Source organism: Callorhinchus milii, unplaced genomic scaffold (genome assembly GCF_018977255.1).
Source record: "Callorhinchus milii isolate IMCB2004 unplaced genomic scaffold, IMCB_Cmil_1.0 Scaffold4, whole genome shotgun sequence".
NCBI classification, from domain to species: domain Eukaryota; kingdom Metazoa; phylum Chordata; class Chondrichthyes; order Chimaeriformes; family Callorhinchidae; genus Callorhinchus; species Callorhinchus milii.
In genome coordinates, this window is record NW_024704745.1 from 7,773,369 (window position 1) to 7,845,457 (window position 72,089).

At 43.6% G+C, this 72,089-nt stretch overlaps 2 protein-coding genes across 4 annotated transcripts; one reads left to right on the forward strand and one right to left on the reverse strand.

Moving 5' to 3' along the window:
* Positions 1-2,699: 2,699 nt before the first annotated feature.
* urb1 (URB1 ribosome biogenesis homolog) lies at positions 2,700-46,695 on the reverse strand. The gene is given in 40 exon segments (XM_042334225.1): positions 2,700-3,834; positions 4,365-4,955; positions 5,139-5,380; positions 6,062-6,217; positions 7,061-7,170; positions 7,902-8,045; positions 8,912-9,018; positions 10,270-10,381; positions 11,232-11,392; positions 15,038-15,137; positions 15,287-15,455; positions 15,649-15,712; positions 15,934-16,044; positions 16,585-16,775; positions 18,139-18,197; positions 18,529-18,715; positions 19,998-20,202; positions 20,940-21,804; positions 22,742-22,915; positions 24,178-24,402; positions 26,131-26,327; positions 27,240-27,410; positions 28,814-28,952; positions 29,829-29,945; positions 31,082-31,201; positions 31,646-31,758; positions 33,073-33,195; positions 33,799-33,931; positions 34,687-34,860; positions 38,091-38,228; positions 39,005-39,069; positions 39,072-39,199; positions 39,602-39,732; positions 40,311-40,436; positions 40,706-40,791; positions 41,488-41,584; positions 43,275-43,407; positions 43,777-43,928; positions 44,797-44,936; positions 46,534-46,695. Coding segments are annotated over 40 exon segments (6,822 nt in total). The 5' UTR covers positions 46,673-46,695; the 3' UTR covers positions 2,700-3,607.
* A 149-nt stretch (positions 46,696-46,844) lies between these two features.
* On the forward strand, positions 46,845-57,401 carry n6amt1 (N-6 adenine-specific DNA methyltransferase 1). Of its 3 annotated transcripts, none has more exons than XM_042334265.1 (7): positions 46,845-46,896; positions 50,742-50,879; positions 51,513-51,599; positions 51,966-52,056; positions 52,448-52,531; positions 53,370-53,511; positions 56,637-57,401. In XM_042334265.1, the coding sequence occupies exons 2-7, from the start codon at positions 50,752-50,754 to the stop codon at positions 56,741-56,743; spliced, it is 639 nt and encodes a 212-aa protein (XP_042190199.1). In that variant the 5' UTR covers positions 46,845-46,896; positions 50,742-50,751; the 3' UTR covers positions 56,744-57,401. The 3 variants fall into 3 exon arrangements, with proteins under 3 accessions (XP_042190199.1, XP_007901739.1, XP_042190200.1); XM_007903548.2 differs by lacking the exon at positions 46,845-46,896 and adding an exon at positions 48,262-48,456; XM_042334266.1 differs by lacking the exon at positions 46,845-46,896 and adding an exon at positions 50,180-50,208.
* Positions 57,402-72,089: the final 14,688 nt, after the last annotated feature.

A 72,089-nucleotide genomic window follows, 5' to 3' on the forward strand; every position in this document is an offset into this window, starting at 1 on the left:
GAGTCTGAAATGCTATACTCTGTCCAGCGCCTTGGGACGTCCTCCCGACGTGAAAGGCGCTATACAAATGTAATCTCGTTGTTGTTTTAGTAAGTAGGAAACTGGTTGTCATAGTCGATTGGCGGATCGCTTTCAGGGGAAATAATCCCTCCAAGAAAAATAAAATTGGTCACTCAATCCACGACTGTTCCATTGCTGCGCACTCACAAAATACAGTCAATCCACTTTTACAATATATTTTGTGAAGCACTTTGAGAGCCTCAACAATATGATAAGGGTCTATATCAAATGCACGGATTATTTATTTATTATTATTAATAATAAATTAATGTTTTAGAATTTTATTGTTATTGCTCAGTTTGTTGCTGAACTCTTTCGGGGACAATGTTTGGCACAATAACTCATCCAGGGACTATCCCCGAAAATCAGGGACGTATAGTCACCCTAATTTAGACTAATTTTGTTTTAAAAGCACTTTGCTAGTACCACGGCAAGCAACCTTCAAAAGAGCTTTACCGTAGCTAGGACCAGTACCATGGCTGATACATGTCAAGTTGTTCTGTAAGAATCTTAAAATTCACTTTTAAATCCATGTCCAGAAGCATCAATCTGAAGATTCTGAAGGCTGTTATGGCACATTCATCTGATTTCAATAGCCTGTTTCCTGAAACACAAGACGTACTTGCAGATGAAAATGGATCTGTAAAATACCATAAAATACATTGATAGTGTACAGCGCTTTTTTCATCAGGCGGATAACTCAATAGCAATACTGTAGCATATCTGCATTTTCTCAGAAAGGATTTGGCCCATCTTTATATAATTCCATCACTAATCATAGAATTTTACAGCATTTCTGGCTCTTTGAAAGAGCTACCAACTAGTCCCCCTCCCCCGCTCTTACCCCATAGCCCTGCAATTTTTTTATTTTTAAGTACCTATCTAATTCCCTTTTGAACGCGATTATCAAATCGGTTTCCACCACCCTTTCAGGCAGTGCATTCCAGACCTAACAAATCTCCGTGAAAAAAATGTCTCCTCGCCTCTCCTCTGATTCGTTTGCCAATTATCTTAAATCTGTGACCTCTGGTTACCAACCCACCTGCCAGAGGAAAGTTTATCCTTATTTATTCTATCAAAACCCTTCATAATTTTGAACAGCTCTATTAAATCTCCCCTCAATCCTCTCTGCTTTAAGGATAATAATACATTGATAATTTGGATTAACTGGTCCTTTTACAACCAGGACTGGATAAGACCATAGACTCACTTAGTTTGTTTGGACAATAAGGTATATTTATACTGATGAGCTGATTCAAATGAATATTTCTGGCTACAGATCTTTCTCCTAACCCTCATCGCTCATTAAGGGAATGTCTCAACAGGCCAAAAAACAGAAACGCAGGTGATGTTGGAATACGTTTAAATGTTCGAATTTCTCCAATATTGGAAAAGTTTCAAGATGATTTTCTCTGCTGTCTCCTGCAACGTTGCCACCAAGGTGGGGCAAAGACCCACTTCAGAGGCCAGTTTTAAGTGCCTCTGGGGGCAAGAGCATTGCATTATGCGTATTCTAGACATGCAAAATTAACAGCATTGAAGAGAATACGTCTCAGTGTTTTTTTACTCTGCATGTGTGATAGCCTAAGTGTTTAATTCACAGCAAATGTAGCCAGGGCAGAATGCAGCAGCAGTATACCAGAAGTCCTAATACACGCAGTTTCTCTGGCAGAGCACATCATTAATATCTACTCGGTGCAGAGTAGTGTGGGTAAAATTATATCTGAAAATCACAACAGCGATGGGGAAAAACAATTAACACTTATTTCAGACCTTCACTGGTTGTTCCAACAGAGAATTAATTTGCAAATCGTCATTTATAGTAAGAATGAGCAATGAGCTATTTTTGAAAATTACTTAGGTTTGGTAAGACATCACTGGGGTCTAAAATGCAGTATTTCTTCCAATTAGATTCCTTAATAAGGAAACTGAGTTGCACAAATAAGGACTCCTTCCGCTAACTAAAAGCACATCACGCTGACCATATGGCAACTTTGCTCCAACAAGATCCAACTCCGCAGCTCTGTTCCCTCAGGTTTAGGGGAATTTTAATGATCCATTGGAACTATTTGAAAGCAAAGGAAGTATCTCCCGGCAGGGAATCATCCCACTTAGCTCCTGTTAACCCTGCAAGCCAAAGCCCTAATGGGTAGCGTGGTCCTTGCTGGTCAAGCAGCGGGAAAGCTTGCCAGACAATACGATAGTAGACTATGCGGTTTTAGCTGGTTAGACTCCAGCAGTTACCCCATCACACACTTTGGGGTCCCCAAGCCGTTGCTCTTGCCAACCTGTGCCTAGTACTTTCCGGAATTCGGTAAGCAGGATGCATCCCTCCAGGGAGATAGTGCTCATTCCATTCAAACAATCTCTGGGATTTCCAGGTGTACGTGGGATGCGTGGTATTCTCAAGTTTGATTTGCTACTCTTAAGCATTGTGATGGCTTTCTGCATGTGTCAAACACCCACCTGCCCCCCACCACCCCCAAAAAGTCTCCTGGCGTCCTGGTCAACAATCTCAGATAAAACTGTTCATTGAACAATGCTATGCACAGATTGGCTACCACATTCATCTACAATCATTACACTTTACAGTAAATCTCATGAAGCACTTTGAGCCACCAACGACATAAGGCGCAATATCAAACACAAGGATTTTTATTTTTTCATGTGTTAATTATTGGAGCCTGGTCATGTGGTTAATCAAATTTTACATCTTCAAACAGGAGTGTGAGATGTAAAAGCCCTAACATTTTGCAGCTTCTGAGCATGCCAGATTATAAAGTGGTTCTTAGGTAACTAACAAAAATATAGCTGAGTGCAAATGGCACCCTTTGTGCCAGATCTCTCCTGATGGTTTGGCTGATACTCCTCACTCAACATTCACAACCTACCATCACTAGCTGACTATTGATCTCATAGGTGGTTGTGGGACAATGTTGGTGCAGATAAACAGCATATTTGCCTATGTAACAACCGGTACACTTCAAAGAAACTTATTTGTGAAATCCTTTGAGACACGTGATAAGCTGCTGTCTAAATGCAAGTTCCACCATACGAAAGTAAATCAGTGATTTCTTATCCTTTCTCCCCCACCACTCCGCCGTGCTCAGATTTGCGTTTGTAACCTTTGCTGCTGGCAATGTTGTGGCAAGCACTGCTGGATTGCTGGTTCTTCGTTCTACGATGCAATTGGGGATGGTTGATGGTCGTGAGTTCTGTAGATTCCATCTGTCATTGTGAGAGGTTTTTGTTGGCATTCGGCTGGATGCTTAATGACTGAGTTGTGACACACATTCCTCGCTTAAGGGATGTGTAACCATCAGATGCTTTGAAGAACTGTAAGGCAGACCCATCGTTTATCAGCATTCATAGCGTTAATTAACGAAGGAAATTATGATTCTTTTCATGTCAAGAATTTAATATCCAAAATATTGCATCTATGAATAGTGACAAAAAACATATCAGATACAATTTCTTGAGCAACGTAATAGTTTTTGCCCATCATTTTCTGATGTGGGTTCACCCACGCACGATTCTGTTTCAAACGTTAACTTAGCTGCCGCCCCTTAATGAGGTGGCTGATGTCTCTACAGAGAGAAACCATCCCATCAGCTGGCTTCTCGCTTTCACTTTTTCCTCCGAGGCTCTGCTGGCCAAATCCTGGCCTTTCTTCAAAGATGGAGATCAGCCTCACATGAGACAGGAACAAGTGAGCTTCCTGTGCTCCTAGCCACAAGTCCCACAGGTAAATGGAGAGCAGGAATAACGCTGCAGCTGTGAAACCCAAATAAAAATGACACGTATTAATGCTCAGAGAGCAAGTACAGCATCTAATGCACTTCCACATACATTTTATATTTTATTCCAGGACCTTTTTGACTTTTTCTGAAAGCAAATCACTCGTGTGGCCTCCTTCCCCCCCCCACTCTCTGCTTTTCTGGAAGCTGCACTGAAGGCATTTTAAATAACTGATCCAGGCTCAGCTAGTCTCAGTTCGCCTCTGCGTCAAGATGGGTGTCAGCTCCTAATCTAAACTGACACAACAGGAAAAGAGAGGAATGGTCAAGATTTTCCCCAGTTCAGCACCGGATAACCCTGCAAGCCAATGCCTTAATAGGTAGGCTGGTCCTAGCTGGACAAGAGGTGGGAAGCTTACCAGTACAGACAAAATGTTAACTTACCGAGGTAAAAATTGAGACAAACCACATCAAACTATTTTCTCTCTAGACGCTAAGAGAAACGGGAATATTTTGCTGTGTTTAAAACTGAATTACAATTCAGAACTGTGCATTTGAGATAATCACCTCTCCTTTCTCCATCCTCGCTGTTTAGTGCCTGAAGACAGATTCTCTGGATAATATTCTCATGGAAGCTGGTATCTGCCATGCCTCGAGCCTCCAACAACTGGAACAAGACACCGACGAAGAGGTAGGAGGCTTCCCATCTCAGAGCCTCTCCGTCCACTGTACTTGCGAACCCGCTGTAAAGCCGCAGGAGACAGTGCCTAAAAGCATCATCCTCCACAAGTTCCAGACACACAGCTTTGCAAGGCAGGACATTCCGCTTCAGCCATTTCAACACCAAGAGACACTGGGGAATGCTCATTGGACTTTCAGCAGCAGATTCGATGACCCATTTAACCACTAAGCATGTGGTTGCTTTAACAATGCTGCCTGTGTCTTCCTGGTTTTCCTGGAGATCCAATTTCTCCTCAGTGTATGCTGGATCCCAGTGAGCGAATATGGACCTCAGCGACTCTTTGCATCGCTCTAGACAGGACTCTTGCAGTTCACTCCCCCCGTCCTCCTCCTCCTCCCCCACCCCCATTCGCCTCCTTCTGCTTTGTGGAGCCATCCACCCAAGCATTCGAGGTTTGTTCTTCTCTCTGATAACCTCTGCAAAGTCAAACACAACCGAATCAATTGCGGCAATTAAGGGGCACATCTTTGTCTGTACTGTCCTCGCCCAACATATTTAATAACTCGTATTTAATAGCATCATATCGACCCTGATGTTTCTTTATTATGGCATACTGATACTAAAGTAGTTCAGTTGAATATAAAAATCAAACGACGTACTTAGCAATTTCTTAATGCCGTATTTCTGGGCCAGAGTGCGTAGGAGGTCCTGTGTGTGTGCTTCCTTCCCCACCACACTCCATTTGTGTAGAAGTAGCAGCATGTCTGCATGAGATAGAACACTCTCATTTATAGTAATCCATCCTGTTTCCTTGTAGGCCCCGAGAGCTCGAGAGTGATGTTGTATAATCGAACTGAACATGTGTAAGAATTCAGAAAACGTTCTACTGTCCATCATCAAGCTGAAAAAATAAAGGAAAATAATGTGACCCAATTCCTCTATGTCATGTTTTTTTTTCTTGTATTTCTATTATGCAAACAAGATAAATTACAAATTGACATTGATATAGTTGGCACCTTTCACGTCCCCAGGCGTTAGCAATCCTGGCTTGGCACCCAAGCTGGATGTGGGTAGCGGAAAGCAGAGATTAAAAATCTGCACAAATAGTCTGCAGACTTCCCCGATGGTTCAGTGAGCCCATCAGTGTGTACAGTAATTGAGTATAAACTGAGGCAGCCAATTGCACACAGCAGTGTCCCACAAACAGTCGTGGAATGAGTGACCAATTATTTATTTATTTTTGAAGCAATTATTACCCCCGGAAAAGCGATCCACCAATTGACTGGGTCAGCAGCAGCTGGGTTCCTACTTACTGCTAGGTAAACAGAGGTGTGTGGAGCAAGAAAACTTGCGCAACATTTCGCCCTGCTGGGAATTGAAACCAGGTCTCTTGCTTGCAAGCCAAGTGCTCTAACCACCTAGCTACAGGATGAGAGTGAAGGGGAGAAATCGGGTGAGAAACTGCATTGGCTGGTGAAGACTATAAACCCATCAACCTGCTGTGGCCGCAGTCCTATAGAAGACAAGAGCAAATCCAAGTATCCTTTTTGCACCTCATTTAGCAATGTTCAGAATTCCTTACCAAACATGCTTGATTAGAACACTCAGAATATACAGAAATTCATTGATAAAATGAAGAGGTAGGAATTTTTGAGTCTTCTCTTTCTTGCCCAGGTTAGTCAGCCACAGGGTGTGAAGCAGCGAGATCAAATTGAACAGCATCCTGTTTTCTAGAACCCTGGAAGTAAATGGAAAGAAGGTGCTATTAGGTGCAAAACACTTACAGATAAACCTTGCAAATTATGAGAAGTTTTAAGATTCTTGAAGAGTTTTTCAAAGTGATGAAGGGATTGTTAAAAGCCGATGGTGAAAACTGGTTCACACTGACGGAGATACAAGAGCGAAGGACATGCATTAAAATCAACAATGCTAAACGAGACCTCAAGCGGAACAATTTCACACAAAGGGTCTAAAATATACTTATCGGGGAAAGCTATTGAAGCAAGCAGTAGGAAAGGATTCAGAAGACAACTAGACAAGACATATTTTTGATAGAACTTGGGGAATGGGCAGTATAGTGAGGGTGGAGCCTGCAATCAACCAAAAAGTAGGTGCATTTTTGAGGAAAGTGTCTTTGCAAAAGCAACATACGCTCTTAAACACCATAATCAAACAACATGAACCCACGACTAGTATGCGGGATAAGTAGACTGTTCTACAAGACAACTTTCTAATGGGATTTGCAAAACGTCGGGAAGTGTTAGCAAATCTGCTAAATTGGATTCAGTGGCTCCCTTTTCACAGTATGTGCATCAACAACAACAGCAAGATTACATTTGTACAGTGCCTTTCACGTCAGGAGGACGTCCCAAGGCGCTGGCAGGGTACAGTATTTCAGACCCGAGCTGGGGTCAGGGGGGTGAGGCCGATGGCATGGTATAACTTGTGGCAAAATCATTTGATATTTAAAATCATTTATACATGTTGTTGTTGAAAGTCTTCCCACCCCTCAAAAAAAAATCAATCTACAATTGGTTCAAAGGGAGAACAATTGGTGTTGCAGTGGCAGGTATACACATACTTTGTCTGCAAGTTGTGCAGTATCCAGGACAGGAGACTGTGGTCTCTGATCAGCTGATACGCTCCTTTTGGGATGTGAGCCGTGTGCAGTAGTATGCGGACAATCTGATTCTGCAAAGGAAATAAATCAGATTAAAATTATTTTACTAGAATCAGAAAATTCAAACGAAATTCAATTTTTTAGCCATTATTTCTTGCATTTTGTAAGGCCACAAATTAATAAATAACCCTTGCATTTTATTCAACGCCTTTCACGTGAAGAGGATATTTCAAAGTGCTTCATAGGATTGTTTTTTACCGTAATAAAATGTAAGTACTGTGTACTTTGTAGGTGAACCTATTTGAACCCACAGTCTAGGCCTGTCTGCTTGTTCAAGTGCATGTTAAAGATCGCATGACACTATTTGAAAAGAGAATGGAGTTTCTCCTGGTGTTCTGGCTAACAACCCCCCAAATACAATTCATCATTACTGTTTGTGGGACATTGCTGCATGCAAATTGGCTTCTGCATTTGCATTCAAATACAGTCATTACACTTCACAGTAAAATCCTGTAAAGCGCTTTGAGACATCTTAATGACTTGATAAGGTGTTATATCAAATGCAACGATTGTTATTACTATTTATTGTAACCTCAAACGTAAGCACTACTTACCAACTCAGGAGCACAACCAATTGAATAAAAACAGAGTTTAGTGAACTTTATTCATTTGTCTCGATATCAAAAACGACAGCTCCCCCAAGTCNAAAAAAAGTTTCCCAAACATCTAGTGTCAGTTTAAGACACACAAGATAAAATCCACAGCAATTCGTAGCGATGAATAAATTATAATTGCTACTTACCTGGGCTGTCTCACCGCATAACGGGCTGTTAAAGAAAGCTAGAATAACATGGAAGATTTTCTGATGGTCACACAGTTCATAACAATGGTTGTCCTTCAGGCCATTTCCCAACAGTTCAAGAACCCATTCACGTTCAATTTTATGCTGAGAAACAAACAAAAAAAATGGATGAAAGGTGAACCTGAAGCGAGGCTTATTGAGCTGCATGAATGTATAGAATTGATAAACTTCCTTCATTGAAATCCAAATTGCCTTCATTGAAATGTGGCCAATCACTAAAAATGGCTTATCCTCAAAATTTAGAAAACTCTCCTCCCTCCCTCAAGGCTTACTTTTTTGAAGACAGCAGCAAATCTAGCAGCATTGGTCAATGGGTCTAAAATACACCATTGCTATACTTTACAGTAAATCTTGCATAGCACTTTGAGATATCAGTGAGCGAATAGTAAACCTGTGGAACAGGCTCCCTTGGGAGATGGTTGAAGCAGAAAATGTTTATTTCTTTAATCACAGATCACATTATGGGTCAACCTCTATGTTGAAACCTAGATGAAGGTTTAGCAGACTAGCTAAACAACAAAATTGAGTTTGAGGTGCTTCTCAATCCAACTGACACATACCCTCCTGGTATGGGAGGGATCATAGATTCCTCCAATTCAGTGATTTTCCCACTCCCCATCAAAGTAAAATAATTATCCTTGTATTTGATCGGGCATCTTTCATGTTGGGAGGACATCTCAAAGCGTACAAAATTTGGTTGCCTCTAAAATACTCAATCGCTACACTTCACAGGGATTTCTTTGATTTTTCCTCCCATCCTTAGCTTTGGGATGTTGAAGCCAACTATGAGATCTTGACCCATGATTTCAACAGCTAATAAGACTGAAATCAACACATTCAAGGAGCATGGCTTAGTGTCACACAACAATGGTGCCCTCACCCATTCAGCGTCCTAATCAATCCGATTTCTCTCTTAAACCTGAATACAACAGACAAGAAAACAGTCTTACCTCCATGTCAGAGCTATAGAAAAATCTGAAAAATCCAGGCAGTTTCCTTAAGTCCAGATACTGATGCGATAGAAGGAAGTTGTTAATTTTCTTGTACATGTGCTCCTCTACAAAGTTAATTTGAAAACAAACCACACATTTACTTTACACAAAAGAAAGCTCCATTTATACATTTAATAAACTTTACAGGATTCTCTGTGAAGTGCAGCGTTTCAGATGTGTTGGTGAGCAGTGTCCAATTTGTGCACGGCATTGTCCCTCAAACACCCATGAAGTGAATGACCAATATTATCTGTGAGATTGTTAGCCAGATAATGGGTGGGGGGGAAAAAAAAACTTGCTTCTCCATTTGAAAGGGGGACCGGAATCTTTAACATCCACCTGCACCTTACTCCGAATGATAAAAGCAGCTGTTCTAAAGATGACTTCTCTTGTTTGTTATTTTTTAAGCATGAAATGTCGGTCAGTCAGTGGTACTGTCATTGGATTAACGTTCTCATTATGGCCAGTTCCACTTTTAACAGCAGCAAATTTTTTTTTATTTATGGGAGTCTCAACTGCAGCACCCGGAACAGGACTACACTTGGAGGTAACACAACAGAATATACTGATAACAGATGGAACTATATCATAGGAAATCATGTCAGATAGGTTTCTACAATGATCATACTGTTGGCCTCCAAGCTCTGCACTTGAACCTCAGAATTCAGTGGCCCGAGGCTCTGAATAACATTTTCCTGGCTGGTCATAATCTGTCATTGAGCAGCAGTACAGGGAATATTTGCATGGCTGTCGCACAAAACTTACTGATAATTGATCTACTAAACAGAGCCACTTCTGTTTTGACAATTTGGCTAAAATGAGTGAATACTTTCTTCTGTTTCACGGATTGCAGCCCCCGGGGGTGAGGAGGGGTGAGGGGGAGGACAGGATGGGACGGTGGGGGGGTTGAGATAAAAGAAAGAGGGTATGAGCTAGCACAAGAAAAAAGGGTAATAAAAAAAATAGGAGTAACATTGACTAATGTAAAGGTTTTCCCTAAGGCGGCAGCCTTTGCTCTAATACCCACTGACTTCAATCAGGCAGCAGTGCAAGTGCTTTTCAAATCATGTGGTAACATTTTTGGACACATCCAATTATCTCAAGTTAATGCAACAGCCAAATACATCACTCCATTCTCCTGCTCCTTGACAAACACAACCACATAAACAGTCAAAGAGACTGTGGGAGTGAAATTCCTCCTGCTTCTGTGCGCAGACTTTGATAATGTGTAAATGGGAGCATTTACAAGCAAACAATAATCGTTGATGCACGTAGTGGTGAAAGGAATTAGACAACCTATTTTTCCCCTTACTGACCTGGTTTAAGCATCTGCTGGGCAACTTTTGCAACAAAATATGCCAAGGCAAAAGTGAACTTGACATTAGGCTGTTGGATCCCATTCTTCACCATATCCAACAGATATAGTAACTAGAAAAATGGGAAAAAGGCAGACTGTTAGATCCTTAGATTTGTTTTCAAATCCCTTCATGCCCTGGCACCTCCCTACCTCTCCGATCTGCTTACCCTCCAACCCACAACCCGCTGCTTCCGCTCGAATGGCTTCGGTCTTCTGCTTGTCCCTCCATGCCCTCCGTTCCACCACTGGTGGCCGTGCTTTCAGCCATTATGTCCCAAAACTCTGGAACACTCTTCCTTTATCCCTTCACCTTGTCCTTCCTTACCCATCTTCAGGTCACGCCCGAAGACATTCCTATTCTACTGTGCTGATGGCCACCCCCCACTCACCCCCTGGCTCGGAGTCATGCTCTCCACTTTCAGGCGCTCTGGGATGCTGCCCTGTGCGAGGGGCGTGACATAAATGCAAGCTGTTGTTGTGAACATTGGATATTATTAATTTTAAGAGATGGGTGATCCTAGATCTGGGCGGAAAGATAATGTGACTCTGAACTGAGCTCCGTGCTGTGCTGCAGCCCATTTTGACAGCAAATGGAAAAGCCCTGAATATTTTTTTTGCTGCCAATGCATGCGACTCAAAGAAAAGAATACATCTTAAAGTTTCTTTCACTTAAAATGAGCAATCATGCGATCCTATGCTTTCCCCCTCTCAGCTTGCCATAATTTCTACAAATCAAGTGGCTGAAGTGCAGAGACGCACATCAAATCCACCATCCACAGAGTGCATTGTGTGGGGATTTGGGGAAATTTCACACCGTTCGCTGTTGAGAGTTTCTTTGAAAATGTGTTACACTTGAAAACTGGAAGGGACATTCAGTGCTCTGGGATTTACACAGCTCATACAATTTAGTATTCCACTCACTTGTCTCTTCTCCCTAAAGCGAGCGCCCTCTAAATGCATGTAGAAATTGCCGAGAACGTGGTAAGCTGCAGCCCTCATTTGAGGATCATAACTGCTAAGAGCAGCCACGGTTAGCCCCAAGGCGTGAGTATCAACAAACTTGGAACACTCCACCAACGACTCTGCAAAGAAAGTGACAAAGTTTGTAATGGATAACCAGCTACCAGGAGGAAAAAACAGTCACCCAGTTACTGAATTTCAACTCAAGAATCTTGCGGTTATATGGTGGCAACAGATCGGTTATTTCACACAGCCCTCTCGCTCTCCCGGCAATTGTGCCAAGTAAAGGTGGAAATGAACACTCCTTTCTGTCCTTTCCCCTTATGAAAACAGACAATTAATGACAGAGAAAGGAAAATTAGAAAACGATTTAACAATAATAATCCTTGCATTTTGATATAGCACCTTATCGTGTCAAGTCGCCTCAAAGCGCTTCACAGAATATACTCTAAAGTGAATTGACTATATTTTATGGGCGAAACACGGCAGTCAACTGCGCACAGTTAATTAAACTGAGATTCACAGGTGAATGTTTCCTTTCTATGCCATGTAGGTTCCTGGTGTTATTTTTGCACAATCCTACGAGAAAAGACGACCTTGTCGCTTCCTCAAGGATCAAGGCCAGAGAGACACTATGTTAAGGAAAGACGTGCAAAGAAATTCTGCTTGTGCAGATTAAGGTATCCATGGCATTACTCGAAAAGAGAAGTGAGTTTCCCTCGGTATCCTGGCCAATTGATCACTTGCTCCATAGCATATTTGTGGGATATTGCTGTGCGCAAATTAGATGTTGTGTTTGCCTACAAATAAAGTCACTACACTTTACAATAAAATCCCGTGGGATTTCACTCCGTCTAAATTGGCTGGTGTAAAATCACGATGAGTGCTTTGAGACATAGCAACAACGTGCTAAGGCATGAAATGCAAGGATCATCGTTCTTTAATGATATCATATCACATAATAATAAACCAAACTGCTCGGCAGGTCTTGGGAAGTAAACCAAGTCTTTGTGCAAGGGCCTTAATCTTGCTAAGTGCCTGTCCGCAGCAGTAGAAAGACATATCAAAAAGACAAGCAGAAACCTTTCACATAAGAGAGGAGCCTTCACACAAGCTCTTTAGACCAGCATCAAAATAGTCCGAACTTTTTCCCCGAAATAAATCGTGTTTGCCAAGAAACAGATTAGTTCCCTGAAATGGTTAAGGCTGCTCGGCTCGACAGAAATAAAATATTCACTGGTTTTAAGAACCTTGAGAAATGAAATGGATCAGGAACTATAAAAAAATGCTTTTCACAGACAAATCTGAGTCAGAAAAATACAAGTTGCTTTATGTTTCAAGGGCACTGTTCCTCACAAGGCAGCTATATATCACATCTAGTAGAGACAGTTGTTATATCTGGCACAGACGGCGAGAAAGCCAAATCACAGGATTTTCAAAGGGACAAATGGTTCAAATGGGTTTTCAGGGCTTGAAGTAGATCGCCATGCCAATTTAATCTTAAATAGGGATTTCAACTGCAAACACTGAAAGAATATTTACAAATAATTATCAGCATAAGTTCTTTAAATTATTGTTTTTGTCTCTTAATTTTTTTTGTTGTTCTAATTCAAGATTCGCAATGATTTGATGGAAGTTCACAATAATGGCATCCAAACATGCTCAAGCTAAAATGCTACTGGCTCAAGTATAAAGAAACATTTGGCCGGAGTTCAGAAGAGACTGAGATCGAGAGGCATGTAAATTTCTATGTGTTCGAATGCTGTGTTCTTTTTAATAAATCCCAAACGTCATCCCGATCGGTAAAATAGTTTGTGGGACTATAGATTTAATGTAGCTAAGTAGATAATTACTTGGAAGGGCAAGTTTGCAGGGTTATAGGGAGAGAGCAGGGTGTGGTGGGGGGGGGGTTCAGGATTGTTTTGCATAGCTCTTTTCAAAGAGCTGACACAGACACGACGGGCCGATTAGCCTCTTTCTATGCTGTATAATTCTATGATTCTAAGATGAAATATAAATTGGGAAACTCAGCCAGTAAGGCCATTCTGACAAACTGGTGTCAGAAGTGGAAAATCCACATTGATATATGGGGAGGGTGGAGGCTCTTTGACTTGTGAGTAAGGTGCGGTGACCAGAGGGAGCTATATTTTGTACCTGACGATGCTGCACCTGACCTGGGGAGTGCTGAAAGTGTCAATTCCCTTGCGTGGATCATGGATATCCCTTATTTGGATATGTCCAAAACTTCCCCTCAAAAGAAATATATCAGCACATTTTTAACTTTGCAATTGTAGTGGCCAATATTAACATGGCCAATACCAGAGATCACTGAAACTGCTGGAGTGAGTTTCATCTTAAAAATGATGCTTTATGTTGCCCACTCCTTGGTTTCTTCTCAATGGTCTGTGTGTCTGTTGGATTTTCATGAACCACCATCAGTGTCACAGTGACGAGCTGATATTAAGGAGTCCTGTAGCTTAGTGGTTAGTGCACTCGCCTCGCAAGTGGGCAGGGCCAAATGTTAGGTAAGTTTCCTTACTCCACACCCCTCTGTTTACTTAGGAATCTGATCGTTAGTCAATTGGTGGATCGCTTTTCCGAATGCAATAATTCCTTCAAAAAATAATAATAATTTGGTCACTCAATCCACAACTATTTGTGGGACACTGTGTGCGCAATTGGCTGTTAGGTTTTGCCTACAAAATATACAGTCAATTTCACTTTACAGTAAATTCTGTGAAATGCTTTGAGACGTCTTGAAGACGTGATGAAGTATTATATAAAATGCGAGGATTATTATTATTATAGATTATTATTGGGATGCTTTTTCTACTCAGCACATGGTCAGGAGAATGCACCATTTAGAGACTTGGGCCATCAAATGTTTCAACTATAAAACCTTTAGCACCACATTGTCTATGAAATACACAGACGTTACACTTAGCAGTAAATCCTGTGACGTGCTGAGATGAGACAAAGCGATAAAGCGTACATCAAATGCAAGGATTGATGGCAACATATTTTTCTGCAATGAACTATGTGCTGCTGATATTTAAACAATCAAAGTACACTTCGTATCTGACCTCGCAGAGCTGACATTACAACAACAACTTGCATTTATAGAGCCCTTCAAACAGTCTAGCAGTCAAAGTGCTGTACAGTACTGGGGATAGAAGTCAGGCATGGGAGAAAGGGGAGATGACCATACCATAGGTATGGTTGAAGAGATAAGTCTTAAGGTGGGATTTAAACATAAATAAAGGAAGGGAAAGAGATGGAGGGAATGAAGCAAGGAGTTCCAGAGGTTAGGGCTGTAATGGCTGAAGGCCAAGCCACCGATGATGGGTCAGAGGTTGGGGGATGCATAGCAGGCCTGAGCCAGCTGAGCGAAGGAGGCCGGCAGAGGAGTGAGGTACAAGCTTCAATGATGGCTTGCGCTTGTGAAATGTAGCCGTTTTTTTCCCCTCCTCCTCGAAAATCACTCAAAAAGATTTTCGATTAAGACAACACGACTCGGGTGGCTTAGCTAACATACAAAGAATGCGAATTGAAGGAGTTTTAACAACTGACTTGATATTACCCAAACACTCTAAAACCGTACAATCATTTGTTGTATCTTTGAGAAAGCCTTTACTGTTACGATTATCTTCAAAATTTAAACAAAGCTAGCTGATGCCCCGATTTCAATGGACTCAGTTATTGCCTAGTGCAAGTCGACAGGGAATTAGTGTTGTCTTTCTAATACAAGATCAATAAATTCTACTTACCTGGCGTGATTAGCGAACTAAAGAGGGGCAACAAGAAACAGGGGTCGTACAGAGTATGAGGATCCTTGATATTGTAATCTAACCATAATTCCTTTCCCTCCTGGAAAACACACAATAAAAAGGGTGAGGAATTGATGGGCAGAAGATACTAAAGCAGTACTTGGTCTCAGGCACATGTCAGGATTAATGGTCTTTCAGAAGTGGAAGATTAAGTGGAGAGAGCACACACAGCGACAAAATCAGACATACCTCTGGGAAGATGTACCGGCGCTGAGGAAAGTTAAGGACTGTGTGGAACATCTTTTCCCTGTCCAGCAGTGACAGGATCTCGTCCATGCTCGGCTGCTGCCAGAGCGACTTCCCTAGACTTTTGCGAGTCTTGTGGTGTTCGACAGCCGCCGGACCCCACAGCAGAAGCCTAAGACACACAGATTACTAATAAATACTTTTGTTTGTTTACAAAATCAGGAATAGGAATCTGGCTATTCATAACCTGCAGCCCCGCCCCCCAAGGCAGCTCCCAATATTGGTCTCCCATCATGTGAAGCTCTTTGAGATGTCCTCCAGATGTGGAAGGTTCGATATAAGTGTTATGCGTTGTTGTTACTCACCTGAACTCAGAAAGGCTTACGTTGTTTTTCTCGTAAGCCTGCAGGATCAGCAGCAATTTCCGATCTTTGCACAAAATAGAGAAACAAGACAAGGGTTATGCAGTTAATTTCGCCCACAAATATACATTCAATTCACTTTACAGTATATTCTGTGAAGCACTTTGAGACGCCTAGAAGATGTGAAAAGCGCGATATCAATTGCAAGGATTATTATTATTATTAATGCAAGACGCACTCATTCCAAATGTGAGAGCTTCAATTTGCAGGAAAGAAGAGAACTCTTACCAGTGCCGCTAAGCGTTGCTCCGTAAGCTCCCAGGAGCACTGTAAAGTGACTGCTATCACAGACAGATGGACATTGTTTGACGAGAGAAAGTAGCACATCCACCAAGGCATCTGAACAGATAAAAAAAATTGGAAGAATATTTCAACGCAAGAACTTGAGTTAATATATACGCACTATATAGGGACTGAAAATCCTCCATATAACTCCCGATAACCCCGCAAGCCAAAGCCCTAACGGATACGGTGGTCCTAGCTGGACAAGCAGTGGAAAGCTTGCCAGACAGTGATCTCAATGGCAAGCTGAGCAATTTTAGCTGGTTGGACTCCAGCAGTTAACCCAACGCACACTCTGGGATCCCCAAACCTTGGCTCCTGACAACCTGCTCCTAATACTTTCCGGAATTAAAATAATAAATATCAAATGCAAGGATTATTATAAATTAGCTCAGTAGGATGCATCCCTCCAGGGAGAGAGTGGGCATCCATTCCAACAATCTACCTCTGGGATTTTCACGTGTAGGTGGGATGTGTGGAATTGTCAGTTTGGTTTGGATTCTCTTCAGCATGGTGATGGGTTTCCATATGTATCGGATACTGGGCTGACCCCCCAAAAATTAAGAACTTGTATTTTGTTTAAATAATTGATCATACCTCTGGTTCTCAAATTTTCATCTGGATCCTCTGTGGCCTTGAGCATGGTTGACAAAAAGAGCGAGTGGTTAGTCACCATCGTGTGAATTGTGGGCAACGGGATGAGCATTCCAGCCAGGTCTGCGTTCTCGTACAATACAGTCATCAGTTTCTGGAGGGTTACTAGAAACGCCACATCTCCGTATCGATACCTGTATTTACAAGATGGAGATAGTAAGGAACAAAGAAAACGCTGCAATTGCTTTTGTAAACATCGAGTTATATCTGATTTATGAGCAAACTACAGGGGTATGTGGAAGGGGCAGGTAAATGACCGGAAGGTTTCTTCTGTGCTGTAAATTTCTATGGTTCTATTTGGACGGTTCTATGTACCACACAACACAATTGGGAGTTCACGTGGGCACTGCCTGCACCCATTCTATACTAACGATGCCACCCGACTGCTTCCTGGTATTAGACACTGCAGAGGGAACATATGAATGGTGTATTTCACAGTAAAGAGTTCATTGTTTCTGTTCAAACCTCACCAGTGCTCTCGACAAATTAAAAACACAAGTAATCTAAATTAAATTCTTGCATTTGATATAATGCCTTTGAAGTCAGGGTGCATCTCACAGAGCATCACAGGACTCAAGTATATTTTGGGGTAGACAAATCTACCTGAAAGACTATCCAATGTTCAAACAAATGTTCCTATGGATGCAACCTACTCCTTTTGATGTTATTTCCTGACACCGTGCAATGTCTGCTTTTGTCTGCTGCATATATTAAACTTGCAGAAGTGAACTAAAGGAGCATCCATACTGCAATTTGAGATGAGAAAGTGTTTCATTCAGATGTGCTTTAAAATAATGCGAAGCACAAATAAAAGCTCTCAGTACACTTAAGTCATTGCTTCCAGGGACGCAGGTCTAACGGTGCAAATTAAACACTTTCCTCATCGAAACAACACTGACTTGTCACTTTATTTCTGCACTATAATAGTTTCCACACAACCATGTTTCCCTCATGGCCACTGGATGAACAGCATTTGCTTCAAATAGTTGTTTGGTGACACTGTAGAGCCTTGCAGAGTTTCTCCCCGAGTACACAGAATCACGGACTCAACGGAATCGTACACAATGTACGAACATTACACAACATATGCTCATTTCTCCCCCCACTCCCCCCACGAAACTCCCAAGATGGTTCCTGAAGGAGCTGATTTATCCCAAGTTGTCATTCTTTATATGTCATCCTAGAGAATGAAAACAAGACTGTATAGCAAGGGCTGGCACGCTAGTTAATTACAGTGAATATCATAGGCAAGCCTCATCAGATGCTCAGACATGCACTTTACAACAGGGGCATTGGATGGTGATCTATTCCCTTCCCCCAGCTGAGACAAACTAACTCAGCACAGACCAGGTCTCAATCTTGTCATTATCAATCATCCATTACAGCCCAGCTTCACACTGTGTTGTGAAAAGTATTGTGGAAAAGCCAAATAATTCTTACAATTGATTTGCTTTGTAAGATCATGAAAAAAAATACGGTCTTCATGTTTTAACTTACTTAAGTCCCATCTTTAAACAACTGCTCCAGTCCTCTGAATCAATCACACCAACTAAAACCTGCACACAAAACACAATAGATTATTAACAAACATTATCTGCTTCAAGATCTACCCTTTTGACCGTGATTTCAGTTAGCTTTCCCCTCCCCACTGGCTTCCTCCTGTAACCAGCGTTGTAAGACTTTGGGACGTCCTCCCGAAGTGAATGTGCTGTATCAGTGTCAATTTGTATTGTAAAATCGAGACCTTAGTGATGCTATTTAGTAAAAACATTTTTGAAGAAGAGATTCCCTGAAAAACATCAACCGTGAGGATAAAACCGCTGCAAAACTAGCCCCAAAATGAAGTGGTGCATGATTTAGAAGAATAAAGTTACAAATGACACTCACTATCAACTCCTGTAACCTGGTCAGCATTACTTCTTCCGTCTCCTTCATGTCCTGTTTCTGCTCCTTGCTGCTGGTCCAGTTGTTGATTAACCACTGCACACAAGCCTTCAAGAGGCACTTTTGCCAGGAGTCTTGGTCTCCCGCGATTCTACTGATAGCCACTGTGACTGCATCTGCCAACACCCACCTAAAGCAAGAGAATAATAATAATAATACTTGAATTTGATATAGCCCCTAATCACTTCTTCTAGACGTCTCAAAGCACTTCACAGAATATACTGTAAAGTGAATTGACTATATATTTTGTGGGCGAAACGCGGCAGCCAATTGCGCACAGCAGTGTTCCACGAACAGTTGTGGATTAAGTGATCAATTTTTTTTTTTTTTGAAGAAATTATTACCCCCGAAAAAACGATTCACCAATCGACTAACAACAGGGTTCCTACTTACTGCTAGGCAAACCGAGGAGCGTGGAGTAAGGAAACTTGCCCAATGTTTTCCACTCCCAGTTCCTCTCGCTTGCGAGATGAATACTCTAACCACTGAGCTACAGGACTCTGGGAACTTTGCTTTACAGACATACGTTTCACTTTTTAACACACATTTACAAAAGGTTTGAGCAAACAGTGTGGTAATACGAAAATAGACGTAAAGAGAAAAAAAACACTACAGATGTTGAAAATCCACAGCAGATTTATCAGAATCCTAAAGAGAAAGATAAGATAATACTTGGGCCATAGCCTCAATGAAAGGCTTCATTGACATATGTGAGACCTAAGCCTGTCTTTGATGGCTCCAAGACACTATCCTATGTGGAGGGCACCATATAAATGCAACTTGTTATTGTCTTCCTCTCTTGTATGTAGATTGATCTACTGTGGGTTTCTAGATGCCCGTCATCAAGAAATATTCAATCAGAAAAATATATTTTGTTGGCTGACCAAAAAGGTTGACCATCACTGCCTCAGGTACATTATTTACACTATCCGTATTGATCCAACTACAACTGCAATCCTCCCTACCCTGTTCCCCCCCCCACACCAACGCAAAACAAAGAAAATACATTCATTCCTCATTTGACGATACTTTCATATTTGAAACCGAGAGGATGCAGCAAAGATATCGCACTTCATATACATTTTCAAACATTTTTTCCAGTGCGTCTAAAGAAAAATTCACCGATATTAAAATATTAGCTATACAGGTGTATCATTATTGCACAACAGGTTTAGACGAAAAGCTTTGTAGTTTGAGTACTAAGAGGCCCTGAACTCCCAATGGATGTTGATCTTGAAATTTAACATTGGAGCAGAATTTCGGAAAATACATAAATTCAGTCTTAATTTGGAAGCAGTTTTTTAAAAAAAAAATGGCTAAGACCATGTCAACTTCCACAGGCCTCAGAATAAGACTGAGGCTATTTGCACACTCATTAAAATAGCCCAATTTACTCTGTAGCAGACGGTTACCTTGAAGCATTTTTTGTTGTTTCCAGCTGTGCAGGCAGCTGTTCCAAGATACTCGCCATGTCTTCTTGTGTTGCTGACAGCTGGATCAGTTTGGAAAGTATTTCTATCTGTACCTCGAGTTGATCTGATGCAGCGTTGGACACGACAGCGTTTAGCAGTTTCTTCCATAATGCCTTTTTCAGGATCCCCAGGACGTTGGTGAACACTGTTAAGATGAGAACGTATTGTAACTCGTGCTATGAAGTTCTACTTACCCGGGTCATTGTGATTTGATGCATTTATCAGCTGGTTTAAGCTCCCTGCTTATGGGAACTCCCTCAAGCGCAGAACATGATAATTATGTATTTAAGGGATTTCAAGAGGGAAGCAGACTTGTATATGAAAGATAGATGTTTCAAGTTGTGTGGGGATAAATCAGGTCAGTGGGAATGAATGAACTTCTTGTTCTGAGACAAAGCAAACTTGATGGGCTGAAATGTCTCCTTTTGTGCTACACAATTCTAGCGTGGAGCCCTGTATCCTAGTGATTTACGCTCGCCTCGTAAGCGAGAGGACCCAGGTTCGATTCCTAATTGGTCACTCAAGCCATGACTGCACGTGGGACACTGCTGTGCGCAATTGGCTGCCGGATTTCACTCACATATACAGTCACTATTTTACAATATATTCCGTGAAATGCTTTGAGATGTCTCAATGACGCGATAAGGCGCTATTTCAAGTGCAAGGATTATTAAGAAACTGAGCGACTGTATTTATGGACGGTGTATTTTTTGTACTCGTGACAAAGCACGAGTAGAGTGTTCAGTTGTGGCCAACTGTTAAGGTGAGGTTTGGTGAACTGTCTAGCTAAATCTATTAGACCACTGGAAAGTTTTTTTTTCCAAAAAAAAAGTTAACAAGTAATTAAAAGCAAGTACATCAAGTAATAAATAAAGCAGTCACCTCTTCCTGGTCGTGCAGTGTCACTCTGTCCTGCATACTGCAAGTACGCAGCAAGAACTGAAAGGTAGGCATCCATATTCCTTTGGAGGTGTTTGACTCTCCCTGAATCCAGGCACCAAAGCTCAAACTGCAAAAGGTGAGTCCTACTGTGGCGAATGAGGAAGGCAGTGATAGAGAGGGATGTTGTCGTCATGCGGTTCAAGCAGTGGACTGATAGCTCCACCCTTATCATCTGTGCAAAGATGGGCTCTTTCTCCAGGGCGTCGAGGAGAACCCTCTCCATCTCGTTACTGCTCGAGGACTCCAACAGCACTGCCACACCTCTGATGTGCTCACATGACAACGCCAGCTCTCCCGCCTCCGGGACTTTCTGCCGATTTCCTGTAAGAATCTTGACCAACGTCCTCCCGTACAAGCTCAACTGTTTGACTGTATCAGTGCCTTTCTCTGACGTGCTGCGCAAGGTTAGACTTTCTTCTGGTAGTTGTAACATGGACGCCACCACCTCTTTGAGCTGAGGCACATCCATGTACGTGTGCAGATCCTTCAGGGCTTCCAAAGTCAAGGACTGCTTGCCGGTCGCTCTCGGCTTCTTTGCAACGTTCTTTATCATTTCAAGTTCCTTCAACGCACTGGTGGCTACAGCCTTAAAATAATTTATCACAGCATCCATGCGCCCAAGGCTAAGCAGGTTTGGGGTACTCAGTTTAAGGAGGCTCAGGATGCCAGAATTCAGCTGGTGTGACAGCATTTTGAGACTCACTGGGTTGAGGCTGTGGGGTGGCAGCGACTGCAATTCCAAACCCAGGAACCACTGCTCCAGCGTGGGATGTTTAAACACCGACAGCAACATGTCCTCCAGAGCCTGAAATTAACAGTTACAAGCAGTGAGCAAATGCCCAGTAAACTACACAAGCCCAGTATAACTTTTTATTAATAAAAAGTTTTAGTTGTTTATGAGAACAGAGAGGAACTCTCAGGGACACGGGGTGGTGTCTTTTTACTTCTTCAGTACGGAGAGTAACTGTGGTTTTAAGTTACATAAAAATGCACTCTATGCAAAAAAGAAACACTACACTGTAGTTTTCTCCGAGACTTAATCTGCACTACTCCCCTCTGCCTACAGACTGATACATTTGCATGTGCCGTCAATTGCGTTCGCCCACAGAAACACAGCCGCCCTACGATATATTCTGTCACGTGCTTTGAGATGTCCTCTGACGTGAAAGACGCTATAACAAAGGTTCATTATTATTGCGACCCGCATAAAGTGTGATGGAGATGCAAGCAGAGAGAAAGCACTTTCTTCTCCCTCTCGAGATGGAACCGTCCGACCAACAGCATGAAAACGAATAAAGGGGATCTTAGAAGCAATCTATTTGCGCAGAAGATGAGTGGAATTTGGAATTATCTGCCAGACTGTTGGAATTGGATAGAATACTTGAAAATATGCAAATGAGTCTCATATTATTATTATTATTATTATATGGAGAAAAACCCTGGCAAAGACTGGATGGCCCAAACAGCTTGCATCTGTGCTGTAGCATTCTACATTTCTAACACCGTTTTCCTTGTTGAGAAACCATTACTTGAGCACCGCAGTGCATAGGCTGTGTGACCATTTGATTTATCTGTAAATTTCCAAATCTACTTAAAGGTACGTTTAGAACTAATTTCACAGCCACCGTATTGTTGACATTTGTGTAGGAACATTACTGCATTCATCAAAAAGATTGTAATATCATCGAGATTGAACATTGATCTCTTTGCAGACTGTAGATTGAAATCACACGGGGGAGTACCTGCTTCTTAGTAAGTTCATCAGCCGCTGGGTCAAGGTCAATAAGCAGTTCACTTTTGTCCTTTTCCCCCAACTTCTCCTGGATGTTGGGACTGGTCTGTTCGTATTGCTGCAGCAGCAATTTCAACAGATCCATAAAGAGTTCAATCAATACTATACCAGTGTCTCTCCTCACCTGAAATACAAAACGAAAACTAGCTAGAGAAGACATTTCAGGCACATGAAACTTTTCAGAAAATTCACTCACTTGAATTTAGGAAATATGTTCATTTATAATGTCCCATATAATCCCCAAACGGGCGCTGCTTTGAAAGAAATTCATGATCTTAAAGCTTAGTCCATTATTTGTGGAACGGACTAACTGTGCAGCTTTAGGCAAATATGCATTCAGGTGGTTATGCTGTTTTAGGCATCTTAATGATGTGGAGAAGCACCAGCACCCCACCCAAACTTGTAATGTACAGTGGACCACAAGGATAAACAAGCTTCATAATCAAAGCAGAGAATATTCTCAAGCAGGATCTTTTTCTAGACATGTAATAAGACACGGAGTGCATCAGTACCTAAGCTGCTTTGTGGTGTATTCTTCTGTCGGTGAATGCCTCAAAGGTTCCATTTGTAATTTATGACTAAACTATTAACTAATGACTAATGCAGTACTAAACTGATCTAGCGTAAGCAAAGTGCTACACTTTATGCAAAATGATCTACAGCCGGGGCCCGAGCAATGCAAGTGCATGCCAGACGATCTGTTTATGTAGGGTAGGGATGGGCAATCTGCCAGTCACTCTTGCTCAGCTTTTGGAAGACTGAAATAAATGAAACTAGATCTCAAATGCTAACGTGGTACACTGCTGCCTACACAGTACTGCTAAAGGCAATGAACAGATGTTCCAATTAGAACTAACCCTGAACAGCATTTGGACTTAGTGGATACCTTACAAACCCTGCAACATTGTGGGTAAAATGACTCCAATCAGTCAATCAATGCTTTACTACCAGTAACGTTCATGACCAAAACACCCTGATGGGGTTTTGACTCCTTTTCCTTCTAAGGTTCAAAGACCTCACCTATGAGAATATGTCTCCTCACTGCAACCCTTGGAATACATTAACATTTGGGTCAATGTTTCCCACTGCCACAGCAATAGGGAATACTTATTATTTCAGCGCCTTGGGACGTCCTCCCGACGTGAAAGGCGCTCAATAAATGGAATCTTGTTGTTGTTGTTCTTGTTGTTATTTTCCCTCTAATGTTGACAGAGGGGGTGAGGTCCTGGAGAGCAACCAATTGATTGAGGAAGTGAATTGCAGTAACGCTGGCACAAGATTATTTGAAAGTTAAACCCCCACCCCACCCCCACCCCAGCGCGGTTTCTGGCCATACACGCCATTTTGTGTGATCATTCCCAAATAGCAAAGCGGCGCTGTACACACTTTGTTAAAATTCTCCACACAGGTCCGTATGTAGAGCATCAGGTGCTTCACAGCCAGAGCCAGCTCCCACTTATCTAGCCGGGCAATCGCCTCCTTCAGTTTCTCCTTCGTCTTGTTCTTTACAAGCACGTCACCCTCTTTTTCGTAGGCGTCCTTCAGAAGAACAGAGAACGGAGCCTCCGCCAACGGAGCAGGGTGAACCTTGTCCAAATCGAACCGTTCAAACTGTGATCAAAAAACAATAACAATTTCTCTGAACAGCTGAAACAATTAATTTTTTTTGTAACACCCATGCAATCTGAGAGCATCACATTTGCATCCGGTAAACTTTACAGGAAATATTATTAACTGCAACTTGTGATTTTTGGCTATCGTAAGTCATCAATATCTATGTGCAATTAAACTGAGGTCCTGATGTGAAAGGTACTATACACATGTAATTCTGTCGTCATTGTTTCAGTTGAAGCAAGAATCTTCTCTGTGTGCAGCTCTATGGCGTGCAATGAACGGACATCACAAAAGCCTCAAGTCTGTGGGTCTATGTTAATGTCCCAGAGGCTACGGCAGCAGATGTGCTTAGCTTTATTTAAAGTAATAGCAATCCGTGCAAATTGATGTGAATGCAGAGACTGCGGAAACAGAATTCTACAGAACTACGGATGACTATAGACTCGTTTCAAGTATTCATGGAAAGAACTAGAAATGAAAAGCAATGAACTAGATAATATTTTCCCATAAACTAAAATTTGGTTCTCTTAACAAAATAACAGATAAAATATTTACACAATTTTATTTATCAGTACAATTACTTTAAAAAGCATTAAAAACATTGCTAAAATATTTAAGAGTTGAAATATGAGCTACACCTATAAAAGTATAGCTCGTGCAAGTTCTCACTTGCATTCTGCTATAATGCACAAGGCAGTACCGGTGAATTATTACTGAATCAATTACACTAATCAAAAAATTTACATTAAAATGACTTGAAAAAACATTCAAACATGCCCATAAAATCAAGGCTTTTCCAGGAAAATTCATATACAACCCTAGAAATCACAGCATAGGAGAACACTGGCTGGCGATCCCTCCTCTAATGGAGCTGAAAGTCCTAATTCCAATTTCCTGCTCTTTCCTTCTACCAATTTATAATTCATTACACTTCAAATACTCGCATTTCCTTTCTAACTTATAATGAATAGTGTAATTAACAGCTTAAACTCTGCTTAAAGCCAGGACAATGCATTCATTTAGGAAACAGCTTGCTAATTATAATGCTAACGTTTGATATTGTGACTTTCATATTGAGGACATCTCAGAGCTCTTTACAGGATAGACCCTAAAGAGTCGTAACTGCATTTCGTAGGCAATTGTGGCAGCCAATTATACGTACAGCAACGTCCCACAAACAGCGATGAATTAAAATGAGCAATTTTATTTTGGGGATTGTTGACAAGGACGCCGGGAGAAACTCCCTGTTCCTTTTGAATAGTGCCATGGGATCTTTAATGTCCACCTGAGTACTCTGTGACACCTATGTAAATGTTGTTCTTGTTGTTGAGCAAGCAGACAGGATCCCGGTTTAATAATTCATCTGAAGGATGGCTCCTCCAACAATGCAGCACCCCGTCCCCCCAGTGTCATGATATACGAGTTCTAACTCCAGACGTGAGACTTGAACCTAAAAAATTCTGACTTGGGAAGAGAAAGTGCTACTAACTGAGCCAGGCTGATGATATGATGGGAGGATGGCAGGACTGGTATTCTGGAAGGATGAGATGGGATCTTCTCCATAAAACCTTTCTTTTAAAATATGAATCGTGAACACAATTGACAAATCAAAGGTATTGGAAGTTTATTCCAGGAATGCTGCACTAACACACTTGGGGCTTTCAATCCGTATAGTCTTTAAATCCTGATGGAAGAGTGAACCCATTTAACAATGTAACCTCTTACCAGTGCTTCCTTGGTTCGCTCTGGGATCCAGCGCGTGTAATATTTATAGAGCTGAAGAACACTTTTGGGTGGTTGGTTTTCAGGCAGTGAATCCAGCTCCTTGTCGTACGCGTGCAACATCAGACACAAGGCCAACGGATCGAGTTGCACGTGCAGGATGGCAGTCAGGGTCCCTGCGAGGTATCGCAAAACAGCCTCTGAAAAAGGAGCACAGTAAAATCAAACCAAAATCCACTTTGTGGAAACCCACTCTGACCATTCACTAATCAATTAAGTCTCCAAATGCTAAATTCAGATTGAACAGCCTCCACTACCTTACCCCAAACTCTAAAAATTTCATCCACTCCTGTCTCATCCTTACTTGGAGAATCCTTGACTAACTTAAAGAAGTCATCCAATAACGATCACTTAGCTTCTGATCTCCATCAGCAAGTGGGCAGAAATTTTAAGGGAATCTTGTCATTAGTGTGAAGTGGATGGGCACAACAGAAAAGGCAACACTATTTTCCACAAAACAGTCCCTACACGAGGCTGATCCTTATTGCACGTTCAACTGACTCTGTTATAACACGTGTTAATTTAAAGCGTGAATGGAGTGTGGACCCGATCTACTACGTGTACACAGCTGGTTCTCAGTCTTGCGCACTGGCTGGTTCTCAGGCTAAAAAATGTCCGACTCTGGGTTATCAGGTTGACGTCACGTCCTATTAGCCGGCCATTTTATTTTTTAAGTGCAGGAGCTGACCAGGTTCATCTCAGCTTTCCCGTGATGACTGGATTGGGATTTTATAGATCCAATTAATGTGTTATGATGAGACTTCACTACAGTTTTCGATTAACTGTTCAACTGCAATTAGGATACGATCCCATGAAACCACCTGAATGTAAAGGGAGGGGAAAAAGCTACAGCTTCCTATCCTGAGAGTTAATGCAGCAACATTAATGCTTGCATAAGCACTAACCCTGAGACAGAAATAGTATTTGAAACAGAAAAGAATAAAGCCAACAGCAATATTTCTATAGGGTTAAAGCTGCAAGGCTTTGGTTCAATTCAGGATCAGCCATCGATGGTGGAGCTGCTTTCAATGATCTTCCAATGCCATATTCACCTGTTTCACTGCCGTTTGCTGAAATAATTTTGTTCCTGGTTTCCAAAGCTACAGACACCACAGGACTGAACGGAAAGATCTGCGTAATCATATCCTTGCTAAGGTTGAATCCAATCTCCTCGTCCAGACCTTCACTGTTCTCCACAATCACATCCACCATATCCAATACATCTGGGGGGTGGGGGGAGAATGGAATAAGAAGAGAAGATCAGAGAACAATTACACTTAAAGTTGGAATAATCATCAGTTTTAAAAAAAGTTGTTATAAAAAGATGAAAACGCTAACCAAAGGACCAAGCGAGGAAAATCACATCCCCAAACAGAGATCCGAAGAGGAAGAACAAGATAAACCAGGAAGTTGCAATTGTAGTTTAGGGTTCACAATGTTGGGTTTTAAAACTTGCAGATTTTATGAGAATTAAAGAATATAATGGGTTTCAGTTCTTACAATTGAAGGATGACTTGAGTGTTTATTTCAGCATGGGGGAAGGGCTTGTAGGACCACATGACAGCATTGAATTAAGACAAAATTCAGTTAAGGGCAACATTTACTCCTCAGCATAACTCATTCTTTACTGCTTCTTGGAACTACTCAATGCTGGCGTAAAATGAGCAGGTTATACCTGGTTTATTGCAGATAGCAGTAGTGCAAAGCCAGACACTAAAGTCATCAGACATTCTCTCAGCTCTGTTGTAACTTCAAGAGGGAGAAATTTCACCTGCATTATTTTCTTAGCATTTCACCCACTGAATACAACGTCAATTTACTTCACAGTATATTCTGCGAAGCACTTTTGAGACATCTCCACGTGACAAGGCACTGTATTAAATGCTAGGAATGTTATTATTATTACTGAGTTGGCAAATTCATCAATTCAATCTTTTTTTCCCCAAAAGAAACCTTTTCTTGTTGTAGTTCTTAAAAAGAAAACTGGCTTCAAAATTAAGAATTTACCAAATTCTGCAAGCTCTTGAATGCTAAGAAAATAGTGAGAGTCTAGACCCAGGTTGAATTTCTCTCTACCCCTACCTCATTACAAGTTCCCTGCAAGCAAAGAAATTATGACTTCACTATGCATGAAATGTCACAACATCATATCTAAGTGTAGCCAAGAACTGTAGTTTCATTAGAGTGCAGCAGCCTAGTTGTCAGCGCCTTATCCTGACCACTCACCCGGTTATCGTCACTCCCATTACCAGAACTCAGAATTACACTGCAGCATGTTTTTTCCTTTTCCTTTGAAAACAAATTCTACTCAAGGATCACCAGTCAAAAGGGGCTTTCAGAATAAGGAAGATCAGATAAGGGAAGGTTTCGCTCTGCCCGAGGATGTTCCCATTAAATGCAACCACTTCAAGTCATAAAGATAACATCAGAACAGCTAAAAGCAGCATTAGTCCTCCAGGGGCAGGACTTAAATAAGTTATTTCTTCCTCTACCAGACAGACACCAAAGACAAAATGAGTTATCATCAGACGAGTTACAGCAAATTCAATTGTGCCGGTAGCAACAGGCTGCCTGTTTCGAAGGGTTACAGTAGACTCAGTGTCCCGTGGCCCCCGTCCACGCTCACCGTCAATGTGTGAGATTGGCATGCTGATACTGTCAGAGTCCTGGCCGCTGAAGTTCACCTGCAGCATGCCGGCTTCCTGTGTGATATCTGAAGTCTTGTCCGTGTGGGGGTATGGGTTGGAGATTAACTTTATTAAGATCTAGGATTTAATAAGATTAACTTTGTTAAGATCTCGGATTACTTGTACTAGTAATTTGGACGTTCAAAATAAATCACGCTCACACATTACTGTTACTCACACACACAATAGTAAATCATTGTGTAGAAAAAAAAGCTACTGTAGTCATCACTGTTTTAGTCCTCAATACCACTGAGTGTTTAATCTGGCAAAAACTCCAGGGAGAAGAAATGCACCACTGTCGTCGCCACAGGGAACCATGAGGCTGGGGGCTCACGTGCTACTGGACGGCTTGCAAGGATTATTATTATTATCATCATCATCTCAATGAGGGAGCTGGGGCCCCGCCTCAGCCTGTATCATCTGCCCGATCTCACCGGCCTGATCGCTATCAGCAATGCTTGGCTGAGCTCTACGAAAACCAGGTGAGAGCGTGAGCGATTCCCACCTGTCAGGGCATCTCACATCAACACCGGCTCCAGCACAGGCTCTGTGTCCAGGCAATCCCACAGAAAATAATAATAATAATAAATCACTCAATCCACGACTCTTTGTGGGACACTGCTGTGTACAATTGGCTGTCGCGTTTTACCCACAAAACACACATTCACTACACATTATTTTCGTGAAGCACTTTGAGATGTCTCGAAGACGTGATATGGCACTATATTAAATGCAAGGATTATTATTATTATCATCATGTCTGAACAGATCCATCAAATCAAACTAATGGTAAGGAAGACAAGCCCTCTTGCCTGTGTTGCCTGACACATTCACCTCATTCATTGTCTTCTGAATTATCCCTAGTTCTCATTGGATAAGTACAATATTTATGATTCAGTGTTTTAGCTTTGAATGAAACAAGTTAACATTACCATGGGCGCCATACTTACTTACCCTTTCAAGGAACAGGACAACAGTCTCTTGTTCGGTTTCAGAGACGGATCGAAGGCATTGTAACCAAAGCTCCAGTTCTTTCCAAGTGTGCTCAAATATACCACTGTCTTTCAAAAGCTAAACAGGGGCAAAAAGGTGACACATGACACTTGAATACGTCAACCAGGAAAAAAAAAATGTATGTAAATCATTAGAACAGTCCATTGGGAAGACAAATGTATATGAAGGTAACCACACATCACTCTACCAGTTAACTTTGTGTTGTCACAAAACCGTATTAATTTGAAATGTCTCAAAATTATTTTACAGTAATTACTGTCAAGATTAAAGACAAGAGCCTGGGCTCCTGGTCCAGCTCTGTGCAGTGCTTTGAGACATCCCCTGACATGAAAGGCGCTACATAAATGTAAAATCGTTGTTTTTTTGGAGGCAAATGCAACAACCATTTCCAGCACCTGGCAAATTGTGCAGTTTGGCTGCAGTGTCACCTGGATGTTTTGTTCTAGATTTGTCTCCTCATAGTACAGTCCAGCCCCAGGAGGACCCATCTGACTTTCACTATAATCCCAAAGATAAACTGTATTTGAATCATTAGTCTAAGAGTTGGACCTTAAAACAATTGCAGAATTCATCTGAATTGCGACTGAACAGAAAAATGAAGGGGTGATGTTCACAATCTTTCATCTCCTCCAAATAGAATATTTAAAATGCAGATAGTTCCACACCCTGTGCATGTTAGTTGGTCCTGCGATTGATAGCCATCACGACAGGAATGGACAGAAAGTCTGAAGCTCGACTCTGAACAACTGCTCAAAAGACTAGATATAACCCGGGATCTTTGATGTGGATGGGGCCTCAAGAACAGAGTTTGAATATACTTCCATAACTAAGTGCCTGGCTTGGTTCAAAGCAAGCTCCTGGCACAGCAGCCAAAAGTTCATCATCTAGTGTATAATTGATGCATTCAAAATTGGGACAAATGATCAATTCAGATCACCATGGTGCCTTGAGTTATTCTGGAATGTGACAAGGAGACAGCAATATTTTGCTTCATAAAAATAGAGCATAAACTTTATAGCAAACAGACAACACACAGCATCAGGAAATCAATTATACAGAGCTGCCTTGAAGTCTTTGTGCATTGAGTCTGTGGGACAAAACATTTTCCTTTCGGCTTCTGCACAATGAACAGAAGTGTTAATTGTAGCGTTACAGCCAAAGTGCTAGAACTAAACATCAATTGGAGGCCTCACCTTTATGATCAGCTGCTTGGTTGATACTTGCAGTCGAGGGTTCTGACTAGTCACAAACATTTTTAGGAGCAAATAAAACACAGGCTTTTCTCCGCTGCTCGGCTCTGTATTCGAGATATCCTGTATTTGAAAGAAAAGTTCACATAAGTTGCTAAGGGGTAGAACATGCACAATTCTTCAATCTACTGATTGTGCGAACTCTGCCTAACGTGAACCAGCATCTCATTGAATTTCATTACAGGCTTTAGGTAAAATAAAGTGAAACCTATTTTAAACAGCCAGCAACTGTTGATGTGATCGATCAACGGTTATCTGCTCTTACGCCATTTACATGTAATTTGTGGAAGCTCAACTGTCCACTGAAGTTGTCAGAGCTCAGTTCAAAGATGGTACAGTAGAAAACTACACACTATTCCCGTCAGAACACGATTACCAAATTAAGCATTATTTTGTGCCGTATAACCCTCTATGAACTAAGATTTTGAACATTTCCTAAAATTTGGTTTGTCCAATGTTACTCCCCCAAATGGTAACCAGACACACAGATTGATTCACATTACTTACCTGAACTCTGAACCATGTAAACTTATTGGCAGGCAGCTCCAGGGCCAGCTGTAGGATGCAGTGTTGTAAAATGGGAGGAACTTCTTCTCTCACTCCATCCTCACTCACAATGCCTAGAAAAATAATAATTCTATAGTAATCTTGCATTTGATATAGCTCTTTATCACATCGTTGAGATGCTTTCAAGCGCTTCTCAGAATATATGATTAAGTGAATTGACTGTATGTTTTGCAGTCGAAAATAAAATGCTTCCTTTTAATAACAGGCCTCATCATGCCAACATGTCCCAATCAAGTTACGATGAGGTTCGCTGACATGTCAAGTTTCTTGTTATGTATGCAAACACGGCAGCTAATCCGTGCCAGCAACGCACATAAACAGCAGTGAACGAAATAAACAAATTTAAATTGGGATTTTTTGGACCCAAGCTGGGAATCAGGGAGGCCCTATCAACGATGGTAGGGTCAGGCGGGTGGGGGATGTGGGGCAGACCGCAGCCTGCGGACCATAGGGAGCGGACAGGTTGATATGGGGCTAGCATGTAGAAAGGAGCAAGGCTGTGGAGGGCCTTGAAGGCGAGAACGAGGATTTTGAACTCTATCGTCTGGGGGATGAGGAGCCAGTGGAGCCGGGCCAGGGTGGGGGCGATAGTCACAGAGCCTGGTGCAAGACAGACCAGGTGCTTCAGATTTCTGGGTGATCTGCAGCTTGTGGGGGGAAGAGATAGGAAGGCCAACAAGCAGAGAGTTGGCGTAGTCGAGCCTAGATGTGATGAATGTGTGGATGAGATTGAAAACAACATCTTGGCTGTCACTAGCCAAGCAGTTTTTTGCTTTTCTTCCTATTCAATGGTTACTTGCCAAACAGGATATGCAATTAAAACAACGTGTTTTTGTTTTGGATTACTACACCCACCACAACCCTCTCAGCACCACCACAGGTTTGCTTATAGCCCTTTCTCTTTTCAAATAATAATGGGTTCTTTGAAGTCCACCTTAATTAGCAGACAAAACCTAGGCTTAACATCTCATCCAACGTGAGAGGCGCTACACAAATATAATTTGCTGTTATTGTTGCAAGACCTCCAGCAATGTAGCGTTTCCTTAACGCTGCACTGGAGTGGCAGCCCAGACAGTAATCTCAAAATCTCAATGTAGGGCTTCAACCCACCAACCTTATTACCCAGACAATTGGTTCTGATGAGACAGGTTGGACAGATCTCCAATAATCAAGCTTGGCTGGTTCAGTGAGATCAGACTGAGGAATTGTAGATACAAATCTTGCATAATATAGACACTTTTACTGATGTACTGTGACGGTTCGCCTTTAGCATCATTTATTCCGAGGTGGTCAATCTTTGACTTCCCAGTTACACATTGCTGGCAACTGTACCATTGTGAGGTGAAACAAAGTGCTTACATACATACCTTTAAGCAGTTTACTGAAATCAAATGTGCACTGTGAAACCACATGAGGGACCACCTTCTGGTAAAGGCACATGACCTGGAGCAGAAGTGCCTTCAGAACAGTGGTTTCAATATCATCTGCACCTGCAATGGGATACAGAAACTCTGGGTCAGCCTTTCCTAAACTCAAATAGTTAAGAATATGGATTGCAGGAAACCAGGCAATATTATATACTCCACGGGAAAAATTCAGCCAAGCTCACAAATCAGAGGAATGAATAGCCCGGAAGTTAGATTCGAGAATATACTGAGAGAGAAATTGTATATAACGTTTGTATTTTGTTCAGCCGCTACCTTTTCTATCGACTCCCCCACCCCAACTCGCTGCAGTTCTTGTTGGTGCAGAGTAACCTGCCCTTTTCACTGTAGCCAATTATATTTCTTGATCACCTACTTGGGGAGTGATTCCAGCAAAGGAGAGCTGGGGGAGGGTGACGTGGCTCCATTTCAATCGCTCTTCCCAACTGATTCAACGAACCCGATCAGTTTGATCAATAAGGAATGGACAATGCTCATTTAAATGAGACAAGTGGACTTTGACCAAGAAACACCACTCATATTCAAGAGCTTCTAGTAAAGAGACAAGCATTGTTTCTTGCAGTTCTCCTATTCGTTTCTTTATTATTCTGCCAGATTTTAAAACAAAGCACAAATCCCTCCCTCCCTCCTCCCAGAAGGAAATCATACCGTGAAATCCACTTAGATCATCAGTCACTACTGGAACGTTCTTCATTTGCTTTTCATCTCTCTTTTCTCCTTTGTCTTCACTCTTAAGAAGGGATTGCCAACTAGATACAATGTTGTTCATGTCTGGCAATAGCTACATAGAGAAAAGCAAATACACATTTTTTAAAAAGAAAATAAAAGCTTGAATTTCACATTTCAATCCATAGTAAATTATAGCATAGTATTTACGGGCTGAAATGCTTATCAAATGCTGCGCTTACAATGTGCTACCCACGGCAAAATTGCTTGGCTATATTTTACTGGAGCTCCCACTGTGTACTACTCATTTGCTGTGTGCACCCAATTCCCGCCCCATCCCCGAAACCCCGTCCCATTGAATTCAATGTGTGTGTATTAGGATAACGGATGCTGTACTCAAGCCCTTGGGTATCAATTAGTGGTGGCCAATCTAAGGGCCATGGGCTGGAAATGGCCCGCGTGTGCCGTCAAGAAGAGGCCTGCCGACATTCTCACCAGTTTCATTCCAAATCAACGCCTTCTTTCCAGGAGCTACCAAGCTGTGATGCCCATAGCGCGGCAATAAACGAAGAAACAATCAATCAAGAGAATGTATTCTAAAAGGTTGGCCACTACTGGTATAAATGCCCTGGCCATCAATGTTACTCTTCAAATGACCCATCAGGAGGCAAACTTGAGTGACCACGGAGCAAATTTTGTCCCTCCCTGGAGTTAACGTTTTCATCTGGAAGAAGCTCAAATAAGGACCTGGGTGCGAATAGCCCAGTTTCTCAGGACTTCAGCTACTGGGATCCTCCCAGCTTTTCTTTCACTGCCAACAAATTCTGATTCTTTCAATTGTTCCTGGGCAATCGCTGCTGTTATTTGTACCTTGCCTACAGCCTCTCTGTACTGCTGTGCAACGTCCTTCATCACGCTGGGAGTGTAGATCTCAGAGTTTTCCCACTCGTCCTCGTTCAGGCAATGCTCAATATTCTTGAGAGCCCTCTTCAGAACGAATGCAAGCAGGGAGAGAGTGGTGTGCTGGACGGCCTTATTTGGAAGCTGCAGTAATACAGAACAGAAGCTCATTTAATGTTTGGACAGCCATAGAAACTCTTCAAACGGTTATTTTTTCATAGAATGTTACGGCACAGAAGGAGGCCATTCGGCCCATCGAGTCTGCGCCGGCTCTTTGACAGAGCAAGTCACTTTCACTAACCCCAATCACCAGCTTTCTCCTCATAACCCTGCAAACCCGTCTTCCCCAGATACCTTTCCAGTTCTCTCTTAAAAAGCTGTTATCGAATCGGACTTCACTACCCTTTCAGGCAGATCATTCCAAATTCGAACAACTCGCTGAGTGAAAAAAATTCTTCTAACCTCCCCTCTGCTTCTTTTGGTAGATATCTTAAGACTGTGACCACGGGTCACAGACACACCTACCAGCGGAAACAGCTTTTCCTTATCTAGCCTGTCGAAACCTTTCATGATCTTGAAGACCTCTATCAGGTCCCCGCGTAACCTTCTCTGCTCTAATGGGAAAAGTCCTAAGTCCAGCCTGTCCACATAGCTAAGGTTCCCCATTCCTGGTATCATTCTCGTGAATCTCCTCTGCACCCTTTCCAGTGCCTTAATGTCCTTCCTGAAGTAAGGTGCCCAGAACTGGACGCAGTACTCCAGCTGAGGCCTAACCAGTGTTTTGTATAGATTAACCATAACCTCCCTACTCTTATACTCTATGCCCCTACTAATAAAGCTCAGTACACCAAATGCCTTTTTTACTGCCTTATCTACCTGCCCCGCTACCTTTAATGATTCGCTTACTTGAACACCCAGATCTCTCTGTACGTTCACCCCCCTTAAGATTGAGCTACCAAGTCTATATTGCCTCCTATCATTTTTCCTACCTAAGTGTATCACCTCACACTTATCCACATTGAAATCCATCTGCCACATGTCAGCCCATTCCACCATTCTGTGTATGTCTGCTTGCAGTTGGTTACAGTCCTCCTCACTATTTACTACCCTACCTAACTTTGTATCATCTGCAAACTTGGAAATAGTGCTCTCTATGCCCAAGTCCAGATCATTAATATATATTAGAAAGAGCAGTGGTCCCAATACCGATCCCTGGGGGACACCGCTGCACACCTCCTTCCATTTCGAGAAATGCCCATTAACCACCACCCTCTGCTTTCTGTCACTCAGCCAGTTCTTAATCCAAACTGCCACTGTCCCCTTAATACCGTGGGCCTCTAATTTTTTTATTACTCTTATGCGATTCTGCGTCAAAAGCCTTTTTGAAATCCATGTAAATAACGTCCACCGCATTTCCCTCATCAACCTTCGCAGTCACCTCTTCAAAAAATTTGATTAGATTTGTTAGGCAAGATTTGCCTTTAACAAATCCATGTTGGCGGTCTCTAATTACCTCATGTTCCTCTAAGTAGAGATTTATTCTGTCCCGGATTATGGTCTCCAGTAGTTTTCCTATTACCGAAGTTAGGCTGACTGGCCGGTAATTTCCGGGTATGTCTTTCTGCCCCTTTTTGTAGAGGGGGGTAACATTAGCCACTCTCCAGTCTCTTGGCTCCACTCCTGTGTCCAATGAAGATTGAAATATAAGGCCAAAGCCTCTGCTATTTGAACCCGTATCTCCCATAGCAACCGTGGATGAAACCCATCTGGTCCTGGTGACTTATGAATTTTGAGCCCAGTCAATCTTTTCAGAACTTCCTCTCTGTCTATAGTAATCTTATGAGAAGGAACAACTCACATTTTTGTAAAGCTAAAACATCTCTTAAAAAGTCATGTGTAGTGACTGTTTTGCAGGGTAGCCAATTTGCCCACAACAAGGTCCCATCAATATGCATCAGATGAGTAACCAATTAATCTGGAGGATTGTCGGCCAGGAACCCCCCCCCCACCCCAAGAACACTCTCAGCTAGTTATACAAAATAATAATTGCATTTGACATAGCTTTCTTTCACATCAGATAGATGTTTCAAAATGCATTACAGGATTTATGGTAAAACGTAGTAATTGTGTAATTTATAGGCGAATTGACTATTGTCAAGAATTCCAACATCCACTTAAATAGACTCAGCCAAAGCACAGCACGTCCAAAAATACACCCATCTCTCAGGAGTGCACTGGAATGTCACTCTGGTATAAACTAAATTTGCGACGAGGGAGCTTGAACCATCAACTTCCTAACCCAGAGTGCTACCGAGTGAGCTAGGCTATTTGGAAAGCATTTCTTTGTCTACTATATTCAAAGCCCTTGTCAGAGATTATTGCCTTGCAAATTAATTCTTAGTTGCATCAAATGCAAGGATTATTATAGTTGCCTATTCTTCAAAATTTAATTCAATTTATAGAAACAGCATGTAGGTATAAAACTAAATACTTTCAAGATGATATAAAACTATACTCCTCTGCACTCTGTAGCTATGACCAATAACCTCACTGGAACACAAGTCACTAGTAGTAATGCCCAATATGGGATTTAAATTTATACTTGAAAGCTCTTAATGAAGTTATGGAACTACAGAATAAAATATCAATACAAAATATATATTTATATAACGCCTTTCATGTCAGAACATCCCAAGGCACATGCCACTCGTTCACTCATACCAGTGCTGCAAGTGAGTGACTTAGTATTTTATTATGTTTCCCCCAACCCTTCTATTTTGCCCAGCCAGCATGGGAGAATAGACAAGGAAATTACTCCAAAATCTTTTCCAATGGCAATACCAGATTCCCAAGTTCCCTACAATTTGTTTTGCTTCACTGTACCAAAGTGGCATTTTCCCCACACTGACATGCTATGGTTGTTGGCAACCTCTTGCTGTGAATAGCTTTTTGTTCTACTTTGGTACTGTGCCCTTCTGTTCCAAAGAAGCACAAGTCACTCGATACATAAAAGAGCAACGCTAATTCCACAGCAGCCAGAAAGAACCACGATCCAACCACACAAGGACGGACATGTGAACTACCCTCCTTGACAATGCCTGACGTGGGAGCATTTCGTTTTACAAAGGAGGCTAGAAAGTCAGTTCAGTCCTGTTGCATTATTATTGACCACACTTCAACTGTTCTAACCAACTTTGTTTAACAGAATTCCTTTGTATATTTAGAGACCGCAGGGAACATAAATAGGAAGTTAACTGGTCAGGATACATTCAGAAATGTTTGACTATCTTGATAAGTGTTTCACTTTGCTGCACATCGTGAACAGTCTCAGGCATCAAGGAATATAAAATAACAGAACAGGCTTTTCTCCTTACATTGAGTCCCTGAGCAAACATGACTTTATTGGCCACGGGAGGCACTGTTGTCACCATCACCATAGAGATGAGGCGGGGAATTGGAACGAACACCTTGGTCCTGAAGGCCTTGGAAACCACTGGTTGGGCTTCGTAAATCTAGAGTTGTAAACACAAGAGAATGCGTTAGAAGGCTCGTGGCAAACAGGAAAGCACATCTTAAAGAGGCTCGAATGAATAATAATGATCTTTGGATTTGATAGTGTTGTATCACATTGTTGAGTTACCTCAACAACAAATTACATTTGTATAGCGCCTTTCATGTCGGGAGGACGTCCAAAAGCGCTGGACAAATAAATATGAAAAATAAATATAAAGCTCAAAGTGCTTCACTGTGAAGTATGGTAACTGCATTTGTAGACAAACAAAGCAGTAAATTTATACACAGCAATGTACCACAAACAGCCATGACGTGAATGAGGTGAATAATTTTTGTTCAAGACACCACTTTGGCCCATATGATCTCACCCTTCCAGTACACCTACCTTACTATCTTCCCATCACAACATCAAGCTGTTTTTTAAAAAAATAATCAATCCAGCGTTCCAGCCTCAACCACCCTTCCTGGCAACCTGTTCTAATCGTTAATTACCCTCTGGGCAAAGAGACACTCTCTGGTGTCTGCCCTGAAATTGCCCTTTGCAACCCTAAACAAGTGTCCTCTTGTTCTACTGTCTTGGTGCAGCCGAAAAGTATTGTTCTACTTGTATACATTTAACAGAGGCTTTGTGGTGAATTCATTCACGGGAAAAATAAATACACTGCATTCCAAATTTGCTATTCTCTTCGCAGACCAACAGTCTGCCAACATAGAAGCTTATATATTAATAAGTGGTTTTGTGTCAACACGCAGTGAGTATTCAACGTCCTCTGACCTTTCGTAGCAGTTTGATGTTATCGAGCCAGGCTGTCTTTATTCTGGGCACGAAGGAACACCGGTCTCTTTGAAGAAACGGTTCAATAAGTCCGGGCACACTGTTAGGATATTCACCACCAGGTCGGACACCAGATCGTCCTCAGCCGCAGTTTTTAAACCCACCAAGAACCTCAGCAGCACCAAATTTCCCAATCTGCAAGTGTAAGCAGAGTCAAATGCAAAAGAACAGATCAGTCAATATAGGAGCCATCTGAGGATCTCAAGCAAAGCATCTGTGAACGACAATAAATTTAATAACACTGGGGGAAAAAAAATCTGGGGTACGTATATTGTAATCCCCAAATATGTGCAGTAAAAAAGTTTCAAGTCATCTTGCCCCATACCATGGTAGTCTGAATTTCCCCAATATTAGCACAAAGTTGATAATTCTACCGGTTAATAGAGAGCATCATCAATCCTTCCTCGCCACCCTCCCCGGCTTAGCGAGGTGGTTACATTTACTGGGCAGAAAATCTACCCTCCACGTCTTTGAATTGAAAATGCTATAATATTCAGAATGAGTTTGATACTGGTGACTTCATGGTGAAGGTCTTACCTTCCGGCTGTACCGAGACTAGGATCATAGAAAGTAATGCCATGTTTCAGCGAACAGCAAAGATCCATCAAAAAGCTATGCACAAGTTCCCGAACTAAGGCCTCCCCAGTTGCCATAGTGTCCTGAGTATCCTGTTAACAACAACAAAATTACATTTATAGAGCGCCTTTCACATCGGGAGGACGTCCCAAAGCGCTGTCAGGAAGTAAAGGACGCTATTGAATTAGTCAGTCTCTACCTTTTAGTAGAGTAGTTAGTACAGCATTTTACATTTGCATTGTGATCACATTCATTATTTTTTCATTGATCCTTCAAAAATGAATAACAACAATTTGGTCACTCAATCCACAACTGTTTGTGGGACACAGCTGTGTGCAATTGGCTGCCAAGTTTCACCCACAAAATATACAGGCAATTCACTTTACAGTATACCCTGTGAAGTGCTTTGAGACGTCTCGAAGATGTGATAAGGGGCTACATCAAATGCAAGGTTTATTATTATTCAACGAATTTATAGCTTTGCTTCTCCAGATATTGTCCAAGTATTTGGGAATTTCAATGTACAACTGCTGATCCTTTTATGTTGACATCTAAATTTGCGCAGGAAATCCTGCAAAGAGTTTCGAGACATTTTGATGAAGTGATAAAGAGCTGCATTAAACACAGGGATTCTTATTGTTAATGAATTAGAATTACGTCCGGCACTAACCTTGCTATTTTTCAATTCCACATCAACAATTCCATTCCAGCAAAACAGTGAAGCGATATGGTGCAAAATGCCTGGGGTGAAAAGACGAACCTTCTGCGTTTTAGTTATGGCTTTATTTCGGACAACCTACAAGACAGAAACAAGAGAACAATTGTATTCCGTTAGCAAAGTTCTTAGGGACAAGAATATCTAAAATGCAGGTACTTTCAAATGGAGTTACGGTAGAGCAATTTCCAATGGCAGGAATTACATTTTACACCTAGTGTCAAGGCATTGTTCCTGTGTCAGTAAAGTAGAATAAATAATTTCCCAATACAAATAAACTACGTTGGAAAGCAGTACTAAAATTGAGATTTAAGTGCAAAATGCAGAAATCCAAATGGAGATCAGCATACCTTGGTTTTGAGGGTTGACAGCAGAAGGTTGATGACAGAAATCCGATCCTCTTTGAGTCCAGATGTAAAAATATCTGTAATGAAGTCTTTTAAGAAAAAATACAATTACACGATAGCAGCTTATAAGGACAGCCCATTCTGACCATGAAGTCTGTTCCTACCAGTTAATTAGATCACAGCAATTCTCTCCATCCCATTTCCATGCCTTTTTGTCACACCTCTTAATACCTTTGCTTTCCTTTCAAATATCCGTATTGATTTTACCTCTCCAGATCTTCAGGACTTCATTCCACATTCTCACACCCTCTATGTGAAGAAACCTGTTTTGATCCCATTTCTAACCTGCTGGGAAGACAATATCCCCTTGTTTTGAATCCATCCACCAGAGGAATGAGTCGTATCCAGCTAGTCAATTCCCTTCATTATTTTAAACATCTCAGTCAGATGTGCCCAACCCTTAACAAAGCACAATTCAAGTAATTCTAGAAAGGGAAGAGGTGGATGACTTATTATTGTATATGCATCAGATTTGTTGCTGCTCATTTCAGTCAATCTATTCCAATGACAATACTAAAGATCAGTTTGACCCTGTTAACCTCTTTCATCTTAAAGGTTCTGAGCATTTGCAACCTTTTGGGATTTTAGTTTTTAATAGCGCAGACTGATCTATAGGATTAGCTTTGCACAGTATTTCGTGAAGCATAAAATTCAGCTACAAGGTTTTGGCTGAATTACACAAGACGTTACATAAACGCAAGCTGTTGTTACATTCCAAAACATACCGTTCAGCTCCAGGACTTGAATAATAGTGGTATTGTCACCAGTAATTAGAAAAGAAATTGCAAACTGGATGTAAGCCATGCGTACATCAGGCTTTCCCTACAGAAAAACAAAGGATAAATTTTATATACCGAAATATCCCCAAATCCATGTGCATCCTAAAGCCATATGTCCATGTCTCGTTTTACAATGGACACAAGAGGATTCACTACACTGAATTCTATGAAAATCATTGGATATTTGATTCAGAAGCTTGCAGCAGAGACACAGCACACATGAACTCTTACAACAACAAATTACATTTGTACAGGGCATTTCACGTCAGCAGGACTCGAGGTGCTCGACAGTCAGGGATTTGGACCCAAGCAGGCGTGGGGTCAGTGGTGGTGGAGGGCAATCAGGATAGAGGTAGGAGGGTGACCGAATACAGATTTGGAGGTGTGCTTTGAAGGAGGCAACGGAGGGAGCAAGACAGAGGGTTGTGGGATGGAATTTCAAAGGAGGAGCTGAAGGCCTAACTGCCAATGGTGGGGCAGACCAGGCGAGGGACGTTGAACAAGCTGGTGCCTGCTGAGCGGAGGGATCAGACAGGTTGGTATGGGGTTAGCAGTTAACAAAGGTAGGAAGGAGCAAGGACGCGGAGGGCCTTGAAGACGAGGATTTTGAACTCTTATCCTCTGGGGGATGGGGAACCAGTGGAGCCGGGCGACAGTGATTGGGTCACAGAGCCTGGTGAGGGAGAGGACAAGAGCTGCAGAGTTCTGGATGATCTGCAGCAAGAGGAGAAAAGAGTTGGGAAGGCCGACAAGCGGGGAGGTGGCATTGTCGAGCCTAGATGTAATAAATGCGTATATGAGGGTTTCGGAGGCCTGATGGGAAAGGCAGTGGCTGGCAATGTTGCAGAGGTGAGGGAAAGCAGAGTAGAGTGGGTCATAGCACGGACAGTGGGATAGAAAGGACAGTTTGAGGGTCATACAAGACGCCAAGGTTCCAGACTGGCTCAGTGAGGTGGAGTGTGCATCCCTGGATGGTGACTCTGCAGTGTCCGAGATGTGGAGGCACTGATGGGAGATAATCAGGAGGGCCTCTTCCCCATACTGATCCCTTTTCCACTCATTGAGGGGAAAAGGGATCAGCTGACTAATGGTTGGCATCAGTATACACACCTCAATCAATAGACCCAGATGACAAAGACTCAACACACCTTGCCATATCATTCAGAACACAAACAATCAGTCTTGCAATGTATTCACTCTACAGAGCACCAAGTCATCTGTATTCTCACACATTGAGGGGGAAAGGCACTTTAGATTCAATCCATGTTTTGGGGGTGGAGTTTGCTCGTGAAGGTAATCGAGGATTGTAGATCGAAGACCTGATCAACGATGAAGCAGCTTTCAAATGCTGTTGACTGGAGTCGACAAACAAGCCTTTAAAGGCAAATATCAATATAAATTCTGTATTCTTGAATTGACCAACAAATTGTCATTTTGAGATTTATATTTGGGGAGTTGGTCCGCTTGGGACTGCTAGCCAGCACACCAGGAGAAAGTTCCTTATCTTTTTGAATACCGTTATGGGATTTTTAACATCCACCTGAACAGGCAAATGTAAACCCAAGATTTAACGTCTCGCTTGACAACGTACCACTCTGTTCGTTCTACATTGAAACAACAGCCTGGACAGCATGTTCAAGTTCCAACATGAGGTTTGAAACCACAATGTTCAGATTCACAGTTGAGAGCGTTACTACTTGAGCCAAACTGACATTCAAGATTAAAGGGCTTACCTTTTTATCTCTCTTTTTCACTAAGCCAGGCAGAAACTTATTGTTGAAATCAAACTGGCTAAAGAAATCCCGTGCAGCATCTGGACTCTGGCTCACCATTGCTGTCATTAGGTTAAGGCATGCTCGGATATACCTATTAAAATAGAATACAATCAGCAATGCATTTAAAAGGAAACTTGATGCATACGTAAGGGAGAATAGAATAGGAAAGGTGGAGGTTCATGTATAGTAATAAACACTGGCACTGACTAGTTGGGCCGAATGGTTTGTTTCCACGACACTCAGTGTAACTCTATGCAATTATAAAACAGCGGGATGCCTGGTTTGTGCAGTTATCTAAAATTGGAGATGGGGGACATTAATACTTGGGAGACTAAAGGGGCACCACCACCTTGATTATCTGCTATGCTCTAACAAAAAAGCAGGACAGGCTTGATGAGCTGAATGGCTCACTTCTATTGCTGTGAACAACACAACCATCAGCTGACATTGGATCACTGACCTGTGATTTGCTGAGTAGAGTGCCACATACATCAATTTCATATGCATGTGAAGCAACTTCTTCACTATGTTCATAGCCACAGCACTAAAATGGGAAAGATCACTGGCAGTTCTCAATAAAATGGTTTCCAGTACTTCAAAAATCAGAATCATCTGAAAATTGATGCGAAAAAACAACAGCATTATTTTCCAACTGAAAAGGCACAACCGGCACAAGAAATATCATTTTCATGGATGTTTTTCATTTAAGAAAACATCTCGATAGACAGTAGAATGAGCAAATGATGGTTCAGAATAGATATTATTTTGGAGAAAAAAATAAGATGTGTGCATGCAATTAAAACTGACCTTATAGAAAAAGGAATGCTTGTTCAGCTCATTCAAAGTGAGGAAAACTATCGAACTATGCATGTGTAGATTAAAGGAACTGGGATCCAATAGTCAACTGGCCGAGACGATTAGATAATAATAATAATCCGAACGAGAGGACCTAGGTTTAATTCCCAGACAGGGCGAAACATTGGGCAAGTTTCCTTACTCCACATGCCTGTTTACCTAGCACTACGTAGGAACTTGGTTGTTAGTTGATTGGCAGATCGCTTTTCCGGGGATAATAATCCCATCAAAAAAAAGATAGTAATAATTGGTTACTCAATATGCCACTGTTTGTGGGATACTGCTGTGCGCAATTGGCTACCACATTCTGCCTGCAAAATATACAGTCAATTCACTTTACAGCATATTATGTGAAGCGCTTTGAGGTGTCTCAAAGACTTGATAAACCACTATATTAATATAAATTACAAAGATTATTATTGCAAACTCAAGGGGCTTAGTCGAAGTGGTCTTGTCAAGGCTTCATTAAAGCTCTCTCTGCGTGCAAAGGACCAGTCGTGTGTGAAATCAAAGTGATCTTCAATACGGTCTGGTGAACAGCCTACTACTAAAGTAAACTCCAGCTACTAAAATGACTACCATTACACTGAGATCACAATTCACAATAAATACCAACTGCACTCACCTGACTTTCTTCTCGTCTCTCTCCCTCGAAGAGTTTAAAAATTTCTGTGCAGTCAACAGAGATTTTTATGTATCCCTCCACGACATCGTACAACTCAGAAGACGGCAATTGCTTAGCTAAGGAAATAAAGGTTTCTAAACCTGCAGGGAGGACAAATGTAGTCATCATGTTACAGGATAACACCAATACCCTCCACACGACTGACCCCCAACACAGGCATACCGACCCGCCCCCAAAACAGGCACCCCGTCCTGACCCACCCCAACACAGACACCCCGACCCATCCGCAACATATGGAGCCCAACCTGACCCACCCCCAACACCCCATCCCAATCCACCCCCAACATTGACAACCCAATACAACTCATCGTTGGAACAGGCACCCCAAACCGACCGACCCCCAGCACCACCACTGGCACACTAACCCATCCCACCATCGACAGCAAAGCAGCTTCCAAATCTGACCCACTGCCAGCGAACTGCATCCCCACCCCGACCCGCAACTTGACTGTTTGTGGGACACGGCTGCGAGCAATTGGCTGCCGCGTTTCTCCCGCAAAACATGCAGTCAATTCAATTGACTGTACAGTCTCTCCTGTGAAGCGCTTTGAGACGTCTCGAAAACGTGATGAGGCGCTATATCAAACGCAAGGGTTATTATTATGATTACCACCAACTCCGACCAGATGCCCTCCTCCTCATCATCATCCCATATATGTTCTATCTCATCTCCTCCAGGTCCCTCCCCCAACCACCCCCACAGCCTCTCCCCCCACCACCCCCACAGCCTCTCCCCCCGCCACCCCCACAGCCTCTCCCCCCGCCACCCCCACCCCCAGCCTCTCCCCCGCCACCCCCACAGCCTCTCCCCCCGCCACCCCCACAGCCTCTCCCCCCGCCACCCCCACAGCCTCTCCCCCGCCACCCCCACAGCCTCTCCCCCAGCCACCCCCACAGCCTCTCCCCCCTCCACCCCACAGCCTCTCCCCCCACCACCCCCACAGCCTCTCCCCCCACCACCCCCACAGCCTCTCCCCCACCACCCCCACAGCCTCTCCCCATCACCCCCACAGCCTCTCCCCCATCACCCCCACAGCCTCTCCCCCATCACCCCCACAGCCTCTCCCCCATCACCCCCACAGCCTCTCCCCCATCACCCCACAGCCTCTCCCCCACCACGCCACAGCCTCTCCCCCACCACCCCCACAGCCTCTCCCCCCATCACCCCCACAGCCTCTCCCCATCACCCCCCACCACGCCCACAGCCTCTCCCCCACCACGCCCACAGCCTCTCCCCCCACCACCCCCACAGCCTCTCCCCCATCACCCCCACAGCCTCTCCCCCACAGCCTCTCCCCCATCACCCCACAGCCTCTCCCCCCACCACCCCCACAGCCTCTCCCCCATCACCCCCACAGCCTCTCCCCCCACCACCCCCACAGCCTCTCCCCCACCACCCCCACAGCCTCTCCCCCATCACCCCACAGCCTCTCCCCACAGCCTCCCCCCCATCACCCCCCCAGCCTCTCCCTCCACCACCCCACAGCCTCTCCCCCATCACCCCACAGCCTCTCCCCCACAGCCTCTCCCCCACCACCCCCACAGCCTCTCCCCCATCACCCCCACAGCCTCTCCCCCATCACCCCCACAGCCTCTCCCCCATCAACCCCACAGCCTCTCCCCCATCACCCCCACAGCCTCTCCCCCCCACCGCACGGCCTCGGGATGCTCTCTCACCTCTCGTCACGGTGTCAGGAGCGCTCAGCAGGTGTTTAAACCGACTCCCCGTGAAGTCCTGCTCGGTCCTGGCCTTCTTACTGGCTGCCGGGTCGGGGTCAGGGTCGCCGCTGCCCCTCCGCCTCCTCTTGGTCCCCATGTCCCCCAACGCAGAGCCCCCGACACCCCGGGACGGAGCACATGCAGCGCGCCGGAAGTGCCCGTCCGCCGGAAGTGCCCGTCCACCGGAAGTGTCCGCCTGTTCCCTGGAGCGGCTCAGACCGGTCCGTCCGCTCAGCACCTTCCCCCCTCCTCTCCCCCCCCCTCTCCCCCCCTCGCGCCGCTGGTCACAGCGACTCGGGCAGAGCTCGGCCCCGCTCTCGGGTAAGGTCACCGCTGCTCCTCGTTCATTGCGCCACGTTATTCTCCTGAATGTTTCTCTGTCCCTCCCTCCCCCCCACCCCCCCCCACCCCACCCGCCGCCATCATCACCTTCCGGGGCCGCTACAGTTGTGTGTGTGTGTGGGGGGGGGGGAGGGGAGGGGAGGGGGAGGGCTGCCACCCCTCTCCACACCCCTCCCCCACCCCTCCCAGCCTCTACCCTCTCCACACCCCCCCCCACCCCGTCCCAGCCTCTACCCCTCTCCACACCCCCACACCCCGTCCCAGCCTCTACCCCTCTCCCCCCCCCCCCTCCCCGTCCCAGCCTCTACCCCTCTCCACCCCCCACCCCCCGTCCCAGCCTCTACCCCTCTCCACACCTCTCCCCCCCCATCCCACCTCTACCCCTCTCCACCCCCCACCCCCCGTCCCAGCCTCTACCCTCTCCACACCTCTCCCCCCCATCCCAGCCTCTACCCCTCTCCACCCCCACCCCCGTCCCAGCCTCTACCCCTCTCCACCCCCACCCCCGTCCCAGCCTCTACCCTCTCCACACCTCTCCCCCCCATCCCAGCCTCTACCCCTCTCCACACCCCCCACCCCCCCCATCCCAGCCTCTACCCCTCTCCACCCCCCCCCCCCGTCCCAGCCTCTACCCCTCTCCACACCCCCGTCCCAGCCTCTACCCCTCTCCACACCCCCGTCCCAGCCTCTACCCCTCTCCACACCCCCCCACCCCCCGTCCCAGCCTCTACCCCCCCACCCCCCTCCCAGCCTCTACCCCTCTCCACACCCCCCCCACCCCCCGTCCCAGCCTCTACCCCTCTCCACACCCCCCACCCCCGTCCCAGCCTCTACCCCTCTCCACCCCCACCCCCCGTCCCAGCCTCTACCCCTCTCCACCCCCCCACCCCCCCATCCCAGCCTCTACCCCTCTCCACCCCCCCCCCCCCGTCCCAGCCTCTACCCCTCTCCACACCCCCCACCCCCCGTCCCAGCCTCTACCCCTCCCCACACCCCCACCCCCCGTCCCAGCCTCTACCCCTCTCCACCCCACCCCCATCCCAGCCTCTACCCCTCTCCACCCCCCCACCCCCCGTCCCAGCCTCTACCCCTCTCCACACCTCTCCCCCCCCATCCCAGCCTCTACCCCTCTCCACACCTCTCCCCCCCATCCCAGCCTCTACCCCTCTCCACCCCCCCCCCCATCCCAGCCTCTACCCCTCTCCACAGCCCCCTCCCCCCGTCCCAGCCTCTACCCCTCTCCACACCCCCCCATCCCAGCCTCTACGCCTCTCCACACCCCCCATCCCAGCCTCTACCCCTCTCCACAGCCGTCCCCGTCCCAGCCTCTACCCCTCTCCACACACAAGCAACAACTGAGGGCACCACATGCTCTCACGTATTTCACACTGAGATGTGTTGCCCACCAGGAAGTTTGCAGGGAGTTCCTCCTTGTACCTGCCGTCCACAGAGTGAAGGCTCAAACCCGCGTTTGTGGGATGTCGAACTGGTGGGATGTGTTTGTGGGATCAACTAGCGACTATCCTCCTGTGGGACGGGGTAAGCGGGGTCTCCCTGGAGCTGAATTGGCTCCAAGGTGACATGTTTGTCAACGGATTGTCGGAATCGAGCCGGCCCTCCTCTGTGACCGTCTCTGTAGTGCGGTTCCTGAGCGAGGCGGGTCCACGGTACTCCAGGGCACTGCTGAGAGAAAGATAAACATTTGATGACAGCACAGTCAGCCTGGCTCATTGGCAGGACCTGGAAGGGCAGATCAGTCACTGGGGGGCAGGAATTCAACCCTACTCAATTCCTGTTGACCTTGCAAGCCAAAGCCCTGACGAGTAGGGTGGTCCTAGCAGGACAAGCAGCAAGAAAGCTTGCCGGACAGCAATATCAATGACAAGCTATGCGGTTTTAGCTGGTTAGACTCCAACAGTACCCAACATATACTCTGGGGTTCCCAAGCCTTGGCTTTATGCCAACCTGGATCCAATACTTTCTGGAATTAGGTAAAGCAGGATGCGTCCCTCCAGGGAGAGAGTGCGCATTCCAACAATCTATCTGGAATTTCCATGTGTAGGTGGGGTACATGGAAATCCCTGTCTGGTTTAGATACTGTTTAATAATAATAATAATAATAATCCTTGCATTTGATGTAGCGCTTTTCACGTCGGGAGGACGTCCCAAAGCGCTTCACAGAACACACTGTAAAGTGAATTGACTGTATATTTGTGGGCGAACGTGGCAGCCAATTGCGCACAGCAATGTCCCACAAACAGTCGTAGAATGAAAATGACCAATTTTATTATTGTTTTTGGTTTTGGAGGGATTATTATTAAGCTGTGTGTGGAGTAAGGAAACTTGCCCAAGGTTTCGCCCTCTGCCTGGAATTGAACTCAGGTCTCTCGCTTGCAAAGCGAGTGCTCTAACCACTGAGCTACAGGACTCCAAAGTATGATGATGGGTTTCCGCATGTTTCAGATCCCGACTGACAGAAAAAATAATCCCCCAATGCCTTAATTTATCTTTATGTTATCTCCATTCATTAAGCACAAGGCATAAACTATGCTAGATAAGTAGATATACAATCCTAAATCTGTGTCCTCTTGTTCTACTGTCTTGTTTTTTAAGTGCAAGTTGTAGATCCTAGTCCTCATCTTCAAAGCCCTGCATGTCCTTGCTCCCCCCTACTACTGTGACTTCCTGACCCACGACCATCCTGCTTGCTCCCTCCGTTCAGCGGGCTCTGGCTTACTTCACGTCCCCCACCTCGCCCGCCCCACTATTGGCAGGATGCTATCTGCCACTCTGCCCCCACCCTCTGGAACTCCATCTCGCAGTCTCTCCGCCTCGATCCCTCCCTTGCCTCCTTCAAGACCCATCTCAAGACCCTCCTCTTCGACTGTACTTTTGATCACTCTGCTTCCCCCCTGCCCTCCACCCTCCCCAATCCCAACCCTCAGCTCGGGTCCGAAACTCTGACTTTCCAGCACCTTGGGACGTTCTCCCAATGTGAAAGGCGCTATTCAAGTGTAATTTTGTTGTTGTTATTGTTGTAAATGAATGAGCCTCTTCATCCGACAAACTTATGTCAAGTCCCTGTTGATTTCCGCTGTTGGAGAAGCTCTTTTGACACCTTTATGCCTAGTTATACTAAACAAAACTGTCTCTTCGCACCTTTCTGTGGATTAAACCAAACAATGACACCAAAACCTTTTTTGCAAAATTTTAGCCATCATTTAAGTTCTTTCAGTTTGGCTGAGTTCTTGGATTTTTATCTGCTGGCTGACTGTATGCAAAATGCAAACGGTATGTTTTTTTAAATAAAATATTTTTATTTTTTGGCAGTGCACAATTCTGCCAAAAATATTGACAATGTTTTTAAGCTTCATAATAATAATAATAATAATAATCCTTACATTTGGCAGGGTCCCTTTTCACATTGAGAGAACTTCTCAAAACGCTTCATAGGATATACTGTAAATTAAGCAAATATTAAAGCCAGGTTTGCACACAAGAATGTCCCACAAACAATCATGAAGTGAATGACAAACTTTATTTGGGGGCATCTCTGGTCAGGACACCGGGAAAAACTCCCTTTTTTTAAAAAAAACACAACTTTCTCACCCAAAGTGCTACCAACTGAGCCAAGCTGACACTTTGGGTGTTCAGTGGATGGTGCACATTTTGTGATTAATACCTGTACATTACAGTTAACCACGATGCTAGGTCTTAATCAGGGCTTGCATTTCTGCTGAGAAATAAATACCAGATATTGTGGACTAATAAATGAGTATATGACCACACTGATAAAAGGTTATTTCTTTCTGCTTTCTTCTTAGAAACTGTACAATGTTTTCCACGCCTTATAGTTCCCATGTTGGCTGTGGGGATTATGCTGACGTGTATGATCCAGCGGAGGATAGCTTTCTTTTAATGGACGCTTTAGAAAAAGATGTAAAGGAAATAACCCGTCACTGGTAAGCTATGCTTGGGGGAGGGGGTCAAAAATAATAGGCAGCGGAATATTTATTATTGAGTAGGTGTTCTCATCGATATTTTTATATGCTTACCAGTAAGTGAGTGACATTTGGATTCAATACTATGGAAAGGAAAAATTGTGCTGCAATGTTGACGCATGAGGTGGTCGGGTGACATTGAATGGGACCAAAAGACCCTATCTTGTGATCCACATTCAGTGAAGTCGGCCAAAGTTTGATGCAGAATTCTGTGTCCTGCCACCAGATGTCATTGGCAAACTGTGTTCATCCATCACATTTGTAACTAAGACTCTCTTTTCAGTTATTTTTTAAAAAAAAACTATTTTGTTTCAGTTCGTGTGTTTTAAAACAATTATCAATGCTTATTGTTTCCAACTCAAGAACTGTTGGGCATTTGGGTACTGTATCTCCCATTTGGAGCAAGTTGGCAAATAAACAGAATAAGTATTTTTAAAACGTATTTCACTCTTGTCAAAGATTGGCAAGGGATGTATCAGCCTGGCTCGGTAGCACTCTCGCCCCTGACTCAGAAGGTTGTGGGTTGATGATTCTTGATTATCTGCGAACTTCATTCATCCACAAGCGAGTCCCATTCATTATTTCATTTTCCAGCCCCAGAATCTGCCTTGAGGTTGGAGCAGGGTCTGGTGTTGTCTCGGTATTTCTGGCTTCCATCGTTGGGTCCAAGTCCCTTTATCTGTAAGTAGCTCCTCCAATACATTATTGCATGATCATGATAAAGCCAGAGAAATTGATTTCCTTTGGCTGCAATAAAGATCGATGGTAAGACCCTGTTTTCAAAATCTGCCTTGTATGTTTATGTTATTTAATGGGGGCTTAGAAAGGGAAATTGGTTTGGTTTCTTCTTGACAAGTACAGGGCAAACCATAATAGTGTTCTGCGTCCATTAGTTCAGATTTGCATCTTAAAATGAAGTGCTAAAAGATGGTTGACTTTGGTTTGTCGAATTGAGTCGCTGCTGAAGTCGCTTCCTGTGTGTTGCTCACAATCTAGAGAAAGTACCTAAGTGCTGATCACGCATCTTCAAATTTATTTTATTCGTAGCTGTACAGACATTAATCCCCTGGCTGCTGCTTGTACAGTGGAGACTGCAAAAAGGAATGGTGTGAACATCCAGCCAATTATCACTGACTTGGTAAGTAATGCACTACAGGTAGTCTAAAAATATAGATGGGCTTAGTGATTTCCAGGTGGCAACACATGGGATGTGCTTATATACTATGTGTTGGTGAAGCAGCCTTTGTGCTCCTCTGGAGTGGCACAGAGCAGAGGCCAGGTGCTTTCTTGGAGGGATTGAGGACAAACGTGAGTGAAGGACCAACCTCGAGTCAAGGCAGCCCTTCGCAGATCAAGTGTAAGTTGCCTTCCTGTCCTTTTGACTGACATGCTGAAGAGAAACAAATATCTTCAAGGAGATTATGAATTGAGCCCTTAACAGATTCAAATGTTAGCATTGAACTTTGGATGCAGCAGTTCAAGATAAATTAACTGAAGTTGCCTGTCTTGTTTTTTTTTGACTATTACAGATCACAGGGTTGTTGCCGCGACTACAAAATCAAGTTGATGTGTTAATATTTAATCCACCTTATGTTGTGACCCCCTTGGAAGAAGTGAGTACGAAAGTGAACAGTAATTTCATCTCTGTATATAATTGCAGCTTTTGGAATAGGGAAATTCTGCATCTTAAATGATGAACAATTCTACAATTGCAGAACTATTTGAAATTAGGTGAGTGGCAGCTTTGAAGCTAGATGTGTCTGTGAGCTTGTGGTATATTAACATTTCTATTCTAAAATACAGCAGTTTCAGATCATATACACACACAAATTAGCTTTGCAGGAGAAGTCTTTGATGTACCACAGCTTCTAGTAAAGAGATGCTCTGCACACATATGCTCTGTTAAAGGTCAGAGTAAGTACCAGGAAGAACTTAGAAGTATTTGTGTATCAGCCTGGTTCAGTTGGTAGCACTCTTGTCTCTGAGTCAGCGATTATGGGTTCAAACCTCAAATTGGGACTTTGAACTCAAATAGGCGAGGTTGACCCTCTAATGCATTGCTGCGGGTGTCCTGCATTGTTGGAGAAGCTGTCCTTTGGAGAGACATTAAACGAAGATCCTACCTGCATGTTCAGGTTAATTCCATGGCACTACATTGTTTCTCCTGGTGTCGTGGCCAACAATCCCCCAGATAACATTGGTCATTCACTTCATGGCTGTTTGTGGGACTTTTGCTGTACGCAAATTGATTGTCATGATCGCTTACAAACTATCCAGTGACTGCACTTCACGGTATATCCTGTGCAGTGGTTTGAAACATCCTCACGATATGGAAGCCACAAGATTAGTGTAAGGGTTATTATTATATTTATAACTTGGTTGAGTTTTAAACTTCAAATGTTTTCTTTGAGAGAGCTTGACCTTTTTTGCACCTGCTCTTGTTTCTTTCAGGTAGGTAGTAACGGCATAGAGGCCTCCTGGGCTGGAGGAGAAAGAGGTCGTGAGGTCATGGATCGTCTTTTTCCACATGTTCCAAGCCTTCTTTCCAGTCATGGATTGTTTTATCTGGTTGTAGTTCAGGAAAATAATCCAGGTAAGAGTGCTTGCATAAGATCGAGTATTAAAACGTATCTTATGCCAAAAGCCCCTTAGCTGAATGATGAAGCCAAAGTGGAGTCCTGTAGCTCAGTGGTTAGAGCACTCGCTTTGCAAGTGAGAGACCTGAGTTCAATTCCAGGCAGGGCGAAACCTTGGGCAAGTTTCCTTACTCCACACGCCCAATAATAATCCCTCCAAAAAAACAAAACAATAAGAAATTGGTCATTTTCAATTCATGACTTTGTGGGACATTGCTGTGCGCAATTGGCTGCCGTGTTCGCTCACAAATATACAGTCAATTCACTTTACAGTATATTCTGTGAAGCGCTGTGGGACGTCTAGAAGACATGAAAAGCGCTATATCAAATGCAAGGATTATTATTATTATAAAGTCTTGAAGAGGAGAGTGTCAACATATTGAACATATATTTGTATCAGTGATTCTCTTGTCAAGCTGGATCTTTTTCTCTCTTGCCCTCAACATATTGGGAAAAGGGGAAATCTTTGTCCTTTCAGCAAAATATAGGAAACTTCAAAGTTTTATTTGACCAATTATTGGCATCACATTAACATTGGTAATTCTAACAGTAAACCATTTCTTAATCCACGAGGCTTAAACTGATAGTTTTAGTGTTTAGTGAAACAGTATTTTCAGTTTTACTCCCATGTCACCGTAGGTGCTTGTACAGTAGGAAAAATACCGAGGTAATTAATCTATTGCAGTAACACAATCCAATAGTTACAAGATAGATCTAGATGAAGAAGGTAAATTGGCCTATTTGGTCGTATTGTTCCAAAATACATCATCGGCTTCCTGTTGTTGCATCAAACTATTTCCTAAATGCCTGGCCCTTCAACAACACAACAACAAATTACATTTGTATAGCACCGTTTGGGTCAGGAGGAAGTCCCATTGTAAGGTTTTTATGTGGTATGACCCTGAGGTAAGATCGTAGACAGAGGCAATGGATAAATCAAAGGGTTACTTTATAAATCAAAAAGAAGGTTATTAAACAGTGACAAGTTTTATGCTTACAACTGCAGAAGATGATTCATGCCAGGCTCATCTCGACTTTCTTTGGGGACTCTCAACACACCAATCATCCTTTGGTTAATTGTTTAACTGTGAACCCACAAGGCCCATGGGATCCAGTATCTCACAGTGTCCAACCTCTTAACATTTGATCAGTTTTTTTATACCCTAAAGTTCGGACATATAATGATCATGAGCCATTCCACCCAACCAAAGTTCAGTTTGATTGCCCAATCATATTCCTGGATTGATCCATCCAATCATCTTTCCACACACGGGAAGCCCCAAGGTTATCAAGGTTTAATCTCAGGAATTTGGGAGTTCCCTCACGAAGCCTCCGGTAGCAAGTATGAAAAGTTCACTTTGGCAATTAATTGTCTTAATTGACACCTTGAAGTCAAAAAATCTTCTCACAACCAGATTGCGAGGCACCAAGAGTTCAATTAATCAGGGCAATGTTAGGTTAACTCGAAGCCACACATTTCTGATCTTGTGAATGTTGACGTTTGGGTCATCTTAGTTGGTTGTAGAGTCTCTTAAGTCAATTTCATTTACTTGAGATAGACTGTTAGACACCATTCTTCCAATAAGGAAAGGAATAACACCTATCCCATCAAGTCTTCATCAAAAATATCACAGAATCGAAAAACACAGACCTCACTCCATTTGGTTCAAATTCTCTCTCTTGTATTCCTTAAGATCAATCAAGATTGTCCCAGTTCTTTTACATACGCTTTGAGGTATTGAACAATAATTTTAATAACGATTTTAAACCTCTTCTTACACCATGGCACTGAAAAGTCAGGGCTTAGGATCCGAGCTGGAGGTTGGGATCAGGAGGAGTGTAGGGCAGGGAGAGTATGGGTACAAAACAAAATACACCTGTAAAGCGCCTTTCATATTGGGAGGGCGTCCTAAGGCGCTGAACACTATTAAGATCTGAACGGGGGGGTGGTAGGAGGTTGGCTGAAGGCACGAAGAAGGTAGGAGGTTGGTTGAAGAGGAGGGTCTTGAGGCGTGCCTTGAAGTAGGCAAGAGAGGGAGCAAGGCGAAGGGACTATGGGATGAAGTTCCAAAGGGTGGGGGCAGAGAGGCTGAAGGCCCAACCACTGGAGCAGGCTGGGTATCACCACTCTCCCTGATAATCTTTCCAGTTGTTAAGTACTCCTTAACAAAGTTCTTCTTGGTGTGTGTCCCAAACCTGTCCTTCAAACTGTTTGTTTCCTTTCTGCGGAGGAGTAGCAGTTCAAGTAGTAGAAATAGTGTTAAGGGAAAGGAATAGATTTTGTGTAAGATTTTCAAATTAAAATCCCACTTGTATCGGAGTTTCTTTTGTCTTCTTGTTCGTCAGATTGATTCTTTTCCTTTGTTTCCTTGTCTTTCCCCTTTCCTTGCCTCCTAAACCCCATGACTCATGTTGGCCTACAATTCCATGCTCTTCTGTACATCGATACACTTCACTAGTGAGCAAAGTGGGCATCTCAGTGAGGTCTTGTCATCTCACTAAATTTGATCTACGGAGACACAGATGCTCCCTTTATATGGGTGTTCATATCCTTTATATCCAGCGCCTTGGGACATCCTCCTGACATGAAAGGCACTATACAAATGTAATTTGTTGTTGTTGTGTTCCCTTACTTTACAGAGGAGATAGCAATCGAGTACAGGAACCCTGATTGANTTTTTTTAAACATTCCCTTCCCTAGCCCAGGGGTGATGAAGCCAATAGTAGCATCCTGATGATGATGATAATGATGATAATAATCCTTGCATTTGATATAGTGCCTTATCCCGTCTTCAAGATGTCTCAAAGTGTTTAACAAAATATACTGTAAAGTGGAATAACTGTATTTTGTGGGCAAAACGTGGCAGTCAATCTGCAAAATTACTGCAGATTGGGGATTGAAGTCCAACAGATCGGCTTTACCTAAGTAATGACCCATACTCTTTTCTTAAGTTGAATTTTGTAAACGCTGGACTTTTCTAATTCATTGATTTGGGTCAGTTGATTTTTAACAAGCACCAAGGAAAAATATTTACCTCTAGGCCAGACATCCTATTTCCATCTCTCTTATGTTCTTTTACAGAGGAGATCAAACAGTTGCTGAGGAAATCTGGGTTGAAGGGGACTGTGATTATTTCTAGACAAGCTGGGAGAGAACACCTTTCGGTGCTGAAGTTCTGGAAAGCCTGATAATTCAGTCCATGTTACCATCCTAATTTCCTGATGCCTATCAAGAAACTCCAGTCAAGAGATGGGTCCCACAGTTGCTCAACGAACCGTTTGGTCCATTGAGCCTGTTCTGCCATTTTCTTAGATCATGGCACATCTTTTAATCCTGTGGAATGTCGAAGCTTCCTCTGGGAGAACACAGGAGTTGGATCAATACTCTTCTCTCCGAAGATGACCACTTCAGGAAGTCGGCATGCAGGAGACGTGATCAAGAGGAAATTCTGCATACACCGCCTTGCAACTGGAAGAGTTGAGTATGTTGCGGGAGTGCATTTGCTGCAAAAAAACTCCAAGCCACGCACACTCCCATCAGAGCAGCCAGACTGGGAGGCCATTCCATGTTCCCGTGGAAAGCAGGAAGTTCCTGTATTAACGGTTCCTAAACCGTTGTAACCACAGGGCAAATTGAACCTTGGAGCCAGATATTTTATTACCACTGTACATTCCGAGTGTGAAAAATGTGTTTAGCTGGCTGTTTTAGGAAGAAACACACCAGCTCTTTCATAAATCACAGAGGACTGGAAATCATCAATGTCCTAGCTGGTTCTCCGAGGTGTCTCTTTTAAAAACAAAAAGCACGGTGGGAAACCGAGATTCCAAATTACGATTAACTTTTGTAAAATTCTGCAGTGTAAACAACCACAATAAATTATGTTTGTATAGCGCCTTGCACATCGGGAGGACATCCCAAGGCTCTGGACAATCGGGGATTTGGACCTGAGCTGGGGGTGGGGATCAGGAGGGGTGGAGGGCAGGGAGAGTAGGGGTAGGAGGGTGACTGAAGGCACGGTCGAAGACAATGGTCGAAGATCTGAGTTGACCCTCCCTCAAAATGTCCCCTTCCTTGCAACTCTCCCGCTCTGTCCTGCTCTCTCTCCGCCCTTTCCGCCTCCTATGTCCCCCCACCACTGCCTCCCTTTGCTCCAGGCTGGGAATCCTCCGCCGGGCTCACCGTGGTATTCAGTGTTGGCTGTCCAGCAGCAGCCATACCGACTGCCCCATACCCCACCACCAGCGCAAGCCACCCTGGACCCATCCCGGGGGCTAACTTCTCCCTCATCTGCGTCCCCACCCTCCCTGCCAATCAATCCACTACGCCCTCCCATCCTACACATCCACCTGCCAACTGTCCACTCCTCATTGGCCTTCAAAATGTCCCCTCCATCTGCTTCAAGACCCTGGCTGTCAATGATATCATACTCCCCCTCCCCCCCCCCCCCCACACACACACTCCGAACACAACCCATCCCTCCTTCCACACCTTTGAACCTGTCACCCCCTCCTCCATTATCACCACCATATCCTTCATGAAGTCCACCACCTGCTTCCTGGACCCCATCTCCACCCCTCTCCTTAAATCCCAGTTCCACCTCCTTGCCCCACTACTTGCTAACATCATCAACCTCTCCCTGTCATCTGGGACTTCTTACCCCCCTCAAAACAGCCACTATCACCCTCACCTTGGAGAAACCTTCCCTTGACCCAACACAGCTTTCCAGCTACCGGCCCATCTCCAACCTCCCTTTTCTGTCCAAGGTCCTTGAGAGAGCTGTTGTCTCCCAACTTCGCTTTTTCCTCTCCTCCCACTCCCTCCATGAGCCCCTCCAATCGGGTTTCCTTGCTGCCCACAGCATGGAAACTGCTCTGGTCAAGGTCACAAATGACATCCTGACCATGTATGACCAGGGTTCCCTCTGCCTCCTAGACCCCTCCGCCGCATTTGACACTGTGAACCATTCAATCCTCCTCCACTGCCTCTCCCAACTCAACCTCCAAGGTTCTGTCCTTGACTTGTTCAGGTCCTACCTTTCACACCGCCTCTACTTTGTTTCAACTAACGGCTTCTCCTCCAGCCCCCACACCATCTTGTGCGGCATTCGTCAGGGCTCTGTCCTCAGTCCCATCCTCTTCACCCTCTTCGTGCTCCTCCTTCGTGACATTATTCACAGACATGGGGTAAATTTCCACATGAATGTGGATGACACCCAACTCCCTCTCTGCCTCCACCCTCAACTACTGGCGTCCTGACCGACTGCCTGTCCAACAACAACAACAAATTACACTTGTAAAGCGCGTTTCACGTCAGAAAGACGTCCTAGGGTGCTGGACAGTCGGGGGTTTTTGGACCCGAGCTGGGAGTTGGGGTCAGGAGAGGTGGAAGGCAGGGGTTGGGGGTGGAAAGGTGACTGAAGTCACGGTAGAAGAGGAAGGTCTTTAGATGCGATTTGAAGGAGGCGAGAGAGGGGGTGAGGTGGAGGGATTGTGGGATAGAGTTCCAGATTGTGGGATAGTGTGGAAGCAGAGATGCTGAATGCTCGATCCAATGGTGGGGCAGAAAGTGCGGGACACAGATATTGTGAGAAACACAACAACAAATTTTGTTTTTCACGTCAGGAGGACGTCCCAAGGCACTGGACAGTCAGGGATCTGCACCCGGGCTGGTGGTTGGGATCAGGAGGGGTGGAGGGCGGGGAGGGTAGGGGACACGGTCGAAAAGGAGGGTCTTGAGACAGATCTTGAAGGAGGCAAGGGAGGGGGTGAGGCGAGGCGGAATGAGAGTTGGATGGAGTTCCAAAGGGTGGGGGCAGAGAGGCTGAAGGCTGGGCGAGGCGGGGGATGTGATGCAGGCCGGAGTCCACTGAGCAGAGGGAGCGGACGGGTTGGTAGGGGGTTAGGAGGTCACAGAGGTAGGGACGGGTGGGAGCATTTTGGGGAAGCAGCTCATGTCGGTGGCGGCAGCCAAAATATGCCGAGACTAAAAGCAACCGGGGGGGTCAGCGTGGCATGGAAGTGGAGGAGGCAGTGGAGGGGAGGAGTGAGGGGAGGGAAGCAGGGGGAGGAGGGGATGGAGGGTCAAGTCCTGGACAAGGGACAACTTTCTCCAGCTGAATGTCAGCAAGACTGAGGCCCTCCTGATTGGCTCGCACAAGCGCCTCCGCAGCTGCACGTTCAACCTCACTAAGCCAGTCAGGAACCTGGGTGTCTTGTTTGACCCTGAACTGTCCTTTCTCCCCCACATTCGGGCCATGACCAGCACTGCCTACCACCACCTCCGCAACATTGCCAGACTCTGCTGCTGCTGAAACCCTCACCCACGCATTCGTCACATCAAGGCTCGATTACGGAAATTCCCTCATCGGCCTTCGCGATTCTTCCCTTCACAAGCTGCAGTTCATCCAAAACTCTGCAGCTCGTGTACTCTCGTGCACGAGACTCTGCGACCCCATCAATCCAACCCTCGCCCGACTCCACTGGCTCCCCCCATCCCTCAGAAGATCGAGTTCAAGATCCACATCCTCACTTTCAAGGCCATCCATGGCCTTTCCCCCTCCTACCTCTCTGACCTGCTGACTCCCTACCAACCTGCCCGTTCCCTCCATTCAGCGGGCTCCGATCTGCTCCATGTCTCCCGCCCGACCCGCCCTAACTGCCGGGCTTTCAGCCTCTCTTCCCCCACGCTCTGGAACTCCATCCCACTGTCCTCTCTCCTCGCTTCCTTCCTTGCCTCCTTCAAGGCCAGCCTCAAGACCCTCCTCTTCGATCGTGCCTTCGGTCGCCCTCCCATCTCTCTGCCTTCCCTCGCCCCTACCCCACTCCTCCCCCATGCTCGAGTCCTGGCCCCTGACTGTCCAACGCTTTGGGGCATCCTCCCGACGTGAAAGGCACTCTATAAATGTAATTTTGTTGTTGTTGTATAATCCTAATCTACATAGTTAATGTATTTCTGGAACCAAATCTTTCTGTTTGCGATTCAGCGTATTTTGTCAATATGATTTTATTTATGGAGGCGCAGATGCTCACTGTATGTGGTGTTGCATCAAGATGCCTGCAGCTTTGCCACACACAAAATCACCTGCTTAGGACCGTCTTCCAAAACCCAAGATAACATTGCAACACTTGATAGAAGTTCTTATTTACTGAAATGATAGATGTGATAATATGATAAATGTGTGAATGCTGCTATTCAGGGCATTGCCAGACTTGTGATGATAGCACAGCAGGTGATTTAGCTGCAGTTTGCACAATAAAGCAGTTTTCCAAGGCTTCAAATCATGTGGTTTTCATATCAGTGTTTTGCTCTCAGAATGATTTCTTGTAAAGATTCAGAACGTAGGGGAAGGGTTGCATTTCTTTCAGCATCTTTGACCTTGTTGAGCGGTCCAAACGAAAGTCTGCAAACATTGGTAATAATCAACATTATTTCCATGCCAGAACACGTAAAAATAATTTGTGTAGTGAGTGGTGCTCTGCTTCTGTAAGGCCACAGCCTTTTATAACAATATAATAATCCTTGCATTTGATATAGCGCTTTTCACATCCTCTAGATGTCTCAAAGCGCTTCACAGAAAGTACTATAACATGATTTGACTATAGTCATGGGCAAAACTTTTGAGGTGGATCAGCCATGATCTTTGAAAGTGGTGGGACAGGCTCGATGGACTGAATGAACTCTTGTTCCTATGTTCCAATGAGATTAAAACAATCAATGCAGCTTGATCTTCTGAAGTGATACTGTCGCCTGGGTTCAGTTAGCCTGCCTCAGTTGGAAGCATCCTTCCATCTGCGTCAGAAGCTGTGGGTCCAATCCCCACGTCGGCACTTAGAACTCACGGTCTAGGTTGACACTCCAGTCTAGTAGTGGTGTTGTGCTGGGGGCACTGTCTGATGAATCAATCTCTGACGTGATGTTAAACAAGCTCACGTGGAAGTTAGATGTTTGTAAACTGAGGAAGTTTCATTTTGTACCTCTTTATGGGACCTTTGCTCCTGCGTCACTACATTTGTGTGAATTGCTTAGAGACATTTTGACATGATAGACTCCGTTTCAAAGGCAAGCATTATTATTTTATGTTGAGGTTTCATTCTTGTGGGGGAACTCAGATCAAACAGTTGCTGAGGAAATCTGGGTTGAAGGGGACTGTGCTTATTTCTGAACCCACAACCTTCTGATTCAAGAGGTTGGGTGGGGGGGATCTTCAAACCTGTCATTGATCCAGTTCTTTCCCCAATTGTGGTGAAGATTTCTGTGATATTAGATGGTGAGTCTACCTGCAGTGCTGTCTAGCACTTCATTGCATCCAGTTCGAGGGCAACACAGGCAGAACCCTCGAGTGAGCTCAAGAGAAGAAACTACAGGTGACATTTCAGTCACAGTGTCAGACCGTTGGTTGACATTTTAAGATCCAGAATTGAGGATAATTTCACTTATCTCAACATTATCAGTGAGAGAAAAAACCATAGAACCTTGTGGAGATCTTAAGCACATTCCACCTGAAGTCACCACAGCAAGTAGTATTACTGGATCAGTCACTCCCTTGGCTGAATGTGTACAGTGAAGTACAATAACAACTTGAAATTCATTGAAACGTTATGGGGGGTATCGTCCCAGAGCGCTTTTAGAGGGAAAAGGGGGAAAACTTTTGGAGTTTGAACTCATGGTCGCAGGCTAATTGATGCTTCAACAGAGTGCAGGGGTACACTGCATTCTTGGAGGTGCCGTCTCTTTTGGAGACATTAAAGTGAGGTCTCATCCGCCTGTTCAGGTGAATGTTAAAGATCTCATGGCACTATTCAAAAAAGAGAAGGGAGTTTTTCCCTGTGACCTGGCCAACAATACCCACCCCCATTATAAAATTGGTCATGCATTTAATGGCTATTTGTGGGACATTGCTATTTGCCTATCTATTAAATCCCATGTTCACCTACAAAAGGTATGGCTATTACACCAAATTCTGTGAAGTGCTTTGAGACATTCTCTTGATGTGAAAAGTGCCATACCAAATGCAAGGACTCTTACAAAAATAGTGCAAAAATATTTGAACCTGAAATGCATTGTGAAATAAATGGAAACTCAAAATTCTGGGAACTTGATCCTTGAAAGGAATGTTTCCCTTTTTTTAAAAAAACATTTTTGTTCACGTTTTCGGGTGAGTGGGTGACTTAAATCGATATTTGAGTGGAACGTATGACGTTTCAATGAATAGTCATGCATTTTGGCAACAGTAGGTGTGGGGAATACCCCAGGGTGGTGAAGACAATGTGAACCTTACAGGAACAATAAATATTAATGCAATGTAGTTTCTAAAGATATATATATATATATATATATATGTACATGCATATATGTAATATATATATGTGCATATATGTATTATATATGTATGTGCATACATATATATTATATATATACACACACTGCAGATTCATTTCATACAAATAGGACAATCTTGATTAACGATGGCACCGATGAATTCCACCACCAAATAGTGGTCAGAGGTTGCAGAGAAACCAGATTGTAACTTTCCAATCTTACATTAGATTAATGGGTCGGGTTAGCTCACTTGGTAGAACTCTCCTCTTGAGTCAGAAGGTTGTGGGTTTACACTCCACATTAGCATGATACTGTCCTTCTAGAAAATGCCATGTTCGCAGGCTCCTTTGGAGGTACTGGGCTTGTTTCCCGAGGCTGGTACGTGACCAATATTTGAAGCAAAGGGAACAGGATGAACCAGTGTTTTAGTTTTTTCCCTCTCTGGCCTCTCCTCACACTCTGCTTCTCTTTCTCCCTCCACCCCTCGACTTGGGCAAAATGCTACCATGTTTTTGAATCATCTCAAAACGCTGGCCAAGATTTACTGTTGTGTTGTGACTGTGTGTAGTTTAATCCCCTTGAGACCCAAGCAACAGTATCTCTCATTGAAACACCCCACTTGATTCTGCATTTATAATGTGGATAGTGCATCACACATTTTACAGTGGTGCTAATGTAAAGGGAATGACACCGCTGGCTACAGAAGAGCCAATGTCCACTTTGTGAGGTGTTTCTTGGAGCCTCAGTCCACGTATGGCCAGAAAGCCAGGTTACCAAACACACTGACATTTTTTTTTAAAAAAACACATTTATTGGTGAGCGAAGTTAGACCTGCTCACCCCCATTAACTGAATTAGACCGAAATGTTCCACTTTGGGAACGAGGATTTTGTCCCCGCAGGTTAACCCTAATTCCCCCCCACCAAAAACTCTTCTAGGCCCCAAAATAATAGTAATCCTTTCATTTGATATAGCGCTTTTCACGTCTTCTAGACATCTCAAAGCACTTCACAGAATATACTGTAAAGTGAATTGACTGTATATTCGTGGGCGAAACGCAGCAGCAAATTGTGCACAGCAGTGTTCCACAAACAGTCGTGGATTGAGTGACCAGATGTTATTGCTTTTTTTTCTTGAGGGATTATTATCAGGGGTGTGGAGTAAGGAAACATGCCCAAACTTTCATCCTGCTGGGAATCAAAGCCAGGTCTCTCGCTTGCAAGGCTAGCGCTCTAACCATTGAGCTACAGGACCAAATTGTCAAAGGACAATGTGGATCTGAATCGTGTCTTCACGACCACCCGAGCAAGTCACGTGACTGGATCACCTCTCTCGCAGGGCAAGCCTGGCCTGAGTGACCAAGGACTCAAGGTAGCTCCAAGTTCAAGTTTTCTCTGATTCCTTTGTGAGAGCAGATCAAACTCCTTAAATCAGAAGTAATGCAATACTGATCCCAACCAACATAGGGTTGAAAGCATAGCTGAGGCTGGGAGCTCAATTATGCTCATAATGCGCCATTCTCCTTTCTTTGGCATTGCTGTGAAGACCATCCTGTTGTATACCTGTGGCCACAGAGCTCGAGATTATTGAACTGCTCCTTGTTGAACCAGCACTGTGCTTACTGCAGCTCCTGACCACTCCTGCAATCCCATCGTGGTTTCAGTTCTGCCTCCACAATGGTTTAAATTACAATTTCTCGCTAAAGGAGGCGGTTATCTGCTTAGCAAGAGTGAAAGTCCTCTATCATCACAGTAGGTTATTAGAGCAGTTTCACTCTTTCTGAACAATATGGGCAACCTAAACCTCATGAGGCTGAAACTAACAAATTTACATTTTACAGCACCTTTCACATCAGGAGGACGTCCCAAGGCGCTTAACAACCCTGGCTTGGCACCTGAGCTCAGAAGGGTGTGGAGGGGAAAGATGACCAAAAGTGTGGTCAAAGAGCTAGGTCTTGAGTCAGATGTTGAGCTAAGAGAGGGAGGGAGCAATGACTGGGTCTCTTCACACTCACTTAAAATCCACGCAAACACAAACAAGGTTCCAATGGACCCATCTTTCTCTGGTTACCAAATTAGTCAACCCAAATGAACAAGAGAGTGGCTTAGCAGCTGAAGCAGGGTTACCAGGAAGAGTGCTTGAGGACAGGAGGCTGAACTCCCATTTTCTTTTATAAAGAAACCTTTTTTTTGGTCAGCCAAGTGTCGTGACGCATGCTTAACCCATCACCATGCTTTCAATCTACGACTGTTTGTGGGACATTGCTGTGTGCAATTGGCTGCCGCGTTCGCCCACAAATATACAGTCAATTCACTTTACAGTGTGTTCTGTGAAGCGCTTTGGGACGTCCTCCCGACGTGAAAAGCGCTATACCAAATGCAAGGATTATTATTATTATTAAGCGTATCCAAACTAAACAGAGGTCCATGTATCCCACCTACACATGGAAATTCCAAAGATATTTGTTGGAATGGAATACGCACTCTCTCCCTGGAGGGACTTATCCTGCTTACCCTTCTTCATGCTGGGTTGGAAAGATGGCAGATCTGGAAAGATGAGACCAAAGGCTGAAAGAGGAAGGGGAGGGGTAGGGGGCATGTTCTTCAGCTGAACCTCTCTTGTGAGGTTGGTTATTTTGTTGGAATCTGGTTGAATCAAGGGGGCAGTCAAAGGAAGTTTCAGAAGTCAGGCAGTAACATGGCCCATTTAGTGAAATAGTGCACCAATATTGAGTCATCCCAATTAATTGCAGAGCGTTGGGAGGAATTGTGAACCACCCGTTTTCGATGTGTCAATTCAATTACAAAACCGCCGAAAGATTTTGAATACCCTGTAATGCAGCGTCAGCCGAGAGGCTAAATATTTCCAGTGTGGGTTGAAGTTATCTAAAGATTTTGTTTGATCTCATTAATAGTTATGTATTACAGGAAAAGAGTTATTGAATTGAAAATATAGTGGAAAAAAAAGTCTAGACTATCGGGTTTATAAACTGCTAGCAACTGCAGAAAAGTGTGTGTGTGTGTGTGTAGGCGTGATTGTAACCTGTGGAGTGTTTCTGTATCTTGTTTGAAAAAAGCCTTGGAAACTTAACCATTGGCAGTTTTGAACTCCTGTATTTCAGAGGATCTCTGTCTTTCACCTCTATATCAGAAACACATCTTTATTTAAAGTTTATTCAAAGCCCATTTGCAAATTTCTTTCTCTCAATCTCAAACCATCTTTAAATCAGCCTGATGAGGATCAGTTGCTGCTTGATTACATGTAAGTAGATACATGTGGCAAAGCCAGACAGAGACACAGATCCACAGTAACCCAGGGAGCTATTGGTTAACCAGCCTGTGTTCCTCTTCAATGAGGTGTAGATGTATCTTCAGAAATAGGACTGGGAGAATGTGCAGTGTGCTTCCCCAAATGTAGTTGTGCATTTGGGCTGCAGAGGCTGAATCTATTAGAATGTTTAAACACAGATCGGTAGACACTTGGGAAGTAAAGATATTTAGGGGAATGGAGAAAAAGGCAGGTAAGTGGGATTAAACGATCTGCTAAATTGCAGTGAACAGTGTTCATGGATTAGATGACCTCCTCATAATCATGCAGCCTTTACTGAGTGAGTCAAATCCTCAAGAGTGAGCACCTTTAGACTGCACGGTTACCTTTAGTGATCAGAGCACTTTATTAAAACTTTATTGAGCTGTCTGCCTGGCTCAGCTGATAGCACTCTCACCTCTGAAACAGAAGGTTGTGGGTTCAAACCCTGTGTTGGGATTTTGAGTTAACAGACTCTGCTGACACTGCAGTTCAATGATTGGGTGGGCGGCAATAATCCTCCAGATAAAATTGATCATTAATTTCATAGCTGTTTGAGGGACATTGTGCGTAAATTGGCGGCTGATTTTGCATGCAAACATACACAGTTGCACCTTAAAGTAAATTCTGTGAAGCACTTTATGATAATAATAATCCTTGCATTTGATATAGCGCTTTTCATGTTTTAAGGCAAGATTAATTTTTTTCTGAAATGCAAATCAACACCAGACTAATATGTCCCCAAATGTAAAAAGAAAAAATATATAACAAACCATAAAGTAAATATACCATAAAAATGCAAAAAGCACCCTTTAAAACAAATTATGAAAATACTGATTAAAGTTGTTTAAGATAGTATTTGCGATAGCTGGATTCTATCCTACCCCAACTATGTGAAAGATATTGTGATATTAATTGCGATCTTGAAGTGAGATTTTTCTTTAACCCTTATCTTAAGCCAGCACAATGGGCCGAATGGCCTCCTTCTGTGCTGTAATATTCTATCTAAATCCGAACATTGTAACCAAGGCGGTAGAATCAATTTAAGAAAGTGTTTGACGTTGTGCTGGGCAGACTGTAGGGTGCTTGAAAGATGCTACATAAATATCATTTTGTGGTTGTGTTTTCCGTAAGGTTGAGGTGAAATGGCCCAATGGGCCTTCTTCATCCAAACTAATTTTGTGACCACAACATCAGTGTTGATTTGAAACAACCGTGGGTCCACAATAAATGCGGCTTTTCAGGTGTAAGGCATACATTAGTCAGAACACATCCTTTGACACCTATGAACATTAAAGGTGACTGACAGTGGAAAGAAAACTGAAGAAACAAAATGCTATTGCACCTGGGAAAACGAGACTGAAAATCATTTTTTTTTTAAGATTTAAAATGAAAGCAAAGCAATTTGAAGAAAGAAGAAATTGGCCTTCATACAGTAGCTTATCATGGAGAGTGCATTAAAGTATATTGGTGCTGTCAATTTCACCCTGGCTCAGTTGGTGGAACTCCTGCCTCTGAATCAGAAGGCTTTGGGTTCAAGCCCCACATTGGCACTTTGAACTCACAGTTCAGGTTGACACTCCAACAGTTTTGGGCGAGCGGTGAATTGTGAAAGAGATTCCGTCCTTCGGATGAGGTGCTAAACTGAACACAGATCATAATGGGCTGAATGGCTGCTTTCTGTGCCGTAAATTTCCATGGTTCTATGGGAGTATCACATACAGAAGCTCGGAGATTCCACTTTCCATGTTCGTAAACAGGTTCACCACATCCTTCGTGACCTTGGTGTAGTCCTGTAGCTCAGTTGTTAGAACACTGCCAGCAAGAGACCCTGGTTTGATTCCCGGCACGGTGAAACCTTGGGCAAGTTTCCTTTTACTCCACATGCCTGATAGTCATCCCTCAAGAAAAAAACCCCAATAATAAATTGGTCACTTCAATCCACGACTATTTGTGGGATACTGCTGTGTGCAATTGGCTGCCAAGATTCATCCACAAATATACAGTCAGTTCACTTTACAGTATATTCTGTGAAGTGCTTTGAGACATCTGGAAGACGTGAAAAGCGTTATATCAAATGCAAGGATTATTATTTATTATAAAACTAGTCATAATTGAAAACGCGTTCTACTCAACAATACCATGCCAATCAAATTGCAAAAGCTCTAATATTTGTTGATTAGTCATAACTATAGAGGTAGACGTGGAAAATATCAGCACAAGTCGTGCTATTTTCAGGCTGAAATCAATTCCATTTTATATCATTTCAAGGTCGTAGCATATGAATCAGGGCAAAAGTCAAAGCCAAAGGCATTTGGTTGGGCAAGTTTCCTTACTCCACACACCTCTGGTTACCCAGCATTAAGTTGGAACCCAGTTATCAGGCGATTGGTGGATCGCTTTCCCGGAGATAATAAATCCTTCAAAAAAAAATAACATTAACTTGGTCACTCAATTCAAGACTGTTTGTGGGACACTGCTGTGTGCAATTGGCTGTGGTGTTTCGCCCACAAGATATTGAGTCAAGTCACTTTACGGTATATTCTGTGAAGCACTTTGAGGCATCTCAAAGATGTGATAAGGTGCAAAATCAAATGCAAGGATTATTATTATTATTGATATGCAGTTCCATACAGCTTCCTAAACTGAGCATTTTGGTTCAGATTTTCAGTTTTAGATAGGAGTTAAAATCCATCTGCCTGTTCGGGTGGACGTTAAAAATCCCATGCCATTATCCAAAAAGACACAAGTGTTTCTCCCGATGTCCTGGCCAAATTTCTCCCTGATTAATAATTTAGTCCTTCACCCCGAGGCTGTTTGTGAGAAATTGCTACATGCAATTGGCCCCCACAGATGCCCACAAACACTTTGTAGGTATACAAGCTACGTAAAAATCTGTGAACTGCTTTGAGATGTTTTGATGATTTGAGAAGGCGTTATATCAAATGTCAGGATTATTAAGTGGCATGTGCATAGCAAGGTCAAAAAGGGTGTTGTGGGCCTCGTTGCTGTTTGTGAGCAAAAATGGAAACAGGTATTTGTAAGGTATTTGTCTAGTTCCCTCTTGAAGGCCAATAGGGATTCTGCCTCATCCACTGCTCCTGACAGGGCATTTCATTTGCTATCCATTCTGAGCATGAAAATATTTCTCCTTATCTCCCCATTTGCTCGTTTACAAACTATCTTAACTTGATGCCCTCTCGTTAGTGACTCACTGACCAGTGGAAATAATATCTCCCGTGGAGTCCTGTAGCTCTGTGGAGTCCTGTAGCTCAGTGGTTAGAGCACTCGCTTTGCAAGCGAGAGACCTGAGTTCAATTCCAGGCAGGGCGAAACCTTGGGCAAGTTTCCTTACTCCACACATCTAATGATAATCCCTCCAAAAAACAAAAAAAAACAATAATGAAATTGGTCATTTTCAATCTATGACTGTTTGTGGGACATTGCTGTGCGCAATTGGCTGCCGCGTTCGCCCACAAATATACAGTCAACTCACTTTACAGTATATTCTGTGAAGCGCTTTGGGACGTCCTCCCGACGTGAAAAGCGCTATATCAAATGCAAGGATTATTATTATTATTATTATTATTGACTCAATCAAAACCTCTCATAATTTAAAGACTTCGATCAGATCACTCCTCAACCTTCTTCTTCCTTCTTTCTTCTCTCATCTCATTAAGTTAGGCCGCGAATCTCCCTAGTAAGGAAAAGGATCACCGCTAAGCTGGAATCCACGATGACGGCACTGAGTTTGGGATTTCAGATGCCCCAAAAGGGGATTTCAAGACACATTTTAACTTCATTCCTTAAATAAGGAATGAAATGCGTTTAAAGGAATACTGCAACCTGACTCATACGATTCTAAAGTTCCTTCGGCTTTTGCCTGCAAAAACACTTTGCTCGCTTGATTTTGCTTGCTTTCAATCCACAATTGTTTGTGGGACACTGCTGTGTACAATTGGCAGCCGCAGTTCGCTCACAAAATCACAGTATATTCGATGAAGCGCTTTGAGATGTCTCAATGACATGAAAAGGCACTGTATCAAATGCAAGGATTGTTATTATTATTATCAAATGCCCAGCAAACAAGGTGTTACACTGGATACAACAGACCGTCGATGGCTTAGTGTTAGAAAAATACAGGGACGTTGACTACCGTGGTTCATGAACAGGCAAACGCACAGTGCAGCACTCCCTTCCTCGTTTGGTTTCTTTTCTCCCAAGACGATTCAAAGGTGGTACAGAATTACCGACGCCTGTGTCTATCCTCCTTGTGGCCAATGTGCGATGCTCCTTTTTGCCACCGTCATTCTGAAACAAGAAAACGTGGGATTGTCCGCGTTTTTTTTGCGTTCTAAATTTCCTGATCCTTTTTGCTCAGCCGAAACCAGCTTTTATCTTCTCTGCGATGCGAGCAGTTGGAACAGTGACTTAGTTTCATGATCAATAACGGCCACAAATATAGCAACCTGGCAACATGCAGGAAGTGCTTGAGGGAGTTTGGTTTAGTTATTAATCATCAATGTCGAATGCTGCCAATAGATCATACGGAACTTGCTGAACTAGTCCTAAATAGGCATTCATAATGGTGCAAGAGCTTGTGAGGAAAGCAAGAAAGCGCAACACTGACCCACATTTAATACAAACCTGACCTTTAGTAAGCGATTCGAGAAAGCTAATTTGCATCGCACGGGCTTTATCATTTTTGGTACGATTGAATATCAAAGGCTTTATGTTTTTAGTGCTTTTGATCAGAGAGGTATGGCCCTTCTTGTTCCGATCAATAACCTTGGCCCTATCGCGCTAGCGGAAGCAAAGGGATAATAAGCAATGCTGAATCCCATTCACAAAATATGGTGGGATGCAATGGTTCTTGTAATTCAATATCTATGTTTCTTTCACAGCGTTCTGAGATACTATCCGGTATGAAGGGTACTATATAAATTGTAAGTTTTTGTCATTACCTTCCCTGGTAATGCAGAAGTTTAGGGCTTCCAAAGAGCAATTTCAGGACTAACCCTGGGAACTACCCTTAATGACTGTAATGAGTAAAGTGGCTGAAGGCAGGATGCTGGACTCATCCCAAAAAACAGCTTGATGCTTTGGTGGGAAGATGGTAGAGTGGCATTCTGGAGGGATAAAATCAAATGGGCTAAAAGGAATTCTTAATGAATATAATCCTTACAATTTTATATAGTAATGTATCACGTCATTGAAACATCAAAGCTTTACATGGTCTGAGGTGCTGTCCTTTAGACGAGAAATTAATCCGAGCTCCTGTCCATCTGTTCAGGTGGACATTAAACATCCCGTGGCACTATTCAAAAAGAGAAGGGAGTTTCTCCTGGTGTCCTGGCCAACAATCCCCTAGACAAAATTCTTCAATCACTTCATGGCTGTTTGTGGGACATTGCTGTGCACAAATTGACTGCCGAGTTCGCCTACAATTACACAGTCACTGCGCTTTACAAAAATGAAAAAGATGGCTACTTTGAGGCATCAAAGGCTAAACTAGTTTTATGCAATTCTGGTGAAAGATGCATGTGCAGTCAATCTGAAAAAGAGTTACAATAGTTGAAAAGCAATAGCAACAGGGGAGAGAAATCCCACCTGGATCTAAATGTACATTTTTTTTCTCAGCATTTCAGAATGTGAAGATTTTTGAGAAATTGCCAAAAACAGTCTTAACCTCGAAGTCGTTTTTCTGTAACTTTTCAAAGAACTTGCATCACAGAAAACCGGTTTCAAAATTAACGCTGTATTTTGGAACAAAATATACCTAAAACACATCCTTTTGCTGCAGTTTAGCAGGCATCTGATCCAATCAGCGTTACCAATACAAGTAGTGGTTAATTACTGGAATTAAGAACTGGTTGAGAATGCAAATGATCACAGATATGTTTAGTAATCT

Bases quoted from the DNA above. Each gene is read 5' to 3' on its own strand.
- n6amt1 (XM_042334265.1), top strand. From the start codon at position 50,752: ATGTTTTCCACGCCTTATAGTTCCCATGTTGGCTGTGGGGATTATGCT. The intron at 50,880-51,512 runs GTAAGCTATGCT...TTCATTTTCCAG, and splicing joins AAGGAAATAACCCGTCACTG to CCCCAGAATCTGCCTTGAGG. The intron at 53,512-56,636 runs GTAAGAGTGCTT...GTTCTTTTACAG, and splicing joins AGTTCAGGAAAATAATCCAG to AGGAGATCAAACAGTTGCTG.